The sequence below is a fragment of the Podarcis cretensis genome, assembly GCF_951804945.1.
Source record: "Podarcis cretensis genome assembly, chromosome: 2".
Classification (NCBI taxonomy): domain Eukaryota; kingdom Metazoa; phylum Chordata; class Lepidosauria; order Squamata; family Lacertidae; genus Podarcis; species Podarcis cretensis.
This window is the reverse complement of record NC_137171.1, coordinates 179,700-240,647: the sequence shown is the minus strand read 5'-3', so window position 1 is coordinate 240,647 and position 60,948 is coordinate 179,700. Positions and strand designations below refer to the sequence as shown.

General features: G+C 47.2%; 1 protein-coding gene across 1 annotated transcript; it reads left to right on the top strand.

Annotated features, from left to right (window-relative positions):
• Nucleotides 1–3,269: 3,269 nt before the first annotated feature.
• COLGALT1 (collagen beta(1-O)galactosyltransferase 1) lies at nt 3,270–35,779 on the top strand. The gene is made up of 12 exons (XM_079967823.1): nt 3,270–3,706; nt 6,802–6,912; nt 8,003–8,120; nt 16,187–16,321; nt 17,626–17,830; nt 19,613–19,732; nt 27,430–27,506; nt 28,233–28,339; nt 29,065–29,197; nt 31,885–32,012; nt 32,937–33,143; nt 35,014–35,779. Exons 1-12 carry the CDS (start codon nt 3,285–3,287, stop codon nt 35,279–35,281), a joined length of 2,031 nt encoding a protein of 676 aa, XP_079823949.1. The 5' UTR covers nt 3,270–3,284; the 3' UTR covers nt 35,282–35,779.
• The last annotated feature ends 25,169 nt before the right edge of the window (nt 35,780–60,948 follow it).

Genomic DNA, 60,948 nt, shown 5'->3' with positions numbered 1-60,948 from the left:
AAGACGGCAGCCCAAGACTTCTGGGCACCTGAGACAGACCCCAAGATGGCACCCTCTCCCTGCCTGGGGAGAAGGGCTGAGGGAAGATCTGCATCAGGAACAAGCGGGAAGGAAAGACTTGTCAGGATCTGCTTCCCTGGTGGATCCTGGCCCCTGAGGCAGCGCCCTCCCCTTGCCTCCTGCCCCTCACTGAAGTCTTATCTTTGTCCAGGGGGCGAACTTCTCCACTGTCCTCCATCCAGGCAAGGTGCAGGCCTGACCCAGCCGGGCCAAAGCCCTCAGGGAGGTAGGTGTTGATGCACTGGAGAACCTTTATCTGTTGATGCTGCCATGCAAACAAACAACATTGCTTCTTATGCTATTAAAGTCTTAACATAAAAATAGTCAGTGCTTTTTTCCTGGTGGAATGCACTGGAACCCAGTTCTGGGATGGTTTTTTGGTCAATCTACTCACCTCTATCTCCCCAAGCTGTCACACTGCAGGATTTGAAGTCCAGCAGATCTGAAGGGCCACAGGTGCTGCATCCCTGATCTACACCAGCAGACCTGGCTGCAGCCGTGGCACCATGGGAGTCACCTGTTGGACTGGGGAGAGAACTCTGAACAAGAGACCTACCTTTGCTGCCAGTGCTGTTGAGAAAGAGCAGAACCAAGAGCCAAGGAGGTTGGCTTAAAGAAGAGGCAACGCTGTGCACTTAAAGGTAAAGGTAAAGGTACCCCTGCCCGTACGGGCCAGTCTTGACAGACTCTGGGGTTGTGCGCCCATCTCACTTAAGAGGCCAGGGGCCAGCGCTGTCCGGAGACACTTCCGGGTCACATGGCCAGCGTGACATCGCTGCTCTGGCCAGAGCCAGAGCCAGAGCCGCACACGGAAACGCTGTGCACTTATCTTGGAGCAAGTCTGTGGGACTGCTGAATGGGTTTGCATAGGATTGGGCTGCACAGCAGCACTCCTATGCAGACTGACTTGGGAGTAAGCCCCACTGAATTCTTATTCTTAATGGGTTTAATATTAAATCCAGTGATCGCCTTTCAAGGCAATGTACAAACATCATCTGAAATCAAACCACACAAACTATACCATCAAACCAACAATGGCAATAATGTTTAAACTATCACTAGTGATAGAACAGTGACATCACACTCAAAAGCTACTTAAAACTGAGTAGCACTTCTTTTTTAATATTTTTTTTTATTGCATTTTTCACAAAAAAGAACAAAAAAGCAAATTTTCACAAACATTACAAAAGAAAAAGAAAACATAGATTAAAAAAAGAAGAGAAAAAAGGAGATTTTAACATAAAAAACTCACTTTCCAATTATAACCTTCAAAACCTTATTTTCCTTACTTCCACCCGCCTCCCGATCTTGTATTCTATGTAATAATTAGTTCAGCAAGCTCAATCTTTGTTCATTTTGATTCTTGATCCCTCCCTTTGTGCTCTTCTTTATCTCAGTCACTAGAACCCCTTCTTTTCCTTTTCAATGTCCTCAACATTCAAAGATTTTACAGTGTTTTTGTAGATAGACTAAACTTCTTCCAGTCCTCTTCCACCTGCTCTTCCACCTGCTCTTCTCCTTGATCTCGAATTCTGCCGGTCATTTCAGCCAGTTCCATATAGTCTATTACTTGCATCTGCCATTCTTCCAGGGTGGGTAGATCTTGCGTCTTCCAATGCTTTGCAATAAGTACTCTTGCTGCTGCTGTAGCATACATAAAAAAGTTTCTGTCCTTCTTTGGCACCAATTGGCCGACCATGCCCCTGAGTAGCACTTCTAAGTAAACACACAAAGGCAAGCCCCCTGCCTATTTAGAGGGACAAACAGCACCCACTATTTGCTGGGACAAACAGTAGCAAACTTTCCAGCTGTTGGTAGTTGTGCGTATTTAAACACACCTGGATCACCACTATGGGGACTGAATAAAGCAGGCTTTCAGTTGGGTTAAGCAAAGGGACTGTTGTGTTCAAACATCCCCCCGGGACAGAAGATGTGTGCTTGGATCACAGTCTTGTTCTGATGCAACTCCAGATGTTCTAATGCAGCTGGCTGTGACTATTTCCTACAGAACATACTATGTGCAGATGCATTTGCAGCATCCCTGGCTGCAAGGAGTGGGGGGGGGGAGGGGTGCTGGGGGGGAGGTTATCTTGGGACACAGAGCTGCAGCTGCACTTCCTGCCACTCCACTAAATAATTCCAAGAAACAAACCTGGATCTTGTGAGTGTCCAGCTGGCAAATCTGGACAGGCCAGATGCTGGAAGACACCCAAAATGGCTGATAGGACACTGTGTCAACATTTTTTCATAGTGTTGGTGGGAGCCTTGCAGATAATCTCATCAACCCAGAGCTAGAGAGAGACACCTGACGACCCCTCTAGATTGATTGTCCAGTTGCTCCTTTCTCCCAATGATCAACTGAAATACTGTATACTCCTGTCACCTCAGCCCACTAGATCCAGTCCTGCCCTCTGGGACAGCAGAGAACATGTCTTTGCCTTGAACTGTGTGGTGGTGTAGTGTGGGAGGGACCACAGGGCGGCTGCCCCAGGCGCAAAATTGTTGGGGGCGCAAAGTTTCAATGCTTGGTGCTGTCTCAATACAGCTTTGCGCTTCTGTCACAGGGATCCATTGAAAATGGTGTCTCCATGTGAACCAAGAAGTGACCTCTCCTGACAATGCAACAATTCTTCTTATCTCTGCACCTGCGGATCTCTTGGATGATGCTCTTAGTTGAATGTGCATACGCACTCCATCCGTTTCCCTCCCTCCACGTGGCCCTGGGCACTGGCAACCCACACTATGTCACTGGTTCTGTGTGGCCATCCTGCAGAGAGTTGAAGAGCACCATCGCATCCCCAACGCCAGTCCTTTGATCCTTTTCTCATGAGACTTTCTCACCTTATCCCTGTCTATCTTTACTGCTCTCAGCTTCCTTGTATGCTGTACTTCTTAATATGTAGCACCCAGAAGTGCCGTACTGATTTCATCTGCGTTTTAATTAATTTTAAGTGTATTCATTCCTTTGTGGGATTTTTTTTGGGGGGGTGTCTTTAAGTTGTTTTTATTTACATTTTAATTTTATGCACTGTTGTAGAGAGTTGCTTAAGTGGTTTATAAATCTGTCTCTATAAATATACCGCCCCGCCCCCGCTATGTAATCCGTATTTGCCCTTGCGGAGGAAGATCCAGTATTCAAAAAACCAAAAAGCCGTTGTCCCCAACCGTCTCTGCCCGCCTAAGCAAAGCAGCCCCCTTCTGCGAAGCGCCTCTGCGGCCGGAGGATGCCTTCGCCAGCCGCGTGGCTCGCTCGCTGCTGGGAGCGCGCAGCCCGGGCGCGTCCTCCGGAAAGGAGCGAGGCGCGCCGCCGCCCCGCCGGCCTGGCGTTGGTGTCGGAGGGCCGCCTTCGGGGGCGGCTGCTTCCTGGCGGGAAGGCGGCGCTTGGTGCTCCGGGCGAGGCGATGGCGGCGGCGGCGGCGGCGGCGGGGCCGCGCCGGGGTGCGTGGCTGGCGCTGGCGGCGCTGCTGGCGTGGAGCGGCGGGCGGGCGCGCGGCTACTTCCCGGAGGAGCGCTGGGTGCCCGAGTCTCCGGCGCGGCCGCCGCGCGTCCTGCTGGCCCTGCTGGCGCGCAACGCGGCGCACTCGCTGCCCGCCGCGCTCGGCTGCCTGGAGAGGCTGCGCCATCCCAAGGACCGCCTGGCGCTTTGGTGAGTGAGCGAGCGAGCGAGGGGCCGGCCTTGCCGGGCGACCCAGTCCCAGGAGCCGCTTCCCAAGCCGCTTCCCATCGCGCAGTTCCCGCGCAGCCTCGCCCGCCGCCGAAAGCCCAGCGCGCTCGCCGCGCAGCTTGCTCGCGAGGAGGCCGCTCCGAGCCGCGGCACTCAGATGATGGCTGTGCGGCTGCCACGCGTATGTTTCGCCCGGAATCCTAGCAGTGTAGAGGGGGGAGGACACCGAGGGTCATCTAGTCCAACCCCCTGCCATGCAGGAAACTCAGCTCAAGCAAGCAGGGCCAATGGCCATCCGGAACTTGTGGAGCGGCGCGTCCACGCTCCACACCCCATTTTCAACAGAGTGAGACTCTCCCCCTTTTTTAGGGTAAAGGTAAAGGGACCCCTGACCATTAGGTCCAGTCGTGACCAACTCTGGGGTTGCAGTGCTCATCTCGCTTTATTGGCCGAGGGAGCCGGCGTACAGCTTTCGGGTCATGTGGCCAGCAGGACTAAGCCGCTTCTGGCGAACCAGAGCTGCGCACTGAAACACCGTTTACCTTCCCGCCGGAGCAGTACCTATTTATCTACTTGCACTTTGACGTGCTTTTGAACTGCTAGGTTGGCAGGAGCAGGGACCGAGCAACGGGAGCTCACCCCGCCGCAGGGATTCGAACTGCCAACCTTCTGATCGGCTAGTCCTAGGCTCTGTGGTTTAACCCACAGCGCCACCCGTGTCCCTTGCTTTTTTAGTTCCCAGTAAATATGGGTAGAGCCGTGTTGCTGAGACGATTGAGTCCATACTCGGGGAAGAAAACAGCCACCTCCAGCCACCACCCAGTATGCCTCTGTGCATGCATGCATTTGGTGGGCTTTGGCCCATGTAGTCCGGCATCCAGTGGAAGCAGAACTCGGGTGCAAGAGCAGATCCCCGCTTGTGACTCAGAAAGTATCTTGAGGCTGCAGAACTTTGCCTTCCCGTCTACTCCATGAAAGATTAGAAAGCAGCTTTGGGAATGAGCACATGAAAATTACTAGTCTTCAAAAAACAGAGCAAAAACGGTTTGCGCACAGAGTAGCCAGCTGGAGGAAGGGGAGAGGAAATGTCAGTAAAGACAGTTTACAAAAGTTTGCCTGCCTGTTTGTCAAGATTACTGTACATGAGTGGCTTGGGCTGAAGTTGTTTTGCAGCCAATTCCATCCGCAGGCTGAAATTCAAAAGTGAATTTTCATTTTATTTTCAATATTTATCAAAATACTGTATTTCTTTGGCTTTAATAAAAAAAATGTGAATTATATCAGCAGTAGTGGCTGATAATTGATCCCTCCCTTGATGGTGGTCTTGAATAAAATCCCTCTTCTGAAGCTGACAGTCACTTTGGCACCAAAATGCCCCCCACCCAAACAGATACTGTATCACAGTAAGGAAGGGCAGGGTTAATTTTCCCCTTCCTTGCCTGCTTTGATACTTTTTAAATATCATATAGATACGTTTAATATCATATATTAATTTTGTGTGGTTTTTGAGGCTGTGCCTAGTTTTTGGTTGATGTTCAGTGGACCCAAAATCGTCGTTCACTGTGAAATTGGTTTGCAAGCCTTTGGGCACCAACATTGCTCTCCATAATGGCTGGCAGCCTAAGTCAGAATCCATTTCAAAAAGATGTAATATGATACCTCAGAACCTGTGCAAAGTGCCCCCCCCCCCAAAAGGCAGCAACATTTCATTACTGGAACATCTTGCAGCTATGGAAAGTGTGGTAAAAGGAAACACTGGCCGCCTTCTGTCTCCCCCTCTCCTGTTCTGGCAGCTGGCCAGGAGGATCTGAGTGGCTTGACAACCCCAAGAGGCCCTGATCTGATGGGGGGGCGGCTCATCCTAATGAAGAATGGAGGCAGAGTAATAGGTGGCAATTTGTCAGGTTTAGGGAGATGTAAGGATCATGATGCACATAAGAATAAGAAACATACTCATTGTAAGTAGCAAGGTTTGGGAGGAGGTTAGTTACAGTCAACAAATTAATCTGCAAGAAACGTGATCCTCAACATACATGGCCTGAAGAACTGTGAGATCGGCTCACACAGATCTCCACACTGACTGGGGCTGACAGGAGTTTCTAAAATATCAGATGCTATGGGCTTAGGATGTCTCATCCTGGCTCGGAATGAGGAGTGCTGTCTGATCTTTTAAAAATATGGTGGGGTAATCATAGCTGGGGCACTCATGGGTGGTGGGTGGGAGCTGTAGCTGGGCAGGACATCCTTTGTTCTCCTGCCCCCCCACCCCCGCCGCATGGAGCCAAGTGCAGTTATTGGGCCGCAGGATTCCCATTGCTGCTTTGGGCCTTCAGGACAGGGCTGTCCAAAGAAGCAGCAGATTTGCTGACCCACAGATAAAATCCACGTGGGGGAATGGATGCAGGGGGAAGGGAGAGGACCAGGCTCCACGGCGTGAGAGTGGCACAGTCGGAGGGAGGCAGAGTCTTCTGGAGAAGGCGTGGGAACTCTAGAGCCATTTCTGGAAACTTGCCTTTGTGTGGGCCTTTTCTTCTCTGAAGGGAATTGCTTTCCTAAGCCAGGAAGGGCTCTTGATGGTGCTGCACATCCCTGCATGCTGTGACTTGAGCATCTGGTTTGACGTTGCAGCACCAGTTCTCTGAGATCCTCCTCCCCTGAGTGAAGCAGACCCCAACTTTGTTGTGTTTTTACATTTGTCAAAAGTGTTTCTCCCAAACTTTCCCAAGTTACATCAGCTCTGTTCCTGCAGCTTGAGTTTTTCTTTCACTGTTTTATGTTCTGCTTCTTGTACTTCACTTTCTATGCTTGTTTTTTCTTTAGCTGAACTGTAATTTTGTACATTTTTTAAATCATCAAGTGGGGTTGGTTTTTCTTGGAGACTGTAAGTGTGGGGTATATTCAAAGTGTGGGGTATACATTTTCAAATGAAATTTGTGCCCAGTTAGAAACCTGTGCAGATGCTAAAATACTGGTGTCCTACATTTTGGGTAACCTTGGCAAGTGGCTGTTTGCAAGCCTGGAAGTGTGAGGTGGGGAGGAATGAAGCTTCCAAATCCATTGCCTTGCGCGTCTTTTAGGGTGGCAACTGATCACAATGTGGACAACACGACAGCTGTGCTTCGGGAATGGCTGATGAATGTACAGAACATGTATCACTCGGTGGAGTGGCGGCCCATGGAGCAACCCAGGTGAGCAAACCAGCATTGTGGGGAAGGGAGGAGAGAAAAAGGGCTCCAGTATTTGTGGGGAGAGGTGAAGAGAAGGGAAAAGAAAACAGAAACTTGATTTGAAGAGGGATCCAATTCCCAAGGAGAGAGTGAGAACACAGAGACTGCTCTGTGGCTGAGTTCCACAAACTTGTTTTTTTGCCTTATGTTTTGCAGACATAGCCTTGTTGATGGACAGCTTGTAGAAAAGGGTGGGTGGATTGCATAAGTGAGTCAACTTGGGTAGCCCCACCCCCACCCCGTTCCCCTGGACAGCTCTGTTCAGCAAGGCAGGGCATGCACCTCGGACACTGCACCACAGGCACATCAAAACTGCACATTGTGGCCACGGATGAATGGCCCAAACGAGGCTTCTGGCGAATGATACCCTGTGGCCAGGCTGTGTTTACTCTGCATTTAAAAATAAAATGAATTCAAATTCTGTGCAAGGAAAAGCAGCAGCTGCTTCTAGTATAAACTATGCAAATTGAACAGAGTTGTGTAGTTTCCTCTTGTTTTACACAATTCTGCAATTTGAACTAAATCTATTTTACTAGTTGGGAGGAAAGGCAAGATTCTTTGCAGTGCCAAGACACTGGAAACCTTTACACTGTAATCCAGTCTACGTCTACTCAGAAATAAGTCCTACCAGATTCCATGGCACTTGCTCACAGGTAAGTGTGTAAAGGACTTTAGCAGCCTCTTCTGCTTTCAGCACCTACTCTCCCTGTTTTTCAAGCTTATCTGTGTCATAAGGATAAGAGCCAACTGATGAAGGTCACAAAATCCCTTGGGGTAGCAAAATGCTTCCACTAGTGCAATGGCACTCGCCCCATCTGTTCTGGGGGGCTCTCTCAACCCTCCAGAGCAGATCTGGAGAGGGCATGGGGATGCATGGGAATGGGAGAGGGAGACGTTCTGTAGAAAACCTTGTGCTGGCTGAAGCACTTTGTTGGGTATCCCCCATCTGTGGGAATTAAGCGCATCTAGATTCCTCCGTTGGGGCAGGTAGGGTGGGGAAGAAGGTGATTTCTTTATGTGACCTCACCCTGAGCCTCGCTGTCCCTGGCAGGTCCTATCTGGATGAGGAAGGTCCCAAGCACTGGTCCAATTCCCGTTATGAACATGTCATGAAGCTTCGCCAGGCAGCGCTGCAGTCTGCCCGGGACATGTGGGCTGACTACATCCTGGTAAGGAGAGGCTTGGGAGGGAAGCCAGGGTGGGGGAGCTGCATTTCTAAGATCTGATGGCTGACTTCCAGGGACCTTGATTTAGGGCATCACTGTATGCTGTGTGGCAGCACAGCAGTCTGCACATCCAGGAGGGCTTTCAGCGCATGCTAGTGCCCTGCTCAGCCGCATAGCTGAGAGAGATAATCTGGAGACCAGTGTGGGCTGCACAGTTTTAATTCCCATGGCTGGGAAACAAGCCTGACTTTTCTAGGGATACTTCAGTAAACAACTGTGTCATTTAATGGTTATAGTGTTTGGGCTGGGGATGCCTCCTTTCAAACCAGCCCCACTTTTTGCTTCTGTCAGATTGTGCAGCTGTTCCTTTCCCTGTGGTTCATTCCCTGTGTTAATTGTAGGTGGGAAGGATGTTTTTGGATTTTGGACTTCAGGTAATAAAACACCTTTGCCGTGATAATCCCTCTTCACCCCACCCCAGGCAAAGCGGAAATCTGAGGATGATAATTCTGACTTAGCTTTATAGGGTTGTTGTAGGGATTACGGAGAATGATATGAAGCTCTTTGTGAATAATTTGCCTAAGCGCTGAGGATTGTTTTTTTACACCCCCCACCTCCCAAGGAAATTTGGGAGAAGTGAGCAGACTTGTTTCCAAGCTTTCAATACATTCTGAACCAGGGCCTCCCCTTTGACCTGGGAAGTAGCTTTGGCCAAGCCAAGGGCCCCTGATGTTGCACAGAGAAGGGAAGGATAAGTGTGCCACCAAGGGCCCTAGGGCAGAGGTTGCTAAGATGACGCCTGTGGGTGCAAAGGTGCCCTCATGGCATTTTCCCTGTTCCTACCAAGCCTCTGAGCCCCCCACTCATGGTCTTCCTCCTGAGTCATGAAGTGATGAGGTCACCCGTCTCTCCTCAGAAAAGTACATAGAACTGAAAGCGGAAGTTGGTGGAGCAACACTTTACTTCATTTCCTCTTTCAGCCCTGAGGGCCTCCCAAACCTCTGGATAATTCTGCAGATCCCTTGGGAAAGTGAAGCATGTATGTTTGCACTTTTTCTCTCCTCCTTTCCCTGGGGAAAGAAAACCTTTCTTGCCAAAGGTTGCAGGCAGCTTTACCTGCAGCAATTGTATGTTGATTGCCCTCTTAGAAGACAAAGTCCAGCAACTGGAGGAACGTGTAGCTACGCTCCAAAGAATTAGAGAGCTGGAGCTCTTCTTGGAAGCAACAGAGCACACCGTCTCCACCAAGGAGGAGACAGGGGACTCCCCTGAGAAGGAGGCTAGTTCACCAACACAGGTGCCAGATATATGGAGAAACGTGACTCAGAGAAGTAGGAGGCCCAGGGTTCGCTCTGATTGTTTAGAAATACACAATCGCTTTGAAGTCCTCTCCCCTAGCATGGAAGACGAAGAGCAGACTCCATTTGAGGATCTCTCCCTCGTTACAGTCGATCAGATATATGAAGACGAGCAGCAAAGTCAGTCCTCAGGGAATGTGCAGGTGACCTTGGAACGGACAGCTCACGGAAGAACCCCGACCAAACCTAAGAGGAGGCGTGTAGTGGTGATAGGGGATTCCTTACTGAGGGGAACAGAAGCAGTGATCTGTGGGCCTGACAAGATGTCTCAGGAGGTGTGCTGTCTCCCCGGGGCTAAGATCTAAGATGTAACAGAACGACTGCAAGGAATCATAAAACCCACTGACAAATACCCTTTCCTCTTGGTTCATGTGGGAACCAATGACACTGCAAGCAATAGCCTCCAGAAGATCAAAAGAGACTACGAGGCTCTGGGCAGGGAATTGAAGCAATTAAATGCACAAATTGTCATCTCATCTGTCCTCCCAGTTGAACGACGTGGCCCAGGGAGAGAGGGAAAAATAGTGGAAGTGAACAGCTGGCTTCGCAAATGGTGTAAACAGGAACGGTTTGGATTCTTAGATCACGGACTGCAGTTTCTTGAAGATGGACTTCTGGCAAGCGATGGGCTGCACTTCACAACGGTTGGGAGGAATGTTTTTGCCAAAAATCTCAGAAACCTCATCAGGAGGGCTTTAAACTGACTAATGTGGGGGAGGGAGACAGTGCTCCTGAAGATGATGAAGATGATCATCCAAATGTCATAGACCAAATGGAGCAAACAGCACGCAGATCTAGTGGTGGGAGGAAAAAATCCTTAAATAAGAGACATGGGATAATGATTAATGGACTTCAATGTCTGTACACTAATGCGCAAAGCATGGGAAATAAACAAGATGAGCTTGAGCTCTTGGTACAGCAGCAAATTAAGTATGACATAATAGGCATCACTGAAACCTGGTGGGATAAGTCCCACGACTGGAATGTAATAATGGAGGGATACAATCTATTTCAGAGAAACAGACCACACAAGAAAGGAGGAGGAGTGGCATTATATGTCAGGGATGTGTATACCTGTGAAGAGATCCAAGATTTAGAATCTCAAAGCCAAAGTGAGAGCATTTGGGTAAAAATTAAGGGAGAGAAGAATAACAGAGACCTCATTGTGGGAGTTTACTATAGATCCCCAAGCCAAACGGAGGACATAGATGATGCCTTCCTGGAACAGATGGCCAAGCATGCAAAAGGAAGGGAGATAGTAGTAATGGGGGACTTCAATTACCCGGATATTTGTTGGATGTCAAACTCAGCCAAGAGCATAAGGTCAAACAGATTCCTCACTGGCCTTGCAGACAACTTCATTGTCCAGAAAGTGGGAGAAGCAACAAGAGGAACAGCCATTTTAGATCTGGTCCTAACCAGTGTTGATGACCTGGTTAGTGGGGTAGAAGTGGAAGGATCATTAGGCGCGAGTGATCATGCTCTTCTGAAGTTTACTATACAGCGGAAAGGAGCAGCCAAGCATACTAGGACTCAATTTCTTCACTTTAAGAAAGCCGACTTCATAAAACTTAGGGAAGTGCTGGGTGAGATCCCATGGACAGTAATACTAAAAGGAAAGGGAGTTCATGATGGCTGGGAGTTTGTTAAGAGGGAGATAGTAAAAGCACAACTTCAGGCAATACCAATGAGACGGAAACATGGAAGGTGCCTAAAGAAGCCAGGGTGGCTATCTAAAGAACTTTTAACTGAGTTAAGATTAAAAAAGGATGTGTACAAAAAATGGAAAAGGGGGGAAACCACCAAAGAGGAATTCAAACAAATAGCCAGCACGTGTAGACACAAAGTCAGAAAAGCTAAAGCACAGAATGAACTCAGGCTTGCTAGCGAGGTTAAAAGCAACAAAAAAGGTTTTTATGGGTATGTTCGTAGCAAAAGGAAGAACAAAGAAACAGTGGGGGTCACTCAGAGGAGAAGATGGTGAAATGCAAACAGGGGACACAGAAAGGGCTGAACTCCTCAATGCCTTTTTTGCCTCAGTCTTCTCCGATAAAGAAAACAATGCCCGACCTGAAGAATTTGGAGCAAATGATTCAGCAGAGGAAACACAGCCCAGAATAACTAAGGAGATAGTACAAGAATACTTGGCTAGTTTAGATGTATTCAAGTCTCCAGGGCCAGATGAACTGCATCCAAGAGTATTAAAAGAACTGGCAGATGTGATCTCAGAACCACTGGCAGTCATCTTTGAGAATTCCTGGAGAACAGGCGAAGTCCAGGCAGACTGGAGGAGGGCAAATGTTGTCCCTATTTTCGAAAGGGGGAAAAGAGAGGACCCAAATAATTACCGCCCAGTCAGTCTGACATCAATACCAGGGAAGATTCTGGAGCAGATCATTAAGCAAACAGTCTGTGAGCACCTAGAAAGGAATGCTGTGATCACCAATAGTCAGCATGGATTTCTGAAAAATAAGTCATGTCAGACTAACCTGATCTCGTTTTTTGACAGAATTACAAGCCTGGTAGATGAAGGGAACACAGTGGATGTAGCCTACCTTGATTTCAGCAAGGCATTTGACAAGGTGCCCCATGATATTCTTGTAAAGAAGCTGGTAAAATGCGGTCTTGACTATGCTACAACTCAGTGGATTTGTAACTGGCTGACTGACCGAACCCAAAGGGTGCTCATCAATGATTCCTCTTCATCCTGGAGAAGAGTGACTAGTGGGGTGCCACAGGGTTCTGTCTTGGGCCCGGTCTTATTCAACATCTTTATCAACAACTTGGATGATGGACTCAAGGGCATCCTGATCAAATTTGCAGATGACACCAAACTGGGAGGGGTGGCTAACACCCCAGAGGACAGGATCACACTTCAAAATGACCTTGACAGATTAGAGAACTGGGCCAAAACAAACAAGATGAATTTTAACAGGGAGAAATGTAAAGTATTGCACTTGGGCAAAAAAAAATGAGAGGCACAAATACAAGATGGGTGACACCTGGCTTGAGAGCAGTACATGTGAAAAGGATCTAGGAGTCTTGGTTGACCACAAACTTGACATGAGCCAACAGTGTGATGCGGCAGCTAAAAAAGCCAATGCCATTCTGGGCTGCATCAATAGGAGTATTGCATCTAGATCAAGGGAAGTAATAGTGCCACTGTATTCTGCTCTGGTCAGACCTCACCTGGAGTACTGTGTCCAGTTCTGGGCACCACAGTTCAAGAAGGACACTGACAAACTGGAACGTGTCCAGAGGAGGGCAACCAAAATGGTCAAAGGCCTGGAAACGATGCCTTATGAGGAACGGCTAAGGGAGCTGGGCATGTTTAGCCTGGAGAAGAGGAGGTTAAGGGGTGATATGATAGCCATGTTCAAATATATAAAAGGATGTCATATAGAGGAGGGAGAAAGGTTGTTTTCTGCTGCTCCAGAGAAGCGGACACGGAGCAATGGATCCAAACTACAGTGGTGCCCCGCAAGACGAACGCCTCGCAAGACGGAAAAGCCGCTAGACGAAAGGGTTTTCCGTTTTGGATGCGCTTCGCAAGACGATTTCCCTATGGGCTTGCTTTGCAAGACGAAACGTCTTGCGAGTTTGTTTCCTTTTTCTTAAAAACGTTACTGTAATACAGTACTGTACCAAGTTTGAAGTGGGAACTGGGCTGGCAGGGAGCGAGCGAGCGAGGGAGCGACCTACCTTTTCCAATTTCAGCCTTGGGGAAGGAGAGACACTCCGGAGACAGAGCGTGTGCGTAAAAGCACACGAAAGAAAGACTGCAGAAGGAGCCAAAGAACAAATAACAGACTTGGGCGCAACAGAAGCCGGATCTAGCAGAACGACGCAGAGGGATCCTCTTCTGGAGAGGGCACAGAGGAGGCAGCGGATCTGGCTGGGTCTCTGCGCCGCCTCTGCCTCTGCCTCTCTCTCTCTCTCCCCCTCCCGACGTGGCTGCTCCATTTTGCCCTAACTGCGTGAAGGCAGGAGGAGGGGGACCGAGGAGGAGGAGGCATCCACTGCGCTTGGGCCGCCGCGAAGGCGCCTTTGCGGGGGTGGGAAGAAGCCGGGAGCAGCTGCCGAGACTGTGGGGAGCCCGACGGCGTGGCGCAAGGTAACGGAGGGATCAAGGGAGAGTCCGCGCCGGGCGCTTCGTGCGTCCACCCTCGGTTCCTGGGCTCGAACTTCCTTTGGCAGCTCGTGGAGAGAGAGGGAGAGGAGCGGGCTGGGGCTTTGATGTGGGACGCGGTTTGGCGGAGCGAAGACGCGGCAAGGCTTGGCGACAGAGGAAGGGGGGGCTGTTTTCGTGGGGAGGTGGGAGGGGGTGTCTTTGCCTCTTCTCGGCAACAGATCCTGCAGGCTGGGGAAACCCGCTTTGTGCTTTGCCCGCTATCCCATTATAAAAGGAGTACTGTAATAATGTTCATACAGTAATACAGTACCAGGGTGCATCCGTGCTTCGCAAGACGAAAAAAATCGCAAGACGAAACAACTCGTGGAACGAATTAATTTCGTCTTGCGAGGCACCACTGTACAAGAAAGAAGATTCCACCTAAACATTAGGAAGAACTTCCTGACAGTAAGAGCTGTTCGACAGTGGAATTTGCTGCCAAGGAGTGTGGTGGAGTCTCCTTCTTTGGAGGTCTTTAAGCAGAGGCTTGACAACCATATGTCAGGAGTGCTCTGATGGTGTTTCCTGCTTGGCAGGGGGTTGGACTCGATAGCCCTTGTGGTCTCTTCCAACTCTATGATTCTATGATTCTAAGTGAAGTGCGGGGGGTGGGGGAACAGTTGCTGTGACCACTGGCCGAAAAGCTTGGTGGTCCCTCCATTAGAGATCTCAAGTCACAGCCTTTGGACTCTCCATAGGGAAAGGCAGCCTTTCTGCCCCCCGCCCCAGCCGTGCAGTGGGGAAAGACCTCTTCTCAAAACCAAATGTGGTATTTGGTCAGAACCCTCAATTTCTTGTAATAAGATTTTGGTTGAGGACAAAAGTAACAGAAGAAGAGAGCTCACGGCTGGCCCTTCATTTCTGGGGTGAGACTGGCTTTGCCTCGGCAGTGCCTTGTCCATTGATCTTATCCAGCTCTTTTCTTCTGCCACTTTGCTGTTCTGCAAATACTGCCAAATCTGGCATTAAAAGGAAACTATCCAATGCAGATCACAGCAGGTGATGCCCTTCCTTGCCTCACCTGATTCTTCTAGTACAGAGTGGAATATCTCTGGGGGCGATGATGCCACTTCCCTGTCTCCAATGTCCCTTCGTGCCCCCTGACCTCCTCAGCCTCGCCTCGCTGGGGGTGCAGCCGACATTCTTATGTGGGCTGCTCTTTCCCTTGGTGCTTTTCAGTCCTGGGCAAGCACAACTGGGGTGGGATTTTGGGATGGAGTGGTAGAAGTCCAGCTGTTCTCACTGGGAGCCAGCCCCCTTGGCTTGTCATGCCTTGTACTTCTGTTCTGGAATTAGGTGCTGACCCTAGCCCAGAATTGCTGGCAGGGAGTGATTTGTGTGTCTCTGTGCTTCTTGCTAGGGCTGGAGGGAGCTGCCCTGCTCATGAAAAGCAGAGGCACCTGTTTGTTTGTGTAGACGTCATCAAGTTTCTTTTAATCCTAGCAGTACCTTGGCTCTTAGGAGATAAGCCCACAATGGACCTCAGTTCCTGCACAGTTCCTCAAAGGATTTCTTATGGAAGGAGTGTCCTCGCATGCTTAAGCTGGCTTTTCTTGTAGTTGTCCTCCAAGCCAAGCATACCTCCTTCTGTTTCACAGATGAAAAAAGGGACACACTCTGCCATTTGTTTTTACAGCAATCTGAGGCGTCCTCCTTGTGTTACATGTGCAGAAAAGGGCCTCCTCCACTTTCTGTATTTTAATGGCCTCACAATATACTGTCCTATGCTGTTTTAGAAGCTAAGATGGTGCTGGTGCTTTTAGTTAAAAGGAAAAGCAAACGGGTGCCTCGCACTGCAGACCAAAATAAATATTGCCAGCTGGAAAATGGCAGGCTGTGAATTCCACGGAGCCTTAGTGCTCTTGTGCTCACACATTCACGTCTCTGCCTCCTGCATAGGAATGACTAGTAGCTTGAATGTTCTAGCTTCTTGTGCTACAATGGTGGTTATCCCCAAAGCTGCCCTTGCAAGCAAAATACGGACAAGAATTTACCAGGAACAGGTATCAGAATATCAAAGCCTTGGTCCCTACTAAATAGTGACCATGAGAAGGTACATATAATGCCCCTTGGAAAAGCAGCTGCCATCCAAGTTTGGGGTCCCCTTCCTTCTGAGAAGGTATAGGGGGCAATAAGAAAGGTGGGGGGGGCAACATGTCTTTCCTTTGCCAAGCAGATGGCTGACTCCTCACCATCCTTATTTTTCTCTTTCACTGACATCACAGCTGTCGCCTCTCATTTTCATTCCTGCCCTTCCTTTCTGAAAAGTTATTTTTCTGGCAATTGGATCTCAAGGCTGCATCTGCTGGACCAAAATCTCCTGGGTCCAGATCTGGCCCAGCAGCTGCCAGTTTTAAAATGTTGGCGTATCATAAGCATAGGTTAGAAGTTGAGGTCCTAAGACAGGGGCACAGTAATTTGTTGGCTAAGGTTTCTTGCTCACCAGCAACCTTGGACCTTGGGGATTCACAACATTTAAACTGGAACAGCTGCTGTAGAACTGACTTTTCTCTTCTTTTTCTTGCTGCATAATTCTGCAGTTTGTGGATGCAGACAATCTCCTGACGAACCCTGACACTCTGGGCCTTTTGATAGCTGAGAACAAGACTGTGGTGGCTCCGATGCTGGACTCACGGGCAGCCTATTCAAACTTTTGGTGTGGGATGACCTCTCAGGTAGGTGGATCCCAGCCTCTAGTTTAACTCTATTCTCGCCATGTGTGCTTGAGACCACAGCCAAAGACTATGATTGAGGCAGTAGGCATGAAGGACTTGGTATATCCATGGCTAAGCACATTGTCAGCTGACATGACCTCAACGATCTTCTGTCCTTCAACAAATTCAACACAGAGAAATATCTACCAGGCATATTCTCTGCAACTTCCTTGCCTCCTAGCCAGTACAGGTCTCACTTTTTCAGAATCTCTCTTTGTGTGTGGATCAAGGATGATGAGCATCTGCACTCATTCATTGAAAAAATGTTTATATAAGAAAAGGATATGTTCTTCAAATTAAGAATCAAGCACCTAGAGCCATAAAAAGATAAGTTAAAAAGACAAGTTAAAATTAAATCCATGCTTGCACATTTCCTTGAAATATTCTCTGCTATGACATGAACCAAGAAAGCAAGTTCTGACTTTACCCTATTGGAAAAGTGTAAACATCAATTGATTTCAAAACATTGTGTGTCTATGGTGTGTTTTTGGAAACAGTGGCTTCTTTTTACAGTACATGGTAAAAGAGGACCAATATCTTCTGAATTAATTTTGCTATCTTTTTTCTTTAGATCTAATACAATGTGTTTTCTCTAAAATAATGAGAGAGAAAAAAAGAAAAAAGAAAAAAGATTCCACCTAAACATTAGGAAGAACTTCCTGACAGTAAGAGCTGTTCGACAGTGGAATTTGCTGCCAAGGAGTGTGGTGGAGTCTCCTTCTTTGGAGGTCTTTAAGCAGAGGCTTGACAACCATATGTCAGGAGTGTTCTGATGGTGTTTCCTGCTTGGCAGGGGGTTGGAATCGATGGCCCTTGTGGTCTCTTCCAACTCTATGATTCTATGAGTTAGTTTAACTATTGAGGCAAGTCTTTTAAAAACCGTGCAGCTAGAGCTCTTAAGTGCTGTCATCATGTATGAGACTGTTTTTTTATGCTTCTGCCTTAAAGGTAAAGGGACCCCTTACCGTTAAGTCCAGTTGCAGACAACTCTGGGCTTGTGGTGCTTATCTTGCTCTATAGGCCGAGGGAGCCGGAGTTTGTCTGCAGAGAGCTTCTGGGTCATGTGGCCAGCATGACTAAGTCGCTTCTGGCGAACCAGAGCAGCACATGGAAACGCCGTTTCTCCTGCCTTACTGTTCATATAATTCAGCACAGACTCATTTTGCACATGATGCTGAAGTGTTGCAAGTTTTCCTAGGCTGGGCTCTATTCCTGCTTCTCTTTGCAGGAAATCTCATGTGGAATTTCCATTCTGCTTCTCCTAGGGCTATTACAAGCGCACGCCTGCTTACATCCCCATCAGGAAGCGAGACCGCCAGGGCTGCTTTGCTGTTCCCATGGTGCACTCCACCTTTCTTATCAACCTGCAGAAAGAGGCCACTCGGAGCCTTGTCTTCTACCCACCCCATCCGGATTACACCTGGGCATTCGATGACATCATCGTCTTTGCCTTTGCCTGCAGGCAGGCAGGTGAGTCAAAGCCCTATCTTTGCTCACAGAGAAGGATGCCGTCTTGGTTTGTGTGTGTTGGCCTCGCAGAGGCATCTGTTTGTGAGGATCAACAAGATTAATTGAGATGGTTTTTCTTTGTTGAGCTGCCTTGCAAACAATTCTTCAGCATAGCTGCATACTTTCCCTTATTTTGCCTTGGAAAATAGGGACGCAGGAAGCTGCCTTATGCCTAGTCATACTGTGATTTCATCATTGCAGGAGGTTGGAGCAGATGGTCCTTGTGGTCCCTCCCAACATTGCATCTCTATGATTCTATGAAACTATTCGCCAGTGACTGGCTACAGCTCTCCGAGGTTTCAGGCAAAAGTCCCTCGTAGCCCTGCCTGGAAACACCCAGGATTGGACCTCAGGGTTTTTGCTTGCAAGACACGTCCTCCACCATTGAGCCACAGTATTTCTTCAGTCCCCAACTTGTTGCCTGCTAGAAACACTCCATTCTCATCACATACAACTGCTGCTCTTTGAAGCCAGGAGAAGAAGATTGGATAGCCCCATGCTGCTCCCTGCTGTTAGGAAATAGCACCCTGTGGAAATTATTACTCCAGAGGTGGGGAACATCTGGCCAGGGGGTCAGTCTTACCTTCCCTGGGGATGCAGTTTGGCCCATGAGGCCATTTCCCCCCCAACCACACCCTCTGATCAATCAGCTGGCATCACTCGTTGCAAGGGACAAGAGTGTGGAGTTCAAGGGATGTCTCTCCCAGGCAGCTTCTGTTTCCAAAAGGCCCATTGCCTGCACGTGGGACTCAAAACAGGAGGGGTGGGGATTGTGCTGGACTCCAGTTCCCTTCATCCCAGACTGTTGGCTGTCATGATGGAATGGATGGGAATTGTACTCCCACAACATCTGGAGGACCACAGGTTCCCCATCTCCGCTTTAAATATTGCTGCACCTGGGATAGTGTTGCCATGGAATGGGCAGCCAGGTGGCAGCATGGGCAAGGAGAAGCAGATCTACTTTGCTACCTGCCTGCTTGCCTGGGGCCAGTTCAGTTCAGCTGAGGCAAGTGCCTTCTAAACAGAAACACAAATCCATGAATCCAAGGAGGCATTCTTGGGATTTCCAGGCACAACCAGTTCTACTTTGATCTTTGCTCCTCACCGTAACTAGGGCTATATGTTTTCCTTGCTAGCAACAACAAAAAACAAAAAATAGATGTGGATTTCTGCAAGCTATATAAATGGTGCATCTTGAGGGGGGGGAATCATAAATTGGTCTTATTTTGCATACTTTGTTGTTCTGTGTTTTAATATTTTGAATTTTTTGCTCTGGGTTTGTTGGTCATGGGAGAGGGAAGGGTGCTGAAGCTGTGCCCCAACCACAGAAAATTTCGTCCAGGCACCTCTTTTGCTATTGAGAATTAACATAAGGGCTAGAAGCTTTGAAAAAGAAGAAAAGCTTCCTGAGAGTCCTGGGAAGCTGACTTCAGCACCCCTTCCTACATTTTGAGCTCCTGTAGAATTGCATGTAGCCCAAATAGTGCAGATTTCTTGGGCTGGTTCTCCACCTAGTTTTAAATCTTTGAACAGGGTACTGGAGCATTTTGTGGGCTGCCAAGTGTACCATCAGAATTTATTTTAATCACCAATTAGCCCAACTTCATGCATATGGAGGTGAAACATAACAATGGCCATGACTCCTTGACTTGGAAAGGATACAGAGAGGGGTCTGTCTTCTGCTGCCCAATGACATCTTGATTTTATGTGCTCCCTTTTGTGGTTCCTCCTCGCTTTGTTTAGAAGTTCAGATGTACGTGTGCAACAAAGAGGTGTATGGCTTCCTTCCCGTGCCTCTGCGATCCCACAGCACCCTCCGCGACGAGGTGGAGAGTTTCATGCATGTGCAGTTGGAGGTGATGGGTGAGTTCTATGTGACTCTTGGCCAAAAGTTAGCAAGGCCTTTGCAAGTTGATGTTTTAAACCAAAGAGGAAATTTTTATAAACAGACACCAGATTTTACCTTGTGTAAGGGTTAGGAGGAGGGTTAGAAAACTACCCTGGGGGTGGGAGCTGTGCATATCATTGAATACATCATGATAAGAGTTTCAGCAAGGCGCTGTGTTTCCTGCTTTGTTTGCTCTCTCCCTCCTCCCTCCTAAGCAGATCTAGGGTTACCATATTTCAAAAAGCAAAGACCAGGACACCCCAAAAGTTTCTGAGCTTTTTTTTTTTTTTTTTTTTTTAGGAAACCACTGGAATTGTTGAGCTTAGGAACTCTATCGGTTTCACTGGAGTCTTTCCAGTGATTCAGTGGCAAAATATACAAAGAATATAAATAAAGCACTGGAAAGCTCTTCTTTCTTCCTCACGCTCACCTCCACCTGTGGAAAAAAAGAGGGGGAAGAGTTTTCGTTTTTATTTTCTGGGGGTGTTTATGTTGTTGGTTCCCCCTAAATAGCTTTTCACCATATTAAAAAGGAAGGGTTTTTTTGTTTTTAAAGAGACTATCTTTTTGCTTGTTTGCCCTCCGTCCCTGCCTTTGATAAAAAGAGAGAGAGATTGGTGGGATGAGGGCTTTTGGGGGGGCCTTCGGGGGGGTGGAGGGGAGAAGATTTAGCTGGCTGCCTTATGCTGAAATGGGAGGTTGGGTACTATGTGAGCATGATGCTAAGGGTGTTTGTTGGTAAGCAGTGCAAGCAAATGTGTGTCTACTCACAAATAAGTCCTACTGAATTCGATGAGGCTTACTCCCAGGAAAGGAAAAGTAAGTTTAGTTGAATTCAGTGGGGCTTATGCATGCAAATATTCCACTTAGACCTCTGAGTGGGAAAGCAGATGCAACTTGACTAATAAATCACAAACTACTCTTTAAATTGGTTGAAAATATATTAAATATATTATATGGAAGTTTATTTCATATTTTCATCTACTACTTCCTTGCATTTTAAGGCCCTCCACCGCTGCTGGGAACCTCAAGGCCCTCGGCGGCTGTGGGGGAAGTGAGGTGCACCCTCCACTGTTCCGGGGCCCCCCAGCAAGGCCCTCTGCCGCCGCAGATATATTGAGATATTGTGATATTTAGCTGGTGATATATTGTGATGCTGAAAACCAGATATCACCCAGCCCTACTTAGGGGAGAGCGAGGATGGCTTACTTTTGGCAGAGCTTTTGACATCTTCACTGGTGGTTTGCTATAGGAAGGGCTCTGCATGCTTCTGGGCAATCAGTTAATCAATTAATTTTGGCACCTGGGCAATCCCTGGTTGTGGGCTGATAAAGGCAAAGTTATGTGACCCAGATACATGTATGCACTTTGAGCAAAGTGGCATGCTTTTTCCTGTTTTGCAATTCTGCTTTGGACAATCACGGAGAGACTGAAGGGCTGAACAGGACCCTCAGCTCCTAAGCCATGTGGCTATTTGGTTTGGTCATCTGATCTGTTGTGCACATTTCTAAGAGTAGAGGAAAGTTTATGTAGATGCATAATGAAACCTGGGGGTGATGTCATCCATTTGTGGGGAGTACAAAACCAACTTGCAGTTTAAGAGCCTGGCATCATCATCATCATCATCATCATCATCATCATCATAACAACAACAACTTATTATTTATACCCCGCCCATCTGGCTGAGTTTCCCCAGCCACTCTGGGCGGCTCCCAATCAAGTGTTAAAAACAGTACAGCATTACATATTAAAAACTTCCCTGAACAGGGCTGCCTTAAGATGTCTTCCGAATGTCAGGCAGTTGTTTATCTCTTTGACATCTGATGGGAGGGCGTTCCACAGGGCGGGGGCCACTACCTTTTCCTCCTTATGTCTGGTAGCTAAGCGGGCCCTCCGGGTTCAGAGACAGAGACTGCTGGGGGAAGTGGGCACTGACCGTGGGGCAGGGGCTTTCCAGAGGTGTCTGTCTGGCGATTGCTGGATGCAGGTCACTGGGAGTCCTGGACTTGATGGGCCTCAGTGCCATACGCAAGAGCTCTTCTGAAGCTCTCTTCTGACTCAGAATTATTCTGCAGAATCACCTCAAAAAGGATGTTGTAGAGTTGGAAAAGATTCAGAAAAGAGCTGCCAACGTGATCCAGGGGATGGAGCGACTCCCCGAGGAAGAAAGGTTGCAGCATTGAGGATGTTTTAGAGCAGGGGTCCTCAAACTATGGTCCGAGGGCCAGATCCGGCCCGCCAGGGTCCTGAACTCAGCCTGCCTGGCAGGGGCAAACAAAGGGGGGTGGGGGGAGGCGGCCTACAGCGAGCAGCAAAGCGGCGGCAAAGCGTTCTGACTGAACGCAACAAAAGCATTTGGCTACAACTCCGTGCTCAGCCTAATCATACTCTCTGGCTGCATTGCATGCTGGGATTCGTAGTTTCCTGCTAAGGCAGAGAGGTGTCTCTCCCTCCCTCCCTCCTCCTGCATTTCAAGCGTTCTGCGGAACTTTGCTCCTGACCCCTCTGCCTTCCTACAGTTGCCCACTCCCCGCTAAGGCAGAGGCGCCAGCCGGGGAATGGTACCGCGGACCCTCTGGCTCTGGACTGTCCGTTTTGCAGGCGCAGCCACGCCGCTTAGTCCTCAGAGCCCCCTTGCGGAGAGGCGGGGGGCCGCATGGTGCCTGGGTCGCCATGGCAGCTTGAGAGCGTTCTCCTCCCCGCAGGGCAGGAGGCAGAGGCCCCAGGCGAAGCCGGAGCGAATGGGCAGCCTCTCCCAACAAGCAGCCAGCTCTAGAGGCCTTATACCGAGCCAGAACATTGCTCAGTATTGCCTACCCTGGCTGGCAGCAGCACTCTGGGGTTTCATGCAGGAGGCTCTCCCAACGCCATCTGGGGATGCCAGGGGTTGAATTTGGGGCTGCCAATGAGGTTTTATTTATTTATTTATTTATTTTATATACTGCCCTATACTCGGAGGTCTCAGGGCGGTTCACAGAACATACCGTACTTTTCGCACCATAACACTCAGTTTCCCCCCCCCCCCTAAAAGGTAAAGGGAAATGGAGGTCTTTAAGCAGAGGCTTGACAACCATATGTCAGGACTGCTCTGATGGTGTTTCCTGCTTGGCAGGGGGTTGGATTCGATGGCCCTTGTGGTCTCTTCCAACTCTATGATTCTATGATTCTATGATTCTATGAAATGTGTGTGCGTGTTATGGAGCGAATGCAGGCAGGAGGAGCCGCTCTTGCTGGCTGTTCGGCAGCCTCTCTTCCTCCGCTGGGAAGCCGGCAACAGCTGAGCAACAGCTGAGTGTCGGGAGACAGCCTCTCTTCCTCCTGTCTGCCTGCTCTATGGCTTTTTGGCGAGGTGGGAGAAGGGAGGCAGCTCGGAAGCCGGCAAGAGCTGCACGCAGCGTGTAAAAGCCAAGGTGGGGAAAGGGAGACAGCCTCTCTTTCTCAGTGTCTGCCTGCTCTATGGCTCTCCCTTACAGAAATGTAAGCGGCTCTTACTCTGCTTTCTTTACAATGAGCCAGAAGGAGGGACAAAGAGGGCATCCCCTTCCGTCCCTCCCCCAGCACCTCACCGGTAAATTCAAACAAAGTGGCTTACAAGGCTCGTGTCCCTGAGTCTCCTCCTCCTCTTTTTGCTCCGGTTTGAGGCAAGGCAGCTGCACAAATGTGAGTTCCCCCTCTCTCTTCCTTCCCTCCCTCCCTCCCTCCCTCCCTCTTCCAACTTCAAAAAATATTGGGGGGCAGCCAGGTAAGCCCCACCTCACATACCACAATGGGGGGTGGGGGATGACTCCCTCAAATATTTAATGGGGGGGTGAAGGCACCTAGGCCCATAGGAGTTGGCTGCTTTGCCTAGGACAAATGTGAGCTCTCCATCTCTCTTCCTTCCCTCCCTCCCTCTTCCAAGGGAGGAAGTTTGTGAATGGGTGAAAACATCATGGCACTCGGTGAAGGAGGAAATCGTTGCACAGTCATTCAAAAAATGTGGCATTAGCAATGGTTTGGATGCAAAAGAAGATGACATTTTATATGAAGATAGTGAAGAAAGTGATGTCAGTGACTGTGAGCAACTGAACTTCATAAATTCTGACTCTAGCAGTGATTTCTTGGGGTTCACAGAAGACTAGAAGAGTACTCGAACCTAAAATTCTCTCTTCATTAGTTAATGACAGTGATGATGGTTCTTAATGCCACTGTTGACTGCTGTTCACTTTACATGGTTGTAATATGATTCTGATATACCGGTTGTTTATTAAATAGTTTAGTACAACATTTGATTCAGAATATTTTTTTTTCTTGTTTTCCTCCTCTAAAAACTACGTGCGTGTTATGGTTAGGTGCGTGTTATAGAGCGAAATATACGGGAATCTAAAACCACAATTATATATATATAAGCAAAATAAAAACAACCCAATAACATCTCCCCCCCCCCAAAAAAAAGAACCACATTTAAAAAGGGCATAGGATGTCAATCAAATCAACCCAAAGCCTGGCTAAAATGAAACGTTTTTGCCTGGCGCCTAAAGGTGTATAATGAAGGCACCATTTTTTTCAAACTATAGTCCGGCCCCCAACAGAGTCTGAGGGACAGTGAACTGGCCCCATGTTTAAAAAGTTTGAGGATGCCTATTTTAGAGAAAAGGTGAGTCTCCTATCGTGGAGAGAGGAAAGTTGAAGCTGAATGTTGGAAGGTTTAGGGCAACTAAAAGAAAGTCCTTCTTCCCACAACACACTGTCAAACTTGCTACTCCCAGAGACAGCCATATCACTGACTTGGATGGCTTTGAAAGAGGATTAGGCCCATTCATGGAGGTGGGGGGAGAGGGCTGCTGATGGCTCCTAGCCAGGATGGCCATTGTGGAGGCAGCAAGGCTTCCAAATAGCAGTTGAGCTCATGTTCTGCTTCCTGGTTTCCCTCAATGGGCATCTGGTTGGCTGCTGTGAGACCAGGATGCTGGACTAGACATTGTTGGCCTGATCCAGCCTGCTCTCTGTACTTCCTGATGCTGCCTTGGGCAAAGCTTTGCTTCTCAGCCTGTGTTCCCTGGCTGTCAAAGGGGAAATGTATTTGGCCTACCTCCCAGGGGTTGCTGTGAAGACAGCATATAAAGGTACAAAAGCAACTTAAGGTTAAGGTTCTATAGCTGGGAGTAAACCTCACTAAATCATCAATCTATTATTATTATTATTATTATTATTATTATTATTATTATTATTATTATTAAAAGTTATATTCTGCCCTTCATCTGAGCATCACAGGGCAGTTTACAGTATAAAAACAGAAAAAATAAAAGTGTAACAGACAAAACAACCCCAGCCCAGACACAAAGTTTGAAAGGCCGCAAATTGTTTAATCTGCCTAAAACCTGGTTATAGATGAACAGTTTACTTGTTGTCTAAAGATATGCAACGAATGTGCCAGGCAAACCTCCCCAGGGCAGCCTTCCTCAAATGGGGAGCCACTGCAGAAAAGACCCTGTTCTTATGTGGCCACCATCCTCTCGCAGAGGAGCACATGAAGAAGGGCCTCCCATGATAATCAACATGGCTTCCTTTTGCATAGGGATGCATAGGACCATGCTGCAAAAAGTGCCACTGAAATTGCAGGACATTGGGCCAGAGCCTTTCTGCCCTGGCTCATGCTTTCTGCTTCTCCAGTTCAAGGCAGCCTGACCAGCTCCGCATGGCCTGTGTGAAGCCTCTCAGAGCAGCCTCTGCCATCAATGGTGCTTGTGTGTAGCAGTCGCCCCTCCTTTGGGTTCTGGAGGAGTTTGCTAGACTCCATCCCTTGGGGATGATTCACAGTCGCTCTTTGTACAGGGCTGCAGCTACACAAAGGTCCTTTCACTAAATTTGACTGCCCTTAAAGGCAAAATGGTCACCTCTTTGAGAAGGTGACTGAGGTGGAAGGTAGGAGAGTTCTGTGTGCACCCTCTTTTCATTAATAACTGCTTGTTTTTCGCTAACCGAAAGGGGAATTCTCTGTGCTGACCTTCCCTTGGGAGATTTCTTCGAAGGCAAAACTTCTGTAAGTAGCAGATGGCTCGTGGGCCCCAAGAGCCCATTAAAGGGTGCTGCTTTTGAGGTGGACTGTACTGCCTCAGAATGTACATGGCTGCCATGCCAAAAACCTTTCTGCGTGAGGAAAGGTACTGTGTTGGGGAGAAAACGTTTAGTTTCTCAACATTTGCCTTTACCAGTGGAGTGGGATTTGTTTCAGGCATGTTTCTGCTGCTATGGACAACTGGTTTTGGTTCTTTAAAGTTGCATCCTCTTTGTGCTGAAACATGGCGGTTGATTTTTGTTTTTTGTTTGGCAAAGCACAGCACTGGTCATTTCATGGGTAAAATAGCAGTGCCAGGTGTCTGAATATAGAAGCCTTCTAAAAACAAGACTTTGGAGGGTAAAGAGACATTCCTGCCCCCCAACTCCCACCCAGCTGCTCCTTCAGATCTTTTCCTTTGGCAGGGCAGGATCTCGTCTGCAAAAGCACATTCATGTAAGAAGAAGAAGACGACCTTGCCTTTGCTGTTAGGCACACTTTCATCCTTGTGGAATGTATCTGTGAGGAGTGGAACAGTCAAGTTTGTTGAAAATAGTGGTTGAAAAAGGTTGTGTGGAGGAAGATTTTTCTTTCTTTTTTTTAAAGGGAGAACTTGGAGTTAGAGGAAGATATGTCATCGAAGCTTCTAGCCCACACTGAGAGCCAGCCTTGTGCCCAAACCCCCTCACCCGCCCTCCAGGAAATGGCCAAGGGCACATTTCAACTTACCCTTGAATCTGACTAGAAGATATTTGGGGTAATCTTGAACCTAAGCTACAGTGATAAAATATTGGCCAGGGGATGAGAAAAGAAAATCATGAAACCTTAGAAATGTAAGGAAATAAATTTAAAAGGACTTTAGTCTCCCACCACCCCCATATGCTTGTCATTTGCAGCCAGAGGGCAAGGGGCAGGGACTTTCTGAAATGTCCTTGCCTGGTTTCCTGGAGATCTATTTACAAAGTTAGTGTAAACTCAGAGGGAGTGAACTGTCTTCCTAGGGCTCTTGAGAAGTCAAAATTGCATTTTGCTAAGGCTAGACTGGCCCTCCAGATGTTGCTGAACTACAATTCCCCTCAGCCCCTACCAGCACTGCCAGGGGTCAGGGATGAAGGGGGTTCTAGCCCGGCCACATCTGGAGGGCCACAAGATCCCCATCCTTGGGCTAAGAAGAAAATCCATTTTAAAAATCCACCTAGACACCTCTTAGTGGTTCTCAGAGGGTGTGGCAGAGAGGAAGGCAAGTGTGGCAGGAAGTTTGGGAGACCCAGTGCTGCAGGACTACGTGGTGCACTGGGCATTCATGGGGAACAATTCATGTATGTGCCTCCACATCAAAATTTAGGGTGCAGATTTATTAATGTGGCTTAGAAATGTCTTCATGGACCAGGGGGATTCAGACTGGGAGTCTTTTCCAGCCCTACTTGGAGATGGCAGGGACTGAACCTGGGATCTTCCGTGTGTCAGACAGAAGCTCTGCCGCCGAACAATGGCCCTTCCCAGCATCTGACACGAGGCCAAGAATCTGGGGGGAGCTTGTCATAAAATGCATCTCTGCTCTTCTTTTCCTTAAATGAAAACCTGGTGACAGGTCACGTGACCCACTGCATGACCCAGTTTTGTCTTTCCCTACAGTTAAAAACCCTCCAGTGGAATCTTCTCGATACCTATCTGTGCCTCCTAAAATCCCGGACAAGATGGGATTTGATGAGGTAAGGAAAAACAAGCAGACCTGTGTGAATGTGCTTGAACGGCATAATCTAAGTCACAGGATTTAAGCAGAGAACAGAATTTGACTGACCCTTGATTGTCATCATCTCCACCATCATGTACATCTGCTTCCATGGGGTCTGGGCAATTTCCTTTGGGTTTGCCTAGTAGAGGGCAGTTTGAGGGACTTTTTCATTGGTGGGCTGTGATGCTGCTGCCTTCAGTCATCCTGCCTTCTGAAAGCCAAGTTGCAGACTTCCCTAGTTCTTTGACTTCTGGAGCCTTCTTTGTTCAGCTCTGCAGATAGATCTTAGAGTGTAGTGCCATAGGGGAAATGTCTAGACATGAGAGAGCTGGTGCCAGAATCCCAAGGGGATGAGAGTGGACTGTACCACTTCAGACTACAGGTGTGTGTTGCAAGTGTGGAGAGGAAGATCCCCTTTTATAATGCCCCCTGCATAAAAGAAAACTTCCTGCAAGCAAAAAGGTTGCAGCCCAGCTTATTTCCTGCTTTGCTACTTGGCCATTTGCAGGGAGCTCAGCATCTTCTGCCTACACTCTGAAGTAATGCAGAGTCTGTTCTGACTCTCCTCAAAGCTCCGCTATGTCCTTCGGTTGCCTGCATAGCTATGGCAAAGCCTGGGGCGCTGCTTTGCTCCCTCCTCTGCCTTTCTGCCACAGTGTGCCATCACTCTGCATTCTTGACGCCGCAATGCTTCCTTTCCCAGGTCTTCATGATTAACCTGAAGCGTCGGACCGACCGCCGGGAGCGGATGCTGCGGGCGCTTTATGAGCAGGAGATAGACTGCAAAGTGGTTGAAGCTGTGGATGGCAAGTGAGTGCCCGCCTGGGACAAAGACAAAAAGGGCGAGTGTTCAGGGTGGAATAGGGTGCTTGACCTTAGCCATGCCAATATCCTGTGTACATAGGGGCCCAATGGTGTTGTAGTGGAATGGGCTCACACTCACCATATTTAAAAGGAGGGGCTGTGGCTCGGGGTTGGAGCCCCTGCTTTGCATCCTGCAGAAGGTCTTGGATCTGCAGTCAAAAAGGCTCTAGGGCAACAGGTTTGACATGAAGGGTCTTCTGCCTGGGACCCCCAAGATGTCCGGCCAGTCGTGGCCAAAGCAGAAACTAATCTGCCCAAAGACAACACCCTGTGCTCTTTATCTTCCTTGTTTAATCTTCGCTTGCACTGAGCAAAAGATGTTGCTGCCAAATTGCTCACAGAAAGTAAGAAATAATAGGGGAAGTGAAATCTTGTGTTGGAGAAACTTCAGCGGCTGTAGAAAGAAGGAGGCAAGCTTTTGAGTGGCACACAACCCTGCTTCTTGGGCTTGACTGCTTTTCTGTTCTGTTCAGTGAAGAACTCTGCGCTGGCTGGAAGCTTCTGCCAACAGAAGTTGATCTAGGGAAAGAGAATTGATTTCTTCTTTCTGCATTATTTTTCACCCTAGATCACACAGCCATGTATCTTTGGCATGTATCTCTGCCGCTCTCTTCATGAATAGCTTGTGTTCTACTGACTGTCCTTTATTCTTTCATTCCATCTGTCCTCAGAGCAATGAACACCAGCCAGGTGGAAGCCTTGGGCATTAAGATGTTGCCAGGTTACAAGGACCCATACCATGGGCGTCCACTCACCAAGGGGGAATTGGGTTGCTTCCTCAGCCACTATAAGGTTTGGCAAGAGGTAAGTGATGCTCATCATGTCAAACAGCGGCCATTTTTTAATTATTTATTCAGGGGCGGTTCCAAGATGGCAACGGCTTGGCAAGCAGGCTTCGAAGCTCCGCAGATAACAGGATTGTAATTAGCGCTGGTTGCTACCCAGGGAAGTAATATTTCCTTTTTTCTTTTTTTTTACTTCTCTACTTTTAAACTTACCAACCTATTGGGATTCTATCAGCACCCTCTTATCTATGCTATGAGAAACACCTAGGGCAAGTTCTGTGAAGCATCCTGGGCAGGCCACCAGCTGCTAGCTATTAACTGCCAGCTCCCTTTTATACTTTGTTCCTGGAACTCCTGGCAGTCACCTCACAGAGAAGCTCTTAAATTGAACAAACTGAGCACTTTCTATTTTTTCTCTCTTCTTCGGTTAAGGAAACCTCTCCTTGTTTACTCCCCACCGCAACACTATGCCTGCTAGTAAACGCTACAGGGACCCAGAGGAAGCAGCTCTCTCGCCAATCTAATTAGATTCCAAACAATCTAAAATGGAGGACTTTTTTTAACAAATCTGCTTTTACAGTTCCAACAAAAAAACCGTTTTCTCTCCTTAAAGATGATTATGAATATGGGGAGAATACTGAATCCAACAATGGGGCAAGTTGACCCTGTGCCTCTAAGAGAGGAAGGAATAACAAGTAGGGAGAGCACCCAATTAACTCCAAATTCAAGAACGGTTGAGCATATCTTTCAACAAATTAGAGGTATTGCCTCTCAAATAACCCAATTATCCAAAGAGGTCCACAGTTTATCAGTTAATAACAAGCAGGCACTAACAGAACACCAAAGTACCAAAGTGAAATGGCGACAAGAACTAAGCTCAACATAGAACACGCAGAGGCTCTTAAAACAAACTCTTTTTATTTAATCTTCCAACCAAAAAAGATCTGCATGACAGTTTGTGGAAGGCCAGATCAAACTCCTAACTGGAAAGGTGCCTAGCGTTCCAAACGACATTTATGAGATCGACTTAGTTGGGACTGAACTCTTGAATACCACAAACCAAATCCAAAAATTATGTTTAGGTCAAACAGCAAGGCATAGTCTGTCTTTTCAGGAGATTAGGTCATCTGTTCCCAACCATGAAACTTTCAAAACAGGTGTATATGTGTGGTTCTGCACAAGCAGTTAAGGACTGCAAGACACAGTACTTGGCACAGAATCCAGTTCCCAAAGAATCTCCCCTTTCATTGGGGGAGTAGGCAAGCTTCCAGTCCTCCTAGCTAGGCTTCAAAGTTTGTGGCCCATGGGGTTGAGAGATCTCTCTGTAGGACAGGGATGAGGAACATGTGGCTCTGGGGTGATGATGGGCTACAAGTTCCATAATCCATTTCCTCATGTTGACTGGGACTGCTGGGAATCTGGAGGGCCACAGGTATCCCATCCCCACTATAAGATTTCCAGAAAGTGTGTGGGGCTTGTGTACCATTCCATGCCTAATTTACATAATCCACACAGGTTGCAGAATTCAGCATTTTGTGTTGCAGAATTTTGTGTTAATGTGGCACGGGATTTCAGTGAGTGGATGTTTTAAAATGGTAGTTGGTAAACACAGTGCCTTCTCTGGCCTTCTTGCATACTCACGTAAGTAGCTTCCTTTTGTGTGGAGCCTATTGAATGCTGCAGATTAGCTTTCTGGAAGTGACTAAGATCTGGAAACAGAAATGCCTTTCTACAGATGCAGATCTGCAACCTTCCATTGGTCTCCTCATCCTTTTTGAAATGGGTGAAAATGGTTCAGTTTAGGCAACAATTGTATTATTGTATTATTGGCCCAAGATACAGATATAAAAGGAGATGAAGCAATATGCATTGGACCAATTTCCATCAGTGGAGAAACATGGGGGCTTTAGTATTACACAGAATTCCAGAGCGGTCCCTGTTGTGCTGGCACTAGTAGGATGCTGGCCTTATTTTGGCACAGGAGCCAGACTTGGGGTCTGCTGTGTGGCCTTGCTTGCTTGCAGTCTTCCAAAGCAGCAGGAAGGAATCCCTTAGAACCGGATTTCACTGCATTTTTAGTATGTGCTGCCACCTCTTGGGCACATTGGATTATTACATCAGCTAGAATATGGAAAACATTCATGGTGTGATGATCTAGAAAGGAAAGGGACCTTTAGGGAATATTTGCCACTCAAAATCTGAATGCCAGTTTTGTTTCCCTGCTCTGGGAGGCAGAGCTACATACAATCTTACAGGGCTTTGTATATGCTGTGGTTCTGAAAGACTGCAGAAAAAGAGTGCCGAATGTGGCATTGAGAATATCATCCGCCTTCTGAGAATACAAGCTTTCATTTTTAAAAATAAAAAAGCAAGTTTCTAGACCAGCCTTCCCAATCCTTGTGTCTTCCAGGTGTTGTGCTGATGGGACTGATGAGAGTTGAAGTATCTGAAAGACAAAAGGCTGGGAAAGGCTGGTCCAGACCCAGCAGAGCTACCAGTTGCTGGGGGGGGGGGTGTCTCATCAGTCCCCTGCATGACTTCTTGCCCCTCTCTGTGACCATCAAACTCAAGCCAAGCAGCCAAAAATAACTTGGTCCAAGAAAGAGCAGATTTAACCCCTTGAGCACCTTAGTGGAAAAACACGAAGGAAATATTTTCATTAAATAAATGAATCAATAAACAGTGACATGTGCTGATTTTTGCTAGGTTGTTGAGAGAGGCCTGGAGAAGTCGGTGGTGTTTGAGGATGACCTGCGCTTCGAGATCTTTTTTAAGCGACGCATGATGAACCTCATCTATGACTTAGAAGAGGAGGGCCTGGACTGGGATTTGATGTAAGTACGGAAGTGCTGACTCAGGCAGCGGGAAGTCTTGGCAAAAGCATCCTTCAGTGGGGAATCTTGTATGGCAGAGTTGGGCAACATTTTTGCTTCTGGGGGATTCATGTGGGCAGGAGCGGGGAGTTAAGGGACCAACATTCTCCCTGCTCCCTTTCACATTTACACAAGTTGGGTGGCCATATGTCATGGATGCTTAAGTTGAGGTTCCTGCGTTGCAGGGGGTTAGTCCCTCAGGGTCCCCTCCAACTCTAAGATTCTATGATATCTGCCCTGCCATTCACACTCATGGGCACCTAGTTTCCCCCATGCCTTTCACTCCTGTTCACCTGCCTCACACACTCACACTTTAATCTCTGCAGCACTGTCTGCCAGGAACCCCATTAGCAGTGCTGGGACAGCAACCTTTTCCCTGCTGATGGCTGGTGGCTGAGCAGCCGGGGGGGGCGCCCTGGGGCTTGGGGGCTGCATGGAGAGCAGTGGAGGTCTGCCTGCAGGCTGCCCCTGTCAGGGAAGAGTTAGAAGTTTTCAGTTTATCAGAGGTAGAAAGCATTCCCCAAGGGGGGAAGGAGAGCAGTGAATCTAATAGAAGGGAGCAAGAGGAACAACAGGGAGGGACCGGCTGTTCCCAGGAAAGGCAAGGGTTAAGTTCTAGCTCAGATTCGGAGGAGGGGAGATACAGGCCAGCTCTAGCCAGGAGGTTAGGAAAAAGAGTGGGAAAATGAAGGGAAGGGTGCCTTTGCCATTTTGAGGGTGGCTGGTCACAGAGAAGCAGAGCTCTCAAGGTATCTGAAAGAAGTGACTCTGAGGAAGAATAGTTAAGAACGGAAGAGATCGGAAGAGGACAACGACCAGTCCTGACAGCCCCCATGTGATTCAAAGGGAAGAAGTGTCATGATCTCAATCTCTGCTTGCCTTTAGTTACATTGGCCGGAAGCGCATGCAAGTGGAGCATCCTGAGAAAGCCGTGCCCCACATCCATAATCTGGTGGAAGCGGACTACTCCTACTGGACCCTGGCCTACATCATCTCCCTCCAGGGGGCCCAGAAGCTCCTGGATGCCCAGCCCCTCTCCAAGATGCTGCCTGTGGACGAGTTCCTACCTGTCATGTTTGACAAACACCCTGTGTAAGGTTGGGGCTGGGAGGGGAAGAGGGGCCTGTGGCCTTGGGCAGGAAGGAGCAGGGTGCTTTGATTATTAACACACCCTTGGCACATGAGATGTAGCTTCTTAAAAGAGGGAGATAGAGAGGAGTCCCTTGCTGTTTTCTGTTGTATAGAAGTTGTTGGCATTCATCTGTCTCAAGACAATGGAAGTCAAATGGCCAGGGCCTGCTCTAGCTGCAGAGTCTTGTGACAACTGCTGCCTCCTGCATTGCTTTTGCTATATTAGCAGCACTGAAGTGACCTCCCTGGGACACACCTGGGCAGTGTGTATGAAGGACCTGGGATGTCCAGGCAACAAGACCTCTTGGCCTCGCTGATGTGGTTCAAAGGAAAGCAGATCAAGACGTTTGGCACCAGCTGGCCTGCAGTAGTTGCTGGAAGGAGGCATACAAGGCGCCATCCAGTACACTCCACTCCAGATTTGTGTAGGGTTTACTCCTGAGCCTTTTCTTCTCCCAAATATGTATCACAAGGCAGCAGGTAATAGTTGTAGGCCCTCCTGATTTACAGAAGGATTTCAAGTGGCAGCCTGTTGGGCCAGAAGGATGGCCGTGTCTGAGCTTCCTTCCACAGTCCTGTCGCACACCTCCTCTTTAGTTTGGCATGGACACCTTTGCTTTTGTCTCAACTGTAGGTTCTGTCCTGGCATTTCTTGCTTGGAAAATGGTTTTTGCTCTCTTGCTCCCTTGACTTGTTCCAAGTTGGTTTCTATCTTCTTTGGCCATGCCATTTATCTGAAGTCAAAAACACTGGACAGCTGAAGTGGATTTCCCTCAGTGTGGTTAGATCAGGGGTAGCCAGTTCAAGAGGTTGCTGGACTGCAACTTCCATCGTCCCTGACTGTTGGCCAGGCTGGCTGGGGCTGATGGGAGCCAGAGTCCAAGCATCTGAAGAGCAACTGCATTAGCAACTCCTGGGCTAGATGATTGTACTTTTTGAGAAGGTAGGAATCAATTCTCTGTGGAATCTTATGTAGCTTTTGCCTAGGTAGCCTTCACTCTAGGTAGGGTTCACTCTCTCTCCTAAACAATGTTCAAAACTCCCATTGTTCTAGGCACATTTTGAGATACAGAATTTCATCAGCACAAGCAGTTTCTGAGCTCTGGGCACAGTACTGCACCTAAGATTTCAGATTAGAACTGTAGAGCGGAAGGAAAGGAGGACCTTTTTCTGCCTCCCTCTTTCCAGCTACTCTGAACACTGGTGAAGAGACCCTCTTAAGAATATTGGGGGGGGGGGGTGGGCAGGGGAAGGACTAGACCATGTGAAAAATGAACATAATATTTTAGTTGCAGTTCATTCATTTTCAGCTATGTATTCTTGTTATAAAAAAAGCACACCTAGACATTCCGTTGTTGTGCCCATAACTGACCTTTAAGGTGCAATTTAGCTCTTAGCTTTCATATCACAGCTTCTAATATGTTTCTGCTGGAAGAATCTAGAGTGTTCTAGAACATAACAGCTGCCCAAGGAGCTGATTCTCTCACAGGAAGACAAGAATGTGAAAAAATATCTAACACTGAGGAAACCTGGTCCAAATAAGCAAGATGAGTGGAGAAAGTTATATTAGCAGAAGATATTTGTACAGCAGACCCTTGTATTCACCGAAAAGTGAAATTATGAAGTTTCATCTTTCTAGCTCGTCAGAAACCTAAGACAAACTTAGCTAGTGAGGAGAAGGCATTCCTTCTCTTCAAAGGGGGTTCATGGTTTGCCTCATGTAACTCCAGGAGTCATACTTTTGTGCAGTTAGTTGTTTGACTGATTTACACGTGTGGCAGAGATGTATCTCCAGAAGCAGCTCTTTTCATTGATGTTTGTTCTCCTACAGTTCTGAGTATATGGAGCACTTTGAGAACCGGAACTTGCTGGCCTTCTCTGTAGAACCGCTGCTAGTCTTCCCAACGCACTACACAGGAGACGATGGTTACATCAGCGACACGGAAACCTCTGTGGTGTGGAACAATGAGAACATCAAAACTGACTGGGACCGGGCCAAGTCCCAGAAGATGAAGGAGCAGCAGGAGCTGAGCAGTGAAGCCAAGAACTCTAATGTGCTCCAGTCCCCTCTGGACAGCACAGCCCGTGATGAACTATGACCCTGCTGGGGCACAGATGAAGGGGGCTGAGCAGGAGGGCATGGTGTGGCATGAGGCGGGGAGGGCTTTTCCCTTTCTCAGGGTTTATGGGTTGCTTCCCTCGCTTTTCACTGTGGGGTCCACATCTTTCATCACACCTTGTGGCAAAGCAATAATGGCAAGCTCCACTCCCTCTGCCATGCAGAGCCTGCAACAGAAATCGTTTGGTTTACATAGCTGTGCCATCACCCACCTCTCCCACCCTCTGTTTTGGAAGTGGTGTGGGTGAGATCTTTCCATACTCAGTTGTGTAAGAGAAGTTTTATTCTTTGAAGAATTGGTACTGGCTCCTACAGGGAGCCCTATATGTTCTGGAAGAAGCAAGAGTGGTTAGTCCTTGAAAAAATGGAGGCCAGACTTGCAGACTACAGCACAATGATTATCTGTGTCAGACAAACCATTTATCTTGGTGTACGTTTCAGACCTTTCCAGTTATTTTTATATAATTTTTTTACTGGTGACAGTTTCAGATCTCATTTTTGTGGAATCCTGATTCCCCTCCCCTCCCCTTTCTTTGTGCCTTGTCTGTGCTGAGATTGCAATGCCCAGTTTCGATGTGGAAAGTCAGAAATGTCCTTGTTTCCCTTGGGCTGATGAATGTTTTTCCTACCATGTCTCTTGATTTGCTCTGTAGAGACACAAAGTGCCTTGGTAGGTTGTAGCTTTCACTCCCCAGTGGTCAGAGATGCATGGTGGGAGGTGCCATCCATCGTGGGAGGCATAGTTGGAACCACATTTCCCTTCATACATTGTGACAAGCAAATATAAAGCATTGCCCTTCAACTTGTCGGACAGCATTTCAAGGTGGGTTGCGCCTGCAGCACTCCACCATTATTAATATTTTTGTTCTTTTCAAAATAAAAAATGTAGAGCTGGGGAAGAGAGGGTAAGATATAGTTAATTAAAATGAGCCTCATGTTGCAGATCAGAGTTAAAAAGGTGGGCCCCAGATCTGCATGCTGAGGGCTCCTGCATCCAAGGGCTCCTGAAGTTTGGAGAACTCTGTGCTGAAACATTGGAACAGGTCAATGGGGTGAAAAAAGGGGAGAGGAGGGAGAGGCTTGCAAGGTAGTGTTAGCGATCCTGTAAGAAACATTGGAAGGTTCTAAAATACACAGCTCAGTGTCAGCCTTGTTGCAGTTTCACCCATCCTGAAAGGACATACCACCATGATGCCCCTTCTGGTGACAGCAGAGGTGCCTCAGAAAGCATGGTTGTGGCATGCTAGCAAGCATCATCCAACTCTGAAGCAGATGGTGTGTAATACATCATGTCACCAGGTGGAGGGGTTGCAGCTGGATGGGATGGGAGATCCCCAGCAGAGCTCTTCCATCACATCAGGATGGCGAGACTGTGGAAGTTCTGCCCCCCAGACCTCTGTGTATTCACTTACTCACAAGATGCACAAAATAATCAAGTGCCTTGCTACTTCTTGCTACATGAGATTATACTACATGAGAATTTCCTGCACAGCCCTATAGTTAGCTGCATTCTCTCACTGCACCCTCTTCTCAGCAGACATTTTGCATCTGATACTCTCCTCTTTCAGAGGTGTATATTCTTCAGCACATGGTACTTGGAACAACTTTGGACTACACATTTCTTCTGCTGATTGGAGTTGGATTGGCAGAACTACACCTGTGTTGCAATTTGAGCAGCTTTATTTAATATCCATAGGCAGACTTGTGATTGGTGTGATGTTGTATATAGGACACACATAATTTAGGATGTGGTGTGTAACAAAATGCTACAGATGTTGCTTGGAGAGGAAGGCAGTGATGGAGTGGAGAAGAACCTCATACTGGTCTTTCCTCATGAGTCATTTTGGATGGGGCAGTATGTGCTGACCTCACCCATGTCCCTGTTGCACAGGGAGGCCAAAAAATGGAACCAGCCCAGAGGTAGAAAGTGGCTTGTGGGGATCAAATGCAGTGAGAAAGCACACACACACCACCCTTCTGGATGCACGATTGGGTTGCAATCCACCAGCAAGTGGGCCATAAACTTGTTTGAAGCTCCCATTAATTTCAGTAGGGCTTAAACAGAAGATTAGCAATACAGTAGATGGTACCCTTAAATAATGGTAATAAACCCTCAAAGATGCAAGTGACTATTATGTCTGTTAAGCAAAAGCAGAAATGAAGCTGGCTAAAGCAGAGATTTAAACCCAGTTCCTACAGGTCCAAGAGCAGCACCAGCCCAGAGTGATCAATATTGTTGGTACCTGTTTAAGCCTTATTAGAATCAGCTTTCCTGGGTGAACTTCTGGGTGAATTTGCAAACCCACCTCAGCCAGTGACGGCTGAGGTGGGTTTGCAAATTGGATTGTACCAACACACTTATGAGGGTAGAAAAATAGAAAACATTTCATTCTGTTTTGCTGTTCATCTTAATGACACCTGTAGACCAAAGCTTTTTTCCAAGTTCTCATGTTTGAGGTGCAGAACCTTGAAGCAAAAGAACTAACACATTAGGGTTTTATTTTTGTGACCATGAAATGATGCACAAGTTGTATTAATACAACTAAAATAGAGCTGTATGTTATTTGTTTCATCTCCTTTGAGCAATCAATACACTAAAATGATTTGGCTGTTGTGTAGTCCCTATCTGCCTTTTCTTCATTATATGTCTGTGATGGTGATGAGATTTTTTTTTGGGGGGGGGTCATTATATACTGTACTTATTTGAAAGTCAGTTTGTCCAGCATCATTGGTCTTCTCTAGCAGTCTGTTGCCACAGGAAAGTATTGGATATGTTTTAGGGTGCATGCTTAGTTCATGGCACCAGTGAGGTGCATTAGCATTGCTCAGCATGAATGAAGTGTTTGCCTAGAGCAGGGATGAGGACTAGTGGCCTTCTGGATGTTGCTGGACTACAGTGCCCATCCCTGACCATTGACCAGGCTGACTGTAGTGTCTGGAGGGCCATAGGTTCCCTGTCATTGGCTTAGTTTCGGTTCACAAACAATGGAATTTGGAAAGAGTTAATTGAAGGTAAAAGGTTTGAAAATGCTGTATTAGATGCATATATGCCATGACCTATGTTTTTCATTTTTGCCTTCGATGCTACATTATTAGCTCCATTAGAAAGAAGAAGGGCCATACAGTGATCAGTGGCTTGAGCAGTCCCAGTTAACAGAGACTCTCCTAGGTTTCAGGCTGAGCTCTTTGCCAGCCCTGCTTCCTGAGATCCCTTTTGACAGATGCTGGAGATTGAACCTGGGGGATCTCTGCAGGCAAAAGCCCCACTTTCCCATATGTAGAGGCAAGGATTTCAATATTGTCACCTCTGCCTGCACCATGTGTTGAAGCCTTTCCCAATCTGGTGCAATCCAGATGTGGCTGGTATCCAGCTCCTATCATCCCTGATCACAGGCCATGCTGCCTGGGGCTGATGGAGAGTTTTAGTCCAAAGTATCTGGAAAGCACTAGATTATTGAAAGCTGGTCTGTTGCATGAGCTAAGCATATATCATAAAACAGAGCTTTCCAAACTCTGTTGCAACATGTTAGCATGTTGGTTGCAGTGTGCAGATTCCTCACTGGCCTTGCAGACAACTTCATTGTCCAGAAAGTGGGAGAAGCAACAAGAGGAACAGCCATTTTAGATCTGGTCCTAACCAATGTTGATGACCTGGTTAGTGGGGTAGAAGTGGAAGGATCATTAGGCGCGAGTGATCATGCTCTTCTGAAGTTTACTATACAGCGGAAAGGAGCAGCCAAGCATACTAGGACTCAGTTTCTTGACTTTAAGAAAGCCGACTTCATAAAACTTAGGGAAGTGCTGGGTGAGATCCCATGGACAGTAATACTAAAAGGAAAGGGAGTTCATGATGGCTGGGCGTTTGTTAAGAGGGAGATAGTAAAAGCACAACTTCAGGCAATACCAATGAGACGGAAACATGGAAGATGCCTAAAGAAGCCAGGGTGGCTATCTAAAGAACTTTTAACTGAGTTAAGATTAAAAAAGGATGTGTACAAAAAATGGAAAAGGGGGGAAACCACCAAAGAGCAATTCAAACAAATAGCCAGCACGTGTAGACACAAAGTCAGAAAAGCTAAAGCACAGAATGAACTCAGGCTTGCTAGCGAGGTTAAAAGCAACAAAAAAGGTTTTTATGGGTATGTTCGTAGCAAAAGGAAGAACAAAGAAACAGTGGGGGTCACTCAGAGGAGAAGATGGTGAAATGCAAACAGGGGACACAGAAAGGGCTGAACTCCTCAATGCCTTTTTTGCCTCAGTCTTCTCCGATAAAGAAAACAATGCCCGACCTGAAGAATTTGGAGCAAATGATTCAGCAGAGGAAACACAGCCCAGAATAACTAAGGAGTTAGTACAAGAATACTTGGCTAGTTTAGATGTATTCAGGTCTCCAGGGCCAGATGAACTGCATCCAAGAGTATTAAAAGAACTGGCAGATGTGATCTCAGAACCACTGGCAGTCATCTTTGAGAATTCCTGGAGAACAGGCGAAGTCCAGGCAGACTGGAGGAGGGCAAATGTTGTCCCTATTTTCGAAAGGGGGAAAAGAGAGGACCCAAATAATTACCGCCCAGTCAGTCTGACATCAATACCAGGGAAGATTCTGGAGCAGATCATTAAGCAAACAGTCTGTGAGCACCTAGAAAGGAATGCTGTGATCACCAATAGTCAGCATGGATTTCTGAAAAATAAGTCATGTCAGACTAACCTGATCTCGTTTTTTGACAGAATTACAAGCCTGGTAGATGAAGGGAACACAGTGGATGTAGCCTACCTTGATTTCAGCAAGGCATTTGACAAGGTGCCCCATGATATTCTTGTAAAGAAGGTGGTAAAATGCGGTCTTGACTATGCTACCACTCAGTGGATTTGTAACTGGCTGACTGACCAAACCCAAAGGGTCTCATCAATGGTTCCTCTTCATCCTGGAGAAGAGTGACTAGTGGGGTGCCACAGGGTTCTGTCTTGGGCCCGGTCTTATTCAACATCTTTATCAACGACTTGGATGATGGACTCAAGGGCATCCTGATCAAATTTGCAGATGACACCAAACTGGGAGGGGTGGCTAACACCCCAGAGGACAGGATCACACTTCAAAATGACCTTGACAGATTAGAGAACAGGGCCAAAACAAACAAGATGAATTTTAACAGGGAGAAATGTAAAGTATTGCACTTGGGCAAAAAAAAATGAGAGGCACAAATACAAGATGGGTGACACCTGGCTTGAGAGCAGTACATGTGAAAAGGATCTAGGAGTCTTGGTTGACCACAAACTTGACATGAGCCAACAGTGTGACGCGGCAGCTAAAAAAGCCAATGCAATTCTGGGCTGCATCAATAGGAGTATAGCATCTAGATCAAGGGAAGTAATAGTGCCACTGTATTCTTCTCTGGTCAGACCTCACCTGGAGGACTGTGTCCAGTTCTGGGCACCACAGTTCAAGAAGGACACTGACAAACTGGAACATGTCCAGGGGAGGGCAACCAAAATGGTCAAAGGCCTGGAAACGATGCCTTATGAGGAACGGCTAAGGGAGCTGGGCATGTTTAGCCTGGAGAAGAGGAGGTTAAGGGGTGATATGATAGCCCTGTTCAAATATATAAAAGGATGTCACATAGAGGAGGGGGAAAAGTTGTTTTCTGCTGCTCCAGAGAAGCGGACACGGAGCAATGGTTCCAAACTACAAGAAAGAAGATTCCACCTAAACATTAGGAAGAACTTCCTGACAGTAAGAGCTGTTTGACAGTGGAATTTGCTGCCAAGGAGTGTGGTGGAGTCTCCTTCTTTGGAGGTCTTTAAGCAGAGGCTTGACAACCATATGTCAGGAGTGCTCTGATGGTGTTTCCTGCTTGGCAGGGGGTTGGACTCGATGGCCCTTGTGGTCTCTTTGAACTCTATGATTCTATGTCCATTAATTCTTAGTTTTGTTTTGGTAATTGTCATTCAGAAAATCTGTATTAATTAAGCTTCCCCAAAGTTGAAGCTCTTAAGACAATCTAAAAGAAATTGCACCATCAAAAGCCTTTTTGGTGCTTCAAAAACTCAGTGAGATTTGTGATGTTTTGTTTTCAGGAGACTGAAAATTGTACAATATTAAATGTTTTTTGTTAGAGGGTGTAATTTGAGAATATATAAGCACCTTTCTGACACTCTGTTTTCTAATCTTAAGTAATATTCTTTCTTCCAAGAAACTCATGGTGCTCTGCATGGTTTTTCCCCCCTTCCCCATAACATCCTTACAAGGCTGAGGTAGAGAGAGTTTGTGTTACTGAACCACATCAGTGAAACCTATGGCTGTGTGTGATTTCAAAGCCATCTCCCCCTAGTCCTAGTCAAGCGCACACTAAGTTTACCCCTTCTTATAGTAAATTCTATCATTCTTAGTATTGTTGTTAAATGTAGTTAAATTTGTAAACATCATTCGACTCCTCCATGATAACATGACAGCAACATTGCAGATAACAATAGCTCTCAAAGTGAACCATTCACAGTGGAATCAGGTGTTAAACAGGGTTGCGTTATTGCCCCAACTCTATTCATTATTTTCATTGCCATGATCCTACACTTTGTCAAAGGCAAACTCCCCATCGGAGTAGAAATCATATATCAAACAGATGGAAAGCTCTTCAATCTGAGCATGCTGAAAGCAAAGAGTACGGTTACCGTAACTTCCGTCATAGAACTTCATAGAACACACAACGTAGTGTGTGCACGCTCAGAGGATGACCTCCAAGCCATCCTAAATATCTTTGCAGAGGCTTACGAAAAGCTTGGCCTATCACTCAACATCCAAAAAACCAAAGTGCTACACCAACAAGTACAAAATAACCCCTCTGCAGCACCACAAATCCAACTCAATGTTGTAACGTTGGAAAATATTGATCACTTCTCCTACCTAGGCAGTTATCTTTCCACAAGGGCCAACTTTGATGCCAAAATCCAGCATCACCTGAGCTGTGTGAGTGCAGCTTTCTCCCAATTGAAGTGCAGAGTGTTTGAGGGATTCACAGGGAAACCAAAATGCTTGTTTACAAAGCTATTGTACTGCCAACCTTACTATATGCTTGTGAAACGTGGACCACTTATAAATGCCATCTCCAACTCCTTGAAAGATTCCATCAACGGTGTCTCCAAAAAATTTAACACATCACTTGGGAAGACAGATGAACTAATATCAGTGTACTGGAAGAAGCAAAGATCACCAGTGTTGAAGCAATGATTCTTCAACATCAACTTTGTTGGACTGGTTACAGATAGGTAGCCGTGTTGGTCTGCCATAGTCAGAACAAAATAAAAAAATTCCTTCCAGTAGCACCTTAAAGACCAACTAAGTTAGTTCTTGGTATGAGCTTTCGTGTGCATGGTATCTGAAGAAGTGTGCATGCACACGAAAGCTCATACCAAGAACTAACTTAGTTTGTCTTTAAGGTGCTACTGGAAGGAATTTTTTTATTTTGTTTTGTTGGACTGGTCACGCCTGATGATCGTCTTCCAAAGCAACTATTCTATTCCGAACTTAAAAATGGAAAGCGTCGTGCTGGTGGTCAACGAAAGAGGTTTAAAGACTGTCTCAAGGGAAATCTTAAAAAATCTAAAACTGACAACTGGGAAACACTGACCTGCGAGTGCCCCAGTTGGAGAACAGCCTTTACCAAAGGTGTCATGACACTCAAACTTTGAAGACGCTCGAACCCAGGACACAAGTGGAAGGCACGCTTGGCAAACCCTCACCCTGATCAACTCCCACCTGGAAACCAATGTCCCCACTGTGGAAGGACGTGTGGATCCAGAATTGGCCTCCACAGTCACTCACGGACTCACTGTTAAAACCGTGTTTATGGAAGACAATCTTATTCGGCTATGAGTGATCACCAAAGAAGAAAGAAGTTCTATCATTCTTAGTATTGTAGTTAAATGTTTATAATAATAATGGAGAAGGATTATAGAATGGTGAGAGGCAGATTTGTATTTATCCTTTCAAGGATTTTGCTATCAGTATTATGTGCCCTGATGCCAACAGCTCATTAGAGCCAGTGTGGTATAGTGGTTAAGAGCGGTAGATTCGTAATCTGGTGAACCGGGTTCGCTTCCCCGCTCCTCCACATGCAGCTGCTGGGTGACCTTGGGCTAGTCACACTTCTCTGAAGTCTGTCAGCCTCACTTATCTCACAGAGAGTTTGTTGTGGGGGAGGAAGGGAAAGGAGAATGTTAGCTGCTTTGAGACTCCTTAGGGTAGTGATAAAGCAGGATATCAAATCCAAACTCTATTATCATGGTAGATGGTGGCAGAGGGGCAGGAGATGCTTGAGTTTCTCCTCTTTGGACACTGGAGCATAATTCCTCACTGCCCCACCATCCCTCCTGAATGAAGTGAGACAATAGAAGTAAAGGTAAAGGGACCCCTGACCATTAGGTCCAGTCATGACCGACTCTGGGGTTGCGGCACTCATCTTGCTTTATTGGCCGAGGGAGCCAGCGTACAGCTTCCGGGTCATGTGGCCAGCATGACTAAGCCTCTTCTGGTGAACCCGAGCAGCGCACGGAAATGCCATTTACCTTCCTGCCAGAGCGGTACCTATTTATCTACTTGCACTTTGGCGTGCTTCGAACTGCTAGGTTGGCAGGAGCTGGGACCGAGCAACGGGAGCTCACCCCGTCGCAGGGATTCAAACCGCCGACCTTCTGATCAGCAAGCCCTGGGCTCTGTGGTTTAACCCACAGCGCCACCCACATCCCATGATGTGTAATAGCCTTCTAGTATAGTCCTGGAGCAAGGGTTTCATTATGGGGGGCCAAGACTTGGCTCATTTATGATTAACTGTAAGACAAACAAAGGAGAAAGCATGATGGAAATGATAAAGAAACAGCTGTTTCATGACTAGCAGTAGGAAGAAGGCAAGACAATAAGATTACCAGTGACTGCTGCTTCCTTTCCATCATGCTCCTCTCATGTCTTGCAATTAGATATACACCTACTAGGTAAAGGTAAAGGACCCCTGGACAGTTAAGTCCAGTCAAAATCAACTAGGGAGTGCAGCACTCATCTTCACTTGCAGTCCAAGGGAGCTGGTGTTTGTCTGCAGAGCTTTTCTGGGTCATGTGGCCAGCTTGACTAAGCCACTTCTGGTACAACGGGACACCGTGACGAGTGCCAGAGTGCACGGAAATGCTGTTTACCTTCCCGCCACAGTGGTATGTTCATGCTCGCACTGTTCATGCTTCCAAATAGTCTCTCCTGCTCTTTTGCAGGATATTCCATCATATTTCCCCCCATCAGACAGCATTCCCTGCCCACTGAACATGCTGAGTCCTCATTGGGGTTTTTTTGAGTGATGAGGTGGTATTTTGTTTTTTTCTTTTGCTTCTTAGGACTTTCCCATCTTGGAGTTGCCCCTGAATCTGCTACCACCATCTTGTGCTGGCACTCAGAGAATTGAGTTCACTATCTGATGATAAGCTAAATTCACAAAGGGCAGGTCTATAAGTGGCTACCAGACACATTATTGGCACTAAGTCACTGAATATCAGTTGTTGAGGAGCAGCAGGAGAGGGGTGTTGCCCTACAAGCCTTGCTTGCAGTCATCCTTGAACCATTTGGTTGCCCATGCTGAGAAAAAGAATGGTAAAATCTTATAGCTGGAGGGGATTTGGGAGGTCATCCTGAATGTAAGATTGGCAATGCAGGCTGCTTCTACAGCATCCATGAACCTGCTGTTTCTACTCATTGTTTCTACTCATTGTTTCTAGCTCTGCTCTCGCATGGAACTATGTTCAATCCTTCAGATATGTGAAGAAAGCTATCAAGTTTTTCCTTAAACTTCGCTCGGCTAAGCATATCTATCTCTTTGAACTGTTCATCATCACACAACTTGGTTTTAAGACCACTCACCTTCTTGGTCAACTTCCTCTGGATGTATTAAAAGTAATAAATCTTCTCCTTAAAATATGTCACCCAGAACAGGACACAGGGGTGCTGACAGATTATGGATGCCCAGTGGCACACAACCTAATATAACATCATGAAATCATGAAGTTGCACATGAGGCCCCACGAGGCCTTGGACATTTAGAAGACATCTGAAGGCAGCCCTGTTTAGAGAAGTTTTTAATGACTGCTGTTTTAATGTATTTTTAACCTTCTGTTGGAAGCCGCCCAGAGTGGCTGGGGAAACCCAGCCAGATGGGCAGAGTAGAAAATAATAATAATAATAATAATAATAATAATAATAATAATAACAACAACAATTTATTTAACACCATCTCTGAGGCCTTTAAAGCCTCAGATACCACCTCTGATGTCCCCATGAAGCCTCAGACACGACTTCTGGTGCCTCTAAGAAGCTGCCATTTAAGAGTGGAATGATGGGCCAATCTGGAGCTGGAATGGTTAGCATTGGTTCCATTATTTATATCAGATGGGAGGAACCTTTTTTCCAACCCAAGGCCACATTCCCTTGTGGAGAACGGGGGCCTCATGCTGCTTTGGGTGGGCTGACTGCAATGGATGTGACTCTTATTGGTCTAAGTCTTGATAAGCTCTGTCCCAGCCATGCAGTTTCCATTCTCCAATTTAACCTTTAACCTCCAGCACCAGGAAAGCAGTGATAATTAAGAGGCTGGTGAGGGTTTTGCCCTGGGGAAGAGATGTGGCACCAGAAGAGTCCAGAGGGCTGGATAGAGAACCCTAGAGGGCCACATTTGGCAACCTCAGACATGAGGTTCCTCCCTCTGGCTGTGGACCTCTGGCTATTTTCAGCTGTGGACCATTATTTTTTTACAATTGATTGAATTAGAATTTCCTGAAAAATTCTATAACACCAAATGCTATTCTACATATTATCTCAGGGATGTCTGTTTCCAGAGAATTTGCTATATATGGTTGTTCAATCCAGCAGAAGGAGGTAGAAGAACATGATTAAATGTGGCAGTGGGGTTTCTTAAAAATAATACAAATAAAATGAACTCTCTATGTGGAATGGGGAAGGGAATTAACCATTGGGATTGGCTTCCCATGAAAGAAATTAATTCCCAGTGTTTTCCAAATATATCAGCATTAGACTCCCTATTAAAATATATATATACTGGACCAAATAAAATTTTATAGTTTAATAGAGTTAGTAGTAACCGGAGGTGGTTGCTCTTTGGGAACCTATTAACCTGCAGATCAGTGAAATTTGATACTTCAGATTGGGGTGCCAATTTGAGAACTGGTTTCATTTATTTGCAATTGCATTCTTGTCAATGCAAATGAGAGATCTTTGTTACTAAAAAGAAAAGTTTCTTGGATTGTGACTCTTCCAGCTCATTAAATTAGCCTCCTGTGGGGCTTGGCTGCCTATTTCCAAAACACATCTCTCTCCCGCGAGCTTCCGTTGCAGTAAGGGAGTCTACAAATAAGTTGGCAAATAGGCTCCTCCCTGTCCCCACTGCATTATAAACTTTTGCAGACTTTTAATAAGGCCCCTATATACTGTTGTGCAAAGTATATTTTTTAAAGCAACTTGTCATTAGCAAACTTTGCAAACGGCAATACCCTAGATAGGCAATTATTTTTGTTATGAAGTGCAAGAAACTTCCACACTCTACTGCTTTCTGATGGAGCTGGTTGGAGAGTTATGGCTGAATAAACCAAGAGCAGTCAATGTACTGCCCTCCAGCCGATGACCACAGTGGCTGGGGCAGATGGGAGTTGTGGTCCAAAACATCTGGAGAGCACCACATTGGCAGGAGTGGGGAACCTGTGGCCCTCCAGATGTTGCTGGACTACAACTCGCATCACCATGGGCCATTCTGGCTGGAGCTGATGGGAGTTGTAAACCAACAACATCTGGTTCTAAAGCCACAGCTCCCTGATGTCTTTTACTAAGGGACACTTCACATAGAATCATAGAATCATAGAGTTGGAAGAGACCACAAGGGCCATCGAGTCCAACCCCCTGCCAAGCAGGAAACACCATCAGAGCACTCCTGACATATGGTTGTCAAGCCTCTGCTTAAAGACCTCCAAAGAAGGAGACTCCACCACACACCTTGGCAGCAAATTCCACTGTCAAACAGCTCTTACTGTCAGGAAGTTCTTCCTAATGTTTAGGTGGAATCTTTTTTCTTGTAGTTTGGAACCATTGCTCCGTGTCCGCTTCTCTGGAGCAGCAGAAAACAACCTTTCTCCCTCCTCTATGTTTTATATATTTGAACATGGCTATCATATCACCCCTTAACCTCCTCTTCTCCAGGCTAAACATGCCCAGTTCCCTTAGCCGTTCTTCATAAGGCATCGTTTCCAGGCCTTTGACCATTTTGGTTGCCCTCCTCTGGACACGTTCCAGTTTGTCAGTGTCCTTCTTGAACTGTGGTGCCCAGAACTGGACACAGTACTCCAGGTGAGGTCTGACCAGAGCAGAATACAGTGGCACTATTACTTCCCTTGATCTAGATGCAATACTCCTATTGATGCAGCCCAGAATTGCATTGGCTTTTTTAGCTGCCGCGTCACACATAAAACCACCTCAGATAGTGGTGCCATGGGTGAGGAACTGGTAGGGTCAACATCAGGACTTAGTAGCGTCTGGCACTTTAAAGGCCCATGGTCCAGCAGGGGGCTAACTGCACAGCCTCCTGGCCCTGCTCTTGCTCTTATTTGCTCTGGCTGCCTTTTCACCTGCCTTCTCCCTGGATAACGGTGCCAATCGGGTGTCAAGTGGGCAGAAAAGCAGTGTGACAGTGATGACATGGACAGTGATGACAGTGGGACTGTTTGGGGAGGCAGCCTCCAAGGGCCTCTTTCTCAGGAACGCACTAAAATCTGGAGCCTACCCATGGCTATTGGACACCAACATTGTTGCATAATTATTTGGCTTCACTGAAAACAGTTAGTGTGTTCACTCAAGGACCTGCTCTTTAGGGAGCTGGCTTCAGGCACCAGGCCCATTGGCAGACCAACTCTGTCTTACAAAGATGTCTGCAAGTAAGACATGAAGACTGAAAACATCAACCCTGCCATGTGGGAATCCCTTGCCAATGTCCACAGTTCCTAGAGACAGTCAGGTTGTATATTCACAGCAGTGGAAGAATGACCACTGGGGAGGGGAGCGCAGAGAGAAGAAACACCATGGGGCATCTGTAGCAAAACCAGCTGCCTTCATCTGCGCCAGCTGCAACAAAATATGTTTCTCTCCCGTAATGGTCTCTACAGCCACAGCAGGCACTGTAACACTTCAAGGCTTGACTTCATTGCCAAAGGCGCAATCCTCCATTGTCTCCCGAGGCACACATATATGCCAACCTGTTCGCCCAATGAACAGGATGTTGCCAAGAATACATCCTACAGTTACTTCCGGGTTAGCGCCATCGGCAATGGCGGAATTCCTCTGATCCAGAGGAACCCGCACCGCGAAAATCGGGTCTTGCCACTGCGGCGAAGGCGGAGACCCTTTAAAAATCCCAGGCGGAGGAAGCCTGGGAACGTGGGGTTCGGCTGACACCAGTGTTAGGATATTTCCATCCCACCTTAAAAGGGAGCAGGCTTTTGTGTGTCACAGCCTGCGCATTTCCTGTTCACAGGATGTTTCTGTTTTGATAGAGCTGTTGTCTCTCTCTCTCTCTCTGCGCTGAACACCGAAGCAGGCGGTCATGTTTTTCTTTGTCCTGAGCGACACTGAATAAACTTTCTAAATGATACTCTCCTGAGTGCAACTTTTGCTGTGCATTATCTGCTGATAAAGCGTGCATCGGTTCTGGAATATGGAAGCTATTTTCTGGAGCTCATGTCGCTAATTTCTGATACTGTATCTACGGGAGGTCGATGGACGTCCAGAGTACGGAGTCGGCTGGAGGCAGTGATGGCCTTTGAGGTCCTGGCAGTATCCCAACAACCAGGAGCGCCCCCCCCTACACGCAAGGAAACCCCTTTTTCGGAGATCCGAAGCGACATGGGGTGAGCGGCGCGGTGTTTTGAATCGACCGCTATTTTTGTGGAGTGAAGCCGCACAGCCGTTGCCGGAGAGCGCTGACTTTTTCCTGTGGACAATTGGACTCTAAACAAGTACCCGTGAGTAGAACGGAAAATTGGGCTAAGAAACATTTTAATTTGGCACTCGAGCGGGAAGGTTCTAAACAGGAAGTCCGCCTTCCGCTTTTGTAAATAGCCTGAAGCAAAAATTGTGCAAGCTAAAGTCTGGAAAGTTGTACATAAAGGTTTAAAATTCCTCCTGTTTTAACCATCTAAACCCCTCTTGGAAGCAGGAGTAAAGAGGGGGAATTTTGACTGTTTAAGCCTGCAGGAGAGAGAGTAAAGAAAGATAAATTTCCACCGTCTCAAACCTGGGAACGGGGTGTCAGAGACAGAGATTTTTGGTGAAGTTCATTGACTGTGAAAGGAGCATCCTTTGACAGATAGTTAAAGAAGAGAAACAAATTGTCTCCAATGTTGCCTTTTGCATTTAAAAGAAACAAGAAATCTGAAAAATGAAAGTAACTTTTTTTTGTTGGATCTGCTTTCAAAAGATGGATACAAATAGAAATTGTCTCCTCTAGAGGGAGCTTGTTAAATTGTTGCTGGAGTTGATCTTAGGACTCTACAGCTGCGGTGATAAGGATCGTGGGATCAGACTGTGACCTTGAACAAAAATGTGTTTGGAAGAAGTTTTGGTGCTTGCCTTTTGCAAGACAAGCGCTTTGTTGGAGCAGATGCATGAGAAGATGGAATTGATGACTGTTGCAATCAAAAATTTTGGACAAACAGTGAATACTTATACAGAAACCATCCAGGAGCCAACTCAGGAACCTGCTTTGACAGAGCTAGTGCAAACGCAGAAGATAATGGAGGAGGCTGCTGTTGAACCTCAAGTAATACAAATGGAGAAGCCCAAGGCCCTACAGGAGCATAAGCTGTTGTTGTTGAAGGTTGAATCTGGAGTGGGCCGGGGGGGGGTCTGGAGTTGTGGGGGCCCTTAAGTTTGGAGGGACTTTGAAAATGCCTTTAAATATTTTCTGGACTACACTGTTGATTGTGGGGAATGGGACTGTGGGGAATGGGCCGATCTGCTGAGGAGAGACGGAGATATTTTTGAGTTGGAACATCCCCGAGACCTACTCCTCAATGAGAAAGGAAAGGAATTAAGAAAGAGATCGACAAAAGATAAGGTAAAGTGCAAGTACAAACAAGAAGAAGATCTGCAGAAGGGACATGGAAAAGACTTAAGAGCCTTGGACATAAGATTACCAGGTTGATGGACTAGATGGAATGGACAGTAAGGACTGACATAACCTGAGACCAGGAAGAAGAGACGCTGGAGGAAGATTTGAAGAATTTTTTTTTTAAAAAAAAACTTATATTGGGAATTAGTGTAAAATTAATGAGCATTAGGAAAATGTTGGAATGAAAATATTTGGCTTTAGTAGAAATGATATAAGGAATTATGTACAAATAAATATTAAGAAAGATAAGGTTAAAATAAATTAAGGTAAATTGAATGACAGAATATAGTGAAAGATGGAAAGGATTTGCTGAGTTAACTAATAGGTTAGAATGTTAAGACAAATTACTCAATAAAAATTGAGAAAGATGGAAAGAATTTGCTGAAACAAATAACTAAACTAGAATACAAAAAGGGAGGTGTGAGGAGGTAGATGAAACAAGTAAATGAAGGATGGAGATATGGAATATTGGATGTGTATGTGTGTTTTTTTATTGTTATTGGTGTATTGGTTTTTATGTGGGTTTTTTTGATGTACTGTTATGTATGTTTTGTTAATTTTTTGTTCTCTCTTTTGCTTTTTTTGTAATTTTTGAAACTTCTAACAAATATCATTTAAAAAAAAAGAATACATCCTACAAACTGCAATCATGGCACTGTGTGATGGTGGAAGGAAGTGTTAGATTAGAGAAGCTCAATCAATCAAGTGTTTACTAGGGTCAACGGACTATTAAACAGAGTACAAAGTATAAAGTAATTTAGAACCCCATCCTCAGTAGAACTGAATATGAATGATTAAATGTGGCATTAGGAACTCACCATCATAGCAAGTCTGAGAGATACTGGGGATAATTCAATGCTGTGCAAAGTTGATTGTTCTGTCAGCACAAGCATTTCAGCATGTCAGACAGAATGATCTGCCCTCTGCTCCCCCTGCAAGCTGTCTCCCCCCCCCCGCCAATTTTGGGTGCAGAAGACACTTTGGGGAGGAGGGGGATAAAAAGACCTTGCGTGAGGACTCCACTGATGAATACCACCCATTACAGCATATAATGACAGCTGGTTGGTAATCAGTTTAGAAGACACCTCAAGGAAGATACTCAAAATGTTGCAGTGCATTGCTGGAGAAGATCTGTAATGACTAATACCCACACCTAAGAACAGAACCTCTGTCTTTAGAGGCAACATAGCTCTGCTTACCAAATGGTGTGGACCCACAACAGTAAAAAGACTCAGTAAAAGACTCTGGGAGCTATTGGGTGAACTTTTAACCCCCCCTTCAAAGCTACTTAAATCAACTTTGAACTGCCTCCATTGAAAAGCCCATAAAGCTGTGGGCTGGACAAAATAGCCCTATTTATCTCCGAGTACAAAGGTGGTACTTACAAGACAATGTTGCAAAGAACTGGGGATTTCACCTTTACAACCTGCAACAACTCCCCCAAAGAAAAACAGGCCAAAATTTCAACCTACTTCCATCCCAAGGCTGATGAAGCAAATAATCCAGGAAATCTCCATTCTCATGAGTGGTCTATTGACCACAGCTGGATTAGAAGGGAGGAAAAAACTAAAGTTGGAGGTGAGGGAGTGGACCCCTGGCAACAGAACTAAAACAAGCTGAGCTAGCCAAAGAGGGACGTGAAGCAAGTTTAGAACAGGAGCTATTCCTGGAAAACCCAGAAGCCACGTTAAATGAGCCTCCCCTCTCCTCCCTATCAGGAGAGAATTTAAGGTGCCCTTCCCCGACTGAACCGATTGAGACAGACAAATGGCCAAACAGCTTAAGGTTACAGTACCCGGACAACTTTATCTTCTACTTGTCAGGGATGTTTGAAGAGTTACTCAAAACTCATTTCACACAGATAAGCAAAGAACTTAAGCCAATTAAAAATTTCCTTTCCGAAAGCTTGAACCTGCTTACCACCCTAACTGAATTGATTAAGAACCATGAGGTCGCTTTCCCTCACATGACATCTGGGACTAGGACTAATGGAGGTGAAACCAAGCCAGGACTTGATTACAAAAAAACAAACAGAAACAATTCAGTGCAGGAGGAAGGGTCCCTTGCTCCCAAGAAACCGACCTTAAAGATAAAATGCTCAACACAAAAAATGAAGAAGACCAAAAACATCAAATTGAGAGGCCAAAAAGGAGCGCCGACCTGCCGGACTAAAAAAATGAATTTCCAGAAGCTCTTTAAGGTGCTGGAGAATATAACAACAAAGAACTCTGCTTCTACAACCCAAAAGAAAATCACAAACTCATGCATTCCAATAAAGCACTCTGAGGAAAAGCCCCACGCCCCAGCAGATCACACACCGCCCTCTAGTGGGGAAATAGGAAAACCAAAGGAAATTTCTTTTTTAAAAAAAATAATATTTATTCAAATTTTAAAGATTACAAAAAGAAAAAAGAGAAAAAAGAAAAGTAAAAAAACAGAAAAAACACCATAAATAAATACAAAAAAAGAACAAATCGAACCTTTACATAGCTTTCTTTCCTTTACTTATTTCCTTGACCTCCTCACACCTCCCATTTTTGTATTCTAATTCAAATTGTTATTTCAGCAAATCCTTCCAACCTTGTTTTTATCTTAATAATTTGTCTTAATATACTATAATTTTACGTTCTCTCTTTCACCCATTCATTTTTACTTAATCCTTTATGTCATTTCTGCCAAAACCACATATTTTTCTTTTTCCAACATCTTTCTAACAATCCTTAATTTTACAATATTTTTGAAGATAAACTTTAAATTTTTTCCAATCTTCCACCGACTCTTCTCCTTGGTCCCGGATTCTGCCAGTCATCTCAGCCAGTTCCATGTATTCCATCACCTTCATCTGCCAATCTTCCCAGGTGGGTAGATCTTGTGTCTGGAAAACCAAAGGAAATTTCAGCTCCCAAGCAACCAACCCTTCTCTTGACATCACAAATAAATCCTGTGTACCCCAATATAACAAAAAAGGATCAAGATGAAACAACACAGACTTGTTGGAAGCTAACGCTAAACAAACACAAACTTGCCTTCACAATACTTCCCACAAACAGAGGTCATCCATCATATGCTCAAAGAAAAGTAAATATTCCCGAAAAAATAGGAATAGTCACCAGGGGCCTCGTGACAGCAGAAAATATCATCAAGGTAAAATTCATCCCTCATGATACGGCCCAAAATAGGGCTATAGTGATTTTTAAGGACGGGCTCTCAACTAAGCAGACCCTTTCTAATAAAGACAATTTCTTGAAGGCTGGCTTGCTTGTGCACCGTTTCTTCGAAAACATCGAAGACCCTTTACCACTTCTAGGAGCACATAGGCCAGCCAGACCAAAAACCAAAACCAGCACTGCAGAATCCAACAGTGCTGGAAACGGTAAGCTGCTCTACCCAGAGGCTGGCAATCTTAAACAATCTGGCAGGATGTACAAAACCCGGCCCTCACCAAATAAGCTAGAAAAGGATTTCTCCTCAAAGGATGAACAACTCCTAACAACCTACCTCGAGCAGATTCTACTTTCCCAGGATGCACTAATTGAAAGACTATCGACCATAAGGAACTCCCTTCCACCTCTAGCCCTGCCTCCTCCCATGGAATTTAATTGTAAATCATTTAACCAACGATGAATGGACAACTTGTCGATATCTGTCTCCAGAAGAAATGGGCATTCCTACACCCCCACCAACAGCCCAGTCCAAATCGCAACAAGTCAAACTAGTAGTGCCAGCGCCGGGAATTGGCTCAATCTTCATGGACTGCCAGGCAATCCTAGAAGCTATTCATGCAGAGGAATGAAATAAGGTCTTAGCGGGTGACTGCCTGGACAGACAAATTAATACCCCCAAATTAGTCTTTCCCTCAAAAGGCTCCCCCATTCCTCCGCATCGCGGCTCAATCAAGCCAAACTCAAAGGACCCGAGGAATCAGCGGCAGAAAACAGCTATGAGTGCCTGGAATCTAAAAACCCAAGAATCAACTACTGCCCTAAAAATCATCTCCTGGAATGTTGCCGGCTGGTCCAGATGCCTCTCCCATTCTACAGACATTCCCTTCTATCGTCAAAACTTTAATATTATTGCTCTCCAGGAGACGTGGGCGGCTGAAAATCCATCACTGGAAGGATACTATACATATGCAGTGAGAGCAGTTGCAGGCAGAGGACCAAGGAGGCTCAAGTGAGGGTTATGCATCCTAATCTCACTCTGCCTAAACGCCACCTGTAAGGAACTGTCCCCCCTAGAGCATCTAGCAATGGCCCTACTCATATCCTGGGGAAACTGCAGTTTACTAATTATCAACGCTTATATCCCCCCAACAAGCAAAAAAAAAACAAAAACAAAAAATGATATTGAGGGCATCTGGAATAGACTGGACTCTTATGTCACGTTACTACTAACAGACTATCCGGGAGCAAAGGTCCTGCTGGTGGGCGACCTAAACGCAAGGTTAGGTCCTGACGACCCCAGTTTAGAAACCAAATACAGGCCAAAAATAGGGTACCCTGACGACTTTGGCACGGAGGCCTTGCAACTACCAAGGCAGTCAAAGGATCAACATTCAAATTTTGCTGGAGCCTGCCTCCTCAAATTCTCTAGGCAGCTAAGTCTTCATATCCTAAACGGTCGCATCAGGGGCGACATCCCTGGGGAATATACATTTATGTCTGGGGTAAGATCCAGCACAATTGATTATATGTTGGCGGACAGTGAATTGCTAACAAAAATAGTGAATTTAAAAGTGCTCCCATTCATAGAGGGGGACCATTTCCCTTTGCACCTCCAGGTGTCTCCGTTAAACGAGTCACCCTTCCTGAGAACAGTATACCCTGCAGAGATCACCGCATTAGAACGACCTGGTTGCCGAGTCAAATGGACCCCTGCACTTGACCCCAAACTGAAGAAGATTCTATTTTTTTTTCTTTAAATATTTATTAAAGTTTTCAAAGAGTTATCTAAAATAGAAAAAACAAGAAAGAAGAGGAAAAAAAAATACATACAAAACATACAAAACACATACAATAACAAGTATAATTTCTGCATGCAGAAAGCTCATACCAAGAACTAACTTAGTTGGTCTTTAAGGTGCTACTGGAAGGAATTTTTTTATTTTGTTTTGACTATGGCAGACCAACACGGCTACCTATCTGTAAGTATAATTTCAATCCCTTATATTCATAAAACTTACTTTCCCGACCTCCTCATACCTCCCCTTCCTGTATTCCAATCTCTAATTGATTCAATTCAGCAAATCCTCCCCCTAATTTCTGTTTAATTTTTAATCTTTCTTTTCTTAATACCTAATCATTACAGCTGAAAACCCCTTAATTTCTAAATCAACATCTGTCAGGGACTCAGCGGGAGCGCAGGGAGGAGAGGAGATGGAAAGCGAGGGGGAGCAATCCGAGGGCAGCGTAGGAGAATATGACAGCAGCCCGATAGATTCCATGAGCCTCTCCAGCGAATCGGAAGATTCACAGAAGGGGGCGCCGATGGCCAGGGCAAGGGGCGACCCAAGGGGGACACCCCAGAAGCAAGGGGCCAGCGGGGACTCCCAGAGCAGCAGTTGGAAATCAGGACCAGCTTCCCCACCAGAGCGTAGTGGGGGGGAGGAGTCCCAGGTGTCAGAGCCCACATATGCACCACCAGCGAGAGAAGAGGAGTCAGGGTTGACCACGCCTCCATCGGAGAGCGAGTTAACGGTCAAGAGGAAAGTTGCAGGCTGGGCGCGCGCGCCAAGTTCAAAGGTACAGGCGAGCGGCACAGAAGGTAGCCCGGATAGGGGACCAGGTCCTAAAGCCCACCGGAAGGAGGGGCAAGAATCATCAGGGTCTGCGTCAGAGGAGTCCAGGAAGGATGGAACCCTAGCGGGCAGGAGGGCCCAGAGGAGAAAGGAACTTAGGAAGAGGTGGAGCAAGGCGAGAGTCTTAAACTGGTGTGTAAGGGGAAGAGACTCAGACGGGACTTCGCCGGTCTAAGGTCGAGACGTAGAGCTGCACGCTGCGGATTTAAAATGGAAACTGAACCTCAATAAAGACTTTTGTACATAACTACAGCCTAGCGTTGGTCCTCTGTGAGCTGGGACCTGGAGGCAGCTCTGACAGTAAGTCCCGTCCCATTCAAAGAAACTCGCAACGTGAGAGGACGCAGCGAGGGGCGAAGATTGGTGCTTCGCGAGCTCACAAAAGCAGCACAAGATGACTACAGAAGAACGACTGGCAGCTTTGCAAGATGCCGTGGGAAAACTTAACGCAGAAATACGAGCGGCAAGGAGGAGAGAAGAGGAATCAGATGCTGTCTGCAAGGATCTGCAAACCAGGTTGGAAATGTTGACTAAACAGGGGCCACCGGGAGCCAAATCAGAGGGGATCGGGCTCGGGAAGAGAGGGGGGAGCCTTGTGTCGCATTTCGATGGGAGTCTGCAGCAATATCCTAACTTCAGAGCAGACGTAGTTTTTGCGCTAAAGTTGCTGGAAAAGGACTTTAGAGATGAGCAGGAGAAAGTAGGCTTCATACTAACGCATCTCCATGGAGAAGCTAAAGCGTGGTTGCGCAATCTGTGGAGAGATAATGATCCAGCCCTCCAAAACGCAAACGCCTTCATTAAGGCAATGGACGATTGTTTTTTATCGGAGATAGATGTGGATGTCGCTAGAAAAGAGATTCACGGTTTGAAACAAGGCAGAGCCACTGTAAGGCAATATCATTCCCACTTTTTTGCATTGATCAACGCGCTGGGATGGGAAAAAGATTCAGCGTCCGTCAGGGACCTGTTCTGGGAGGGGCTGAACGGGGCTGTGAAAGACGAAATCGCAAGGGGGGAGAGACCACGGAGCACTCAAGAAGTGGTCCAGAAGGCGTTGACGATTGGTGTGCGGCTGGAAGAACGTCCCTGGAGCAAAGATGAAGGGCGTTGGGGACGCACGCCAGCAAGGGCACCTCCTTTCTTACCCAGAGACTCAGCGCGCGCTCAATCCACGCCTCCACTGGGAGGGGGAGAGGAGCCGATGGAGATAGGTGGTGCCAAGGCTCAGTCAGCGACCAGAGCCCTCACACCAGGAGCAGCCAAGGTGAAGCCTCCTAGAGGGAACAGGAAGTGTTACATCTGCGAAAGTGCTCAGCATATGGCAAAAGAGTGCCCCCAGAGGCTCCACAAGCACAATGCAGCCTCAGCAAAAGTAACAGAAGCAGCTCAGCAGAGGGAACCGCAGCAGGGAAACGACGAAGTCTGGCTGGAAGCAGAGCCGCTGGGGCCCAGCCAGACGAATCAGTGAAGCAGTCCCCAGGAATCTTACAGCCCACAGACCCCCTCCCGCCCAAACCAGTGGTGCAGCTCACCGCAACACTCCAGCTTCCCAATGGGCTCACCATGGAAGTGCCTATTACCATTGACTCTGGTAGCAATGCAGACTTTATGGGGGTGGATTTCATCAAGCAACATAGCATAGCGCTCCTGCCTGCCACGATGCCCCTGAAAGTAGTGACAGTCGATGGAAGAGAATTGCTGGGGGGACAGGTGGTACAGCAAACGCCGCCAATGGTGATGCGCATTGGAAATCACCGCGAAGTCATCAGCTTCAACGTCACCCAACTGTCAGACACGCCCATAGTGTTGGGCATGAGCTGGTTGGACAGGCACAGCCCGGCATTGGCATGGTACCAGCGTAAATTGACCTTCTGCTCCTCCTACTGCGCAGAACATTGCATCATGACTAACCAGGAGGACGAGGGGCAAGAGGATGACCCACAGCTACAACTGGGCATGCTGCAAGCTGTACCCGACAAGTACAAGGCGTTTTTGGAGGTCTTCTGCGAGAAGGAAGCGGACAAGCTGCCTCCCCACAGACCCTACGACTGCAAGATTGACCTCCTGCCGGGGGCAACGCTGCCGACCGGAAAACTGTACTCCATGTCTGAAGACGAACTGCAAGAGCTCAGGGAGTTCATAGATCACAATTTGAAGCGGGGATTCATCCGAGAATCCAAAGCAGTGGGGGGCAGTCCTGTTTTCTTTGTGAAGAAAAAAGACACGCCCCAGAAGAGGCTTGTAGTTGATTTCAGAATTTTAAATTCGAAAACCAAGCCCACGGCTTTCCCGATGCCCAAGATCGACGACTTGCTCGCGACGGTGAGAAAGGGACGCATCTTCACCAAGCTGGATCTACGAGGGGCGTACAATCTTATACGCATGCGGGAGGGCGACGAGTGGAAGACGGCCATGTTCACGCCCTTGGGCACCTATGAGTATAGGGTTATGCCTTTCGGTTTACAAAATGGCTCCCACTGCTTCCAAGCCTTCATGCATCACGTGTTAGCGGGGCTCCTATACAAGAAGTGCGTCTGCTTCCTGGACGACATTCTGATCTTCTCGGAATCGCAGGAGGCTCACGAGAGAGATGTCAAGGAAGTCCTGCAAAGACTACGGGAGCACAGGCTTTACGCCAAGCTGGAGAAATGCCAGTTCGACATGACGGAGGTGGATTTCCTGGGCTACAAGCTGTCCGACAAGGGAATCGCCATGGACAGAGCCAAGGTACGATCAGTACTGGACTGGAAGAGCCCGTGCAATCGGAAGGAGGTCCAGAGGTTTGTCGGCTTTGCTAACTTTTATCGCAAGTTCATCAAGGGTTTCGCTATGCAGACGGCGGCCATCACGGACACCCTCAGCTCCAAGAAGAAGAAGTTCATCTGGACGGAGCAGGCGGAGCAGTCCTTTCAGAAACTCAAGCGTCTTTTCGCTTCCGAGGAACAACTGCTGCATGTGAACCCCAGCAAGCCCATGAGGGTGGAGACGGATCCCTCCGACAGAGCCGTGGGGGCAGTCCTGTTGCAGCGAGACCCGCAAGGGGATTGGAGGCCGTGTGCTTTCTACTCCAGGAAGCTCAGCAAGTCGGAGCAGAACTACACTATCTGGGACAGAGAGTTGCTGGCCATTCATGCAGCATTCAAGGCGTGGCGGCACTTCCTCATCGGAGCCAAACACACGGTGCAAGTTGGCACTGACCATAAGAACCTGGAGTACTGGTGCACGGCGCGGTTCCTGAACCAGAGACACATCCGCTGGGTGGAGTTCTTTGCGGATTTTGACTTCAGGATAGAATATATCCCCGGAGACAACAACGTCATGGCTGATGCGCTATCCAGGAAGCCGCAGTATCTGGAGGAAGCAGCACCGGTAGCGGCCAAACACATTTTCGCACCCAAGGCGTGGGCATGCGCTTCTGCCACAATAGACCTGGAAGCGATAAGGCGCGAGCTGCGAACAGATTCCTTCGCGCGCTCCAAGATGGAGGAGGTGCGCAGCGGCACGGCAAAGGAAGACGAGTTCCACGCACTCTTCCCACACAGGCCCATGCCGGAGGATTATTTTGACGAATATCTTTTCACCCCCACACTCTCAGCCAGTACGTTTCAGGGGTTCTCCTCGGTTGAGGAGACGGTTCCAGAGACTACCTCGCCGGAGGGGTCGGTCTCAGACTTGGGTGCGGAGCGCTCTTATTGGTGGGACACTCAACCCGAGGAGGAGTGGCGCAGGAGACTGCTCAGAGGGCCCTGGCACGCAGACTACCCAGAGGAAATGGGGGAACAAGGGGGCATGGACGGGTTGGGGGAGGATCCTGGTTTCGAGCACGCCGGCAACGAGATGGAAGCGGAGGAGAGCGACGTCGATGTACCCGTCACGGACTGGCAGCATGCCAGGGGGGAAGACCGGTATCCGGCATGCACCCCCACAGCATTGGAGCACCCGGAACCCACGCCAGAAGAGGGGGAGGGGGGAAGGGGGGGCTTCGAGGGGGAGATGGATGTCAGGGACTCAGCGGGAGCGCAGGGAGGAGAGGAGATGGAAAGCGAGGGGGAGCAATCCGAGGGCAGCGTAGGAGAATATGACAGCAGCCCGATAGATTCCATGAGCCTCTCCAGCGAATCGGAAGATTCACAGAAGGGGGCGCCGATGGGCAGGGCAAGGGGCGACCCAAGGGGGACACCCCAGAAGCAAGGGGCCAGCGGGGACTCCCAGAGCAGCAGTTGCAAATCAGGACCAGCTTCCCCACCAGAGCGTAGTGGGGGGGAGGAGTCCCAGGTGTCAGAGCCCACATATGCACCACCAGCGAGAGAAGAGGAGTCAGGGTGGACCACGCCTCCATCGGAGAGCGAGTTAACGGTTAAGAGGAAAGTTGCAGGCTGGGCGCGCGCGCCAAGTTCAAAGGTACAGGCGAGCGGCACAGAAGGTAGCCAGGATAGGGAACCAGGTCCTAAAGCCCGCCGGAAGGAGGGGCAAGAATCGTCAGGGTCAGCGTCAGAGGAGTCCAGGAAGGATGAGACCCTAGCGGGCAGGAGGGCCCAGAGGAGAAAGGAATTTAGGAAGAGGTGGAGCAAAGCGAGAGTCTTAAACTGGTGTGGAGGGGGAGGAGACTCAGACAGGACTTCGCCGGTCTAAGGTCGGGACGTAGAGCTG

Excerpts from the sequence above, each read along its gene's own strand:
- COLGALT1 (XM_079967823.1), top strand. The coding sequence starts at position 3,285 with ATGCCTTCGCCAGCCGCGTGGCTCGCTCGCTGCTGGGAGCGCGCAGCC. Across the intron at positions 27,507-28,232 it reads ACAAGATGGGATTTGATGAG|GTCTTCATGATTAACCTGAA; the intron begins GTAAGGAAAAAC and ends TTCCTTTCCCAG. Across the intron at positions 32,013-32,936 it reads GGCCTGGACTGGGATTTGAT|TTACATTGGCCGGAAGCGCA; the intron begins GTAAGTACGGAA and ends GCTTGCCTTTAG.